The sequence below is a fragment of the Aegilops tauschii genome, chromosome 4 (genome assembly GCF_002575655.3).
Source record: "Aegilops tauschii subsp. strangulata cultivar AL8/78 chromosome 4, Aet v6.0, whole genome shotgun sequence".
In the NCBI taxonomy this organism is placed as follows: domain Eukaryota; kingdom Viridiplantae; phylum Streptophyta; class Magnoliopsida; order Poales; family Poaceae; genus Aegilops; species Aegilops tauschii.
In genome coordinates this window covers 196,042,005-196,114,093 of record NC_053038.3, presented here as the reverse complement: position 1 = coordinate 196,114,093, position 72,089 = coordinate 196,042,005, and the positions used below count along the sequence as shown (strand labels likewise).

At 47.0% G+C, this 72,089-nt stretch overlaps 1 long non-coding RNA gene across 3 annotated transcripts; it reads left to right on the top strand.

The window, feature by feature from the left end:
- Positions 1-44,239: 44,239 nt before the first annotated feature.
- LOC109771987 (uncharacterized) lies at positions 44,240-47,602 on the top strand. Of its 3 annotated transcripts, XR_005754214.3 has the most exons (5): positions 44,245-44,486; positions 44,683-44,970; positions 45,545-46,083; positions 46,602-47,216; positions 47,306-47,602. It is a non-coding gene; the product is annotated as an uncharacterized lncRNA (long non-coding RNA). The 3 variants fall into 3 exon arrangements; XR_012181754.1 differs by having other exon boundaries at positions 44,240-44,486; positions 45,545-47,216; positions 47,296-47,602; XR_002235004.4 differs by having other exon boundaries at positions 44,241-44,486; positions 45,545-47,216.
- Positions 47,603-72,089: the final 24,487 nt, after the last annotated feature.

The window sequence follows — 72,089 nt, the reverse complement described above, 5'->3', positions numbered from 1 at the left end:
AGTCTGAACACGATGAAAAGAAAAAGGAGGAAGTCCAGTCGACTAGCCAGGGGTCGTGATATCCTGGCAGTAGAACCAGGTCGACTGCCAGCCCCTGACCGACTCAGGAAGAGTCATCGAAGGAAAGGAACTCCTCTTCCTCTTCTGGATACCCAGGCCCCCACACATCTGGATAACATGGGTTTTCTCGTCGTTCGAGTTTGCTTTCTTCACTGTTTGGGAGCGGATGGTGAAAATGTGCTTGAAAAGACCCTAGTGCGGTCGACACCCCAGGAAATTCTCGCACATGGACACGAATGCGGCAAGATATGCGATGGTGTTGGGAGTAAAATGATGGAGTTGAGCCCCAAAGAAATTCAAGAAACCTCGAGAAAAGGGGTGTGGAGGAAGCGAGAAGCCGCGGTCGACAGGGTGGCGAGCAGAACACACTCACCCAGTCGCGGCTGCGGCTCCGTTTCCCCCTCCGGCAACCGCGCAGCCTCATGGACAATCAGCCCTAACTTGGCCATCTCGTCCAAGTCTTCCTGCCGAAGTGAAGATCGGATCCAATCTCCCTGGATCCAACCCGACGGCAGCCCCGAGCGCGATGAAGATCCCCGATTCGTCTTCTTGCTTTTCGCCGCCACTGTCGCCTTCTTCGCGCGTTCCAGCACCGCCGTTTTCTCCTTCCCCATGGCGGCGGACCGGCGGCATCGAGAGTGGAGAGGCCGGATGGGGTGAAGGAGCAAGAGGAAGAAGAAGGAGAATGGGCACGCACAGTGCGGACGCCTCGGCCTCGCCGCTTTTAAAGGTCCACTTCCGAGTGTCTGACGCATGGGTCCGGGCAATCCTGTCAAATCCCTTAACAGTCGCACACAAGATACGTGGCGAAAAAGGTGGCGCGGAAATCGAAACATCCTGTTTATCCACTCTGCTTACCACGGCGCGCTCCGCCTAGCGCGCTTCCACCGAAATTTCGAATCCCGCGAAATCCGGGATCCTCTACAACCGATCACGCGAAAGATTTCGCGTCAAAGACAACACTTGGCGGATGACGTTATAAAAACCAATCGGCAATTTTTGAATCGATCAAGGCGACTGAAACGAAGCCGAAGTTCCAACACTGGCCTCCGTTCAGAGATGAATTCTTGAGAAAGGCAAGAGTCAAAGCAAGATCAACTTCAACCTTCTTTTCACTCGGACCTCAATCCATTCGGGGGCTAATGATGAGGACATAGACCTGGGGTAGGGTAATAGGCCTGACCTATACGTCCTACCTAAGGTCCTTGTCTTAGAAGCAAAGAAGTTCAAGAGTAAATAGGGAGGGCCGAACAAAGGTGTCGAGTGCAATCCACTCGACCTACCTTTCACTCGGAGACCCCTCCTTCTTTAGGTCACTCGACCACTAAACCATTCGACCGTGTAAAAGACCACTCGACGTACAGAAGACCTAAAGCCACTCTGCGCAGCAACGATCGGGCGTTTACTCATAGACTTAATGATCATTTATAGCACTTTATTATTGGCGTTACCTGTAACGCTCTCGCTTTATGTACATTGAACCTTGTGTAACAGAGGGGAGCTGGGGTCCTGGCGCACTCTATATAAGACACCCCCTCCTCTGAGACAAGGGTTCGCACCCCCTGTAACACACACACACACGTATAATCCAGTCGACCGCCTCCGGGCACCGAGACGTAGGGCTATTACTTCGTCCACGAAGGGCCTGAACTCGTAAAACTCGTGTGTACAACTTCGCCATAGCTAGGATCTTGCCTCTACATACCTACCCCCCATTCTACTGTTAGTCTTAGATCCACGACAGTCGCCATTGCATTTGGCATGAAATCGAGGAGGTGGAATCCATAGATATTCATGATTGCCTCAAAGAATTCGGAGAAAGGGGGACATGGACTGCAGATGAAGTAAGCACAGAGGAAATGATAAGAATCCAGCGGATTTACCTTCCTCGCCACATAAACTACGGGTGCTCCATGCCCTTTTTCAATGTGCCTCCCCCACAGATACCCGTACCTTGCTTGAAGGACCGGGCCGCTCAAGTTCGACGTGATCAAGACGACATCTTCACTCTGCTTCTTGTTCAGCTCCGCCCCTCTCTTGCTTCCCTCGACGGCAGCCTCCTTCGCCGTGTCCGTCTATTTTTTTCTTCTCTGCAGGTTTCTTCCCCATTCCGGCGGCGGCGATGCGGGAGGGAGAAGGATTCGATGGGAAGGGCGGCGGCGGGAGGGAGAACTAGAGGAGGAACTGTCGCTTGGCTTGCGGAGGAAGAAGATGGGGGAGCAGGGCAAGAGATAGGTGAATCGTGTCGCTCTGTTTTTCCCTGCTCTTAAGGGGGGAAACGGAACGGGGCGACACGCTTCAGAAAGTTACCGTTTTACCATAACTGCAACAGTCCCACGACCCCACGACGCACAGTAATTGCGCAAAGTGGACGTTGAATTGACTAGCCGCCATGACGAGCCAGCGCGCACAACCCTCTCCTGCCACATGTCGACGCATGGTTTGGGGCCAAACCCAACGTGCCACGCGACACGCGTGGCTCAGGCCCGGGGGCTTTTGTCGGGGAAATATACAGGGGTATGCATTTTCCCCTGACTCGTGCATGGACAAGCCAAGATGTACAAGGAATCAAGAGATTCGAAGGACCAACAATCAGATCAGAGGGACCAAGATCAAGCCAGAGAAGCATGATATCGTCAAGAAAAAGGCCTCCTTTGCTGGGCAGGTGAGCCCGGCAAGGGGCGAGGCCACTCCCTGAAGCAGGTGACAAAAGCGCCCCGGCAGGACCTATCGGGGCTCGCGGAGGCAAAACGACCTCACCAACCATTCCACCACGACCCACGTCATCGATCAGTGCGGTGTCAAGCCGCAGAGTGGCCAAGTGGCAGCCATGTCCCACATGGCTGCCTCTCCCTACAGGCAAAACCCACAGACAATACTCGTCCTGCAACGTGTCAAGCAAGCAGGCGCAGAGCTAGCAAAATAGCCCGACAAGCCTTGCCGGGCAACCAACGATGTGACATTAAGCGGTGCATTTAATGTGCCTTGTCAGCCCGTAGAGTTAGGTATGATAGCACTGTTGCTATCTTATCAGTGCGTAATGACTACTTTGCCATTGTGGTGACCCCTAGATCTATAAAAGGAGGCCCGTGGCAACCGTAGAAAGGGTTAGAAGGTTGGATAACTCACATCCCCACACGCGCGTAGCCACTATCGCCCTAAGGCAACCCTTGCCGGGCAAGCGTACTATGCTCCGCCACCACCTATCCACCAGAGTAGGAGTAGGGTTTTACGCCTCGCGGCGGCCCGAACCTGGGTAAAACTGCCCGTGTGATCTCTGTCATGCTACCACACGCTCGTGTGCTCTTTGTGCAACGCGACGTCCCCCCGCCGAACCAGCAAGGGGCCTCCTGGTCCCATAGGTGGCCGTGGTTTCCTGCGACAAAAGTAAATAAATTACAGCAGAGTACTTTTGGTTTTTTAGGAATATGATAAAATTAGACCCCGGGGCCATAGTTTTCACTAGAGGCTTCTCTCTCGAACACATAGCAGATGGTGGATAAACAAATTATTGTCGGGCAATTGATAGAAAAGCACATAGTTATGATGTATTCATGGCAATGATCATGTTTATAGGCAACACATCTGTCATAAGTAGAACGACTCCTGTCTGTATCTACTATTATTACTCCACCAAACGACTACTATCCAACATGCATGTATGGTATTAAGTTCATGACAAATAGAGTAACGCCTTAAGCAAGATTACATGATGTAGACAAAGTAAACCGAATCAATATGAATAAACCCCTCGTTTTACCCTTAATGGCAACAACACTATACGTGCCCCGCTACTGTTTCTATCACTCGGTGAGGACACCGCAAGATTGAACCCATTACAAACCACCTCTCCCACTAAAGATAAATCAATCTTGTTGGCCAAACTAAACGGATAGATCAAAGAGAAATACTGTAGGATCAAAAGTATGTCTAGAGGGGGGGATTAGACTACTTGACCAAATAAAAATCTAGCCTTTTCCCAATTTTAAGTCTTGGCAGATTTTAGCAACTTAGAACAAGTCAAGCAATCAACCTACACATGCAAGTCTAAGAGTATACCAGCGGAATGTAAAACACTGCATATGAAGGTAAAGGGAGGATTTTGGAGGGAGCAAACACAATGTAGATGCGGAGATTTTTTCCGTGGTCCCGATAGGTGGTGCTATCATACATCCACGTTGATGGAGACTTCAACCCACGAACGGTAACGGTTGCGCGAGTCCACGGAGGGCTCCACCCACGAAGGGTCCACGAAGAAGCAACCTTGTCTATCACACCATGGTCATCGCCCACGAAGGACTTGCCTCACTAGGGTAGGTCTTCACGAAGTAGGCGATCTCCTTGCCCATACAAACTCTTGGTTCAACTCCACAATCTTGACGGAGGCTCCCAAGTGAAACCTAACCAATCTAGGGGACACGACTCTCCAAAAGGTAATAGATGGTGTGTTGATGATGAACTCCTTGCTCTTGTGCTTCAAATGATAGTCTCCCCAACACTCAACTCTCGCTCATAGATTTGGATTTGGCGGAAAGATGATTTGAGTGGAAAGCAACTTGGGAAGGCTAGAGATCAAGATTCTTTTGGTTGGAATGGAATATCTTGGTCTCAACACATGAGTAGGTGGTTCTCTCTTAGAAAATGTATGTTGGAAGTGTAGGCACGTTCTGATGGCTCTCTCCACGAATGAAGAGTGGATGGAGGGGTATATATAGCCTCCACACAAAATCTAACCGTTACACACAATTTACCAAACTCGGTGGGACCGAATCAGAAAACTCGGTCAGACCGATTTAGTTCAAAATGTGAACATTAGGCTTTTCAGTGGGACCGACATGTCAACTCGGTGGGACCGATTTCATTAGGGTTAGAGCATAACGTAATCTCGGTGAGACCGATCACATAAACTCTGTAGGACCGATTTCTGTAATAGGCAAATAGAGAGTTGGTGAGGCAAACTCTGTGGGACCGAATCGCTCATTTCGGTGAGACCGAAATGTTACGAAAAGGAAATAGAGAGTTTGCATTGCGAACTCAGTGGGACCGATCGCTCATCTCGGTTGGACCGAAAAGTTTCGAAGGGAAACGGAGAGTTTGCAATCCCATCTCGGTGAGACCGAGATCCCTATCTGTGAGACCGAAGTGACTAGGGTTTCTGGCAGTGGCTATGTCAAATGGACTCGGTGGCGTCGGATAGATCAAATTGGTAGGGCCGAGTTTGACTTTTGGTTTGGGATATATGTGGATATGAGAAAGTGGTTGACGGCTTTTGGAGCATATCACTAAGCATTTTGAGCAAGCAAGCCATTAAGCAACACCTCATCCCCTTTTAACAGTATTGGCTTTTCCTATGGACTCAATGTGATCTTGGACCACTAAATGAAAATGTAGAGTCTTGAGCTTGAGCCAATAAGAGTCCTTAGCATTTTGAGGGGTCCACATTCCTAATCCATGCCATGCCAATCATTGAACTTTCTGAAATGATCATCTTAAAATAGCATTAGTTCAATGAGCTATATGTTGTTAGCATTTAACAAAACCACCCAGGGATAGTTGCACTTTCAATCTCCCCCTTTCTGGTAATTGATGACAACATATAGATCAAAGCTTTGACAAATAATAAAAAGATTAAAATACATCGTCGCTTTGAGAAGTACGTGATAAGCAAGAGCTCCCCCTAAATTTGTGCATTATTTAAAATTTGCTTTTAATTTGCAAATGCACAATCGATTAGGATCATGGGTTACTCTTCCATGTCACATACATCTTGGTGGAGCGCTCAAAATGATAGGAATTAAAAACATGCACTCATCACCAAGCAAAGTGAATGATCATATATGAGATATAAAAGATAATATCAGCCAAGCAAAGATTAAAGTAGGATATGATCAAACACATGATCATACAAGTGTCTCACACAGACATAAAGAGTATCAAATGAGCACACACAGAAGTATCAAGCAAATAGCAAGAGAGACAAAGAAGAAAACACTCTCTCTCGAAGCCTATGATCTATACATTTCTCCCCCTTTGGCAACAAGTTACCAAAAAGTTTGAAAATGCATAGTGTTATGCGTCTCTCTAGGCTTGGTCTTAGGGAGGTGGTGTTGAGAGGACTCCAAGGATGAAGGCATCAATAGATGTTGTTGGAGCTGGTGGAGTGGCAACTGGAGGTGGCACTGAAGCTGTTGCTGCTAGTGCTGAAGTAGTTGCTCTAGTATCAGCCATGGGCACTGCAGCAGACCTCTGACCTCTAGGCACTCTCTGAAAAGCATCTGTGGTAGCCCGCCCTTTCTTCTCCTCTGCTTCCTCCTGGAGCTGCTCAGCAGCTGTCTGCATCTCTGTTACTTTAAGATCAAGATCATAGAACTTGGTCTCAATGATCCTCTCCAAGCTCTCCTGATTTTGAGTCAGGGTGGCCAAGCCCTTCTCAATCCTCAAAGTTGCTTGAATAAGATAAGCAAGTTGATCTTGTTTTGACTTTAGGAACACTTGAGATGCCTCCTCAACACTTGGCATCTTTGCAGCCTTCTCAGCCTTTGCCTTATCTCTCTTCTCTTATGCTTGCACAAATGTGGGATCATCCTCATTCATCACAACAGTGTTATCCTCAAATTCTGGTCTCAAAGGTAAGTGCTCCTTGTCCAACAAATAAGTGTCTGTGCCCATCTTGGAGTTGATGAGCACTTGAATATGTGGAGCATACCCACAAAATCTCTTCTGATCTGCAGCTGTCCTCTTGATTGTTTCAACAATCAGACTCATGACCTTGAATTTCCGAGGTACATCAAATATCTGCAGCAAGTTGATTGAATGGCCTCTGATCATCTTGTGATCTCCAGATTTGGGCAACAATGTATGCCTCAAGATTGTGTTGATTGTAGCTAGACCAGACAACAAGTATTGTACAGATCCAAATTTATGTGTATCCAATTCTTTGTCTAGGATCTCTTTGTACATATTTGCCATAGAGTTGTGGTCTTTCTTCTTCTTGGCATAGACATCCAAATCATCTTCATGCTCTTCAGGGGCTTTGATCAACTTTGCCCACTCATCAACAGTTGACTGGAACCTTGTACCTTCAGACATCCATACAATTCTACCATCTGGATAAAAATGAGCTCTAGAGTAGAATTGCATGATGAGTTCATCATTCCATTTGGTAAGCTTCTATCCCACAAATTTGTCAACACCACATGCTTTGAAGCTTTCATGTACTCCTGGAAAATAGTCTTCATTCTCATCAATGTATTCCCAATCAACCCACTTCATATCACAGACTATAGGCTTCTTGTCAAGTAGAATGGTATCATAGAAATCTTGTTGTTCTTTGGTGTGGAACCTGTAGTCCACAGCAGTCTTCCTTCTCACAGCATAGGGGTCACTTTGTCTCCAAAGTCTGAGACCTGCATCTTTCCTAATCTTCATATCTTCTGCCACTTGATGGCTGTCATTGTGATCTGGAATCTTTGGTTTAAGCTTCCTTAGCACTTGGGCTTCAGCATCTTCTTCTTCCATCTCAGGCACGGGGGCCTTGTTCTTCTCTTTAGCTGGAATGTTCCTAGTGCTCCTCTTGGGCTTTGAAGTCTTCTGAGCTGGAGCAATAGCTTTGGGGGCAGTATTGGGCTTTGAAGGGGCAGCCCCTGACTTAATAGCATCCCCCAATAGCTTTTGGGACTTGGGTGCTGGTGCAACATCCTCTTCCTCTTCTTCTTCTTCTTCGGCTGGATCTCTAACATAGAGGATCTCCCAATGACTTTGGCAATGGTCTTCTTGACCCTCTCTTTCCTCTTCGTGCCCTCACCAGCCTCCTTTGGTTCAAGTGTGCACTCCATGGTTTCCTGAGTGGAGGATCTAGCTTTAGACATTGGAACTCTCTTAGCTGGTGCCTTCTTGTGCAATCCAGGCTTTGTTGCAGCAGCAGTACCATATTCCTTCTTCAGGACTTTCTTCTTGGAGCTAACTTCCTCCTCTGTAGCCACATAGTCCTCATCCTCAGAATCTGAGGTTCTCTTCTTCCTTGATCTAGTGGCTGCCTTGGGCAAATTGCTTGGAGTGCTCCTGCTGCCCTCATCATAGCTACTTGAGGGACTAGTGCCCTCACTCATGTGCACTTGCTCTTCTGATTTGTTCTGGCTATCACTCTGGTCAGACATTCTGGCAAGCAAACTGACAGCAGACCCTGTGAATAGATATAGGTGAGGTAGAGTGGATGAGCATCACAAAGTGCAGAGTTTTTGCAAAACAGATGAGTCAAAAACTTAGATTTAGTTCTCCACAGAAAGCATTTCAGAGCTACCGATTTGTTAAACTCGGTGACACCGATGCAACTTTGGAGTCTAAACTACTGAACTCGGTCAGACCGAGACACAGTTCGGTGGCTCCGAGAGTTGAATTCGGTCGCACCGATTTGCAACTTTCGGTCAGACCGAAAACTGCAAGTGCAATGGCCTAAGCCAAATCGGTGAGATCGATTTCCACAACTCGGTCGGTCTGAGATGAGTTCGGCGGAAACTAACCATAAATTTTGGAGTCAAACCTAACCTAAAGGAAGTTTTCTCTGGATAGATTGATCTCATACATGGTAAAGAACATGGCATTGCATTGTGCTAAGAATCGGAGTAAGGAATTAGCACAAAAGATTGAACTCATGCCCTAGTTCGGCGGTGAGTTCTCTACAGCGGCAACGGTGGGGTTGAATCCCGTTGACGGCGACGGACACCAGCGGCGGGAGGTCGCTGGCAACAAGAAGACGATCCGGAGACCCGAGGCGGCAGAGCAGGACGCGCGCGGGCTGAGAGGTTTTGAAGAAATTTCCAAAATCTCACCCGTGGGTATATATATCCTGACCCTGTCGGTGTAACCGAGTGGAACAACTCGGGGGCACCGAGATGTAGAATCGCAAGCGGTTACTGCAACTCGGTGTGACCGAAAAGTTCAAATCGGTTGCATCGAGATTGAAAACCTAGATCAACTCAGTGAACTCGGTGTGACCGAAGAAGATGGATCGGTCATACCGAAATGCACAGAGAGGTTTTGGAAGTTTAAGTCTATGGTGAATCGGGGACTCCGAGTGCTCCTCACACAGAGTGGTTCGAATCTGACTTGATCAAACTTTGTGATGTAGCATGAATAGAGTTTGAGACGAGAAAAGCATAGATAGCTATAGGAGGTTCTTAGGCATTCTTGTCCATCCACTTGGCAAAAGAGAAAAAAGGCAAACAATCAAAGCAACAAGTGGATGTCCTCGAATGAGTAAAATATGCAATCAACATGCTCACACAATAAAATGGCAACTGAAATATGTGACAAAGCATGCACAAACACTCTAGCATCTATTAAGCAATTTGCGATGACGAGGTCATCTATATATGAGTATATTGACTTAGGAGTCAAATGAGAACATTTGATCATAGGTCATACTCATCGTTTAAGCACAACCGGGGTTACCACTTTTACATAAAGCATTGTTGTGTTCACACCATTAGAGTTTCTTTAGGTCAATTGATTAGAGTAAAGCTCCCCCTAGATGTGATATCCCCCCCTAAGAGGGATGAACTAACCTTGGGTTTTGTCGATGATAACTTCATGTAGATGTTGAAGATGTGGATGCTCAATGTTTGATGTAGATCATTCGGAGCAGTCCATTGGAGTGAGTTGCACTTTTAATACCTACACGGGTTAATCCCACAAGGAACAAACAAGGATATCCATAGAAATAGAGTGATGTTCACACAAGATGATGTCCATGAAAGCATTAGGTTACCTTGTCCCTTGTCTTACCAACAAGAGGGTTTGTGACTCCTTGAACTAGTGCAAGATGTGGAAGTTGTTTGCACTTGTCCTCGCCAAAATGATATGAGTGAAGTATGTTGGCAGAGTCAACCTCAAGAACTCTCTAGTTCTTCTTCTTCGGGATCCACATCATCTTGATGGGATCCTTGGAGTTGTAGTCGTACTTGATGAAGTAGAACTTGGTGTAGTTTTGGGAACCAACTTGACCAAGGCCTTAGGAGCTTCTTCAAATGCATCAATCTCCTCTTGAAGCTTGCCCTTGCCCTTTTGCTTGTGGTCTTGTGGTGGAAGATCATCTTGAGCTTATGTCCCTTGGAAAGAAGTAGGATCATACTTCTCTTGTTGAGGAACAAACTTCGTCTTGGGGTATTGATCTTCTTCCCACTCAACTCCATTGCATTGAACTTCCGTTCAAAACCAATACCTTGATTCTTCCGGTGCCTTCCTTGCTTGCGTACAATTTCCACAAATTGCTTACTCCCGGCAAGGCTCTTGTAAACACCTTTCTCTATAATTCCCTTCAATGAGCTATTTTCTTGCTCAAGTGTAACCTGGCTAAGAGAATCATTAGTGGAATCAAGAGAACTACTAGAGGCAACAACATTGGATTTAACATGATTGTTGTTCCTACTAGAAGAAGAATCTTTCTTACTCTTGTTGCTAGATTTAACTTGTGCCATGTAAGTAGACAAGAGTAAATGCTTGGCAATGTAAGAAGGACTTTTCTTGCGAAGATCATCATTGATTGCTTTTAAGAACCCATGCTCTTGCTCAAGGTTGAGATTTTCAAAGCGTAACTTCTCATGAGTCTTTAAAAGTTCTCGATGATCTTCCAAGTAGTTTCATGAGCTAACTTAAGAGTGTTTAGTTCTTTAGTTAGACGCTCAACCTCCTTCTTATCATCATCATTCGTTTTATCTTGATTAGCATGCTTAACAGCAAATTCATCATAGTTTTCATCACTAGAGTTGTCAACAAATAAATCATCATCACCTAGCAAATCATCTTCATCACTATTTAAATCAACATACTCGGGGTGTGATACCTTTGGGCCTTTAGCCATGAAGCATCTCCCAATTCCTTCATTTGGTGAGTCAAATATGTCGTAGGAGTTGGTTGACACAAGTGCTAGACCGGCAACACCTTCATCTTGAGTATATTCAGAGTCGGAGTGATAACTTCTTTCGGAGTGATGGTCGGGGTCGGAGCCGGATACCCATTCACCAACATGAGCTTGATGTCTTCGTTTTGTGTAGCTCCTTGATAATTTGTCCTTCTTTTTCGAATCCATGCTTCTCCGAGAGGTTCTTCGTTCATAACGATCATCTCTACTCCTTCTCTCTCTTGGTGGTGATTATTCTCTTCTACTTCTCCTTTTGGGTGAATCTTCTCTTCTTTTGTAGGGGGTCGTACACTCATTGGAGTAGTGTCCGGGTCTTCCGCAATTGTAGCAATTACGCTCACGACTTGAAGATCTTTTGTCATTGTAGGACCTTGACTTGGAACTTCTTTCCTTGCTTCTACTCTTGTAGAACTTGTTTAAGTTCTTCACCATTAGGCTCAATTCCTCATTGAAGGTTTGTTTCTCACTTGATGATGTAGGAGCATCACATGAGGCTTTGTAAGCACCACTTGACTTGTTGTGAAGATCTTCCTTATCCTTGAGTGACATCTTATGAGGAACAATTCTTGCAATGACTTCTGTTGGCTTGATATCTTTGTAATTGGGCATCATTTCGATCAATGTGCACACGATATCATATTTTCCATCCAAGGCTCCTAGGATCTTCTTGATGATGAATCTATCGGTCATCTACTCACTTCCAAAGCCGGCAATCTCATTTGTGCTGAGGGCAAGCCTAGAGTACATTTCAGCGACACCTTCACCATCCTTCATTTTGAACTTGTCAAGTTGACTTTGAAGCACATCCAATTTGGATTCCTTGAAGGAGTCGGTACCTTCGTGCATATCAATCAAAGTATCCCCAATTTCCTTTGCATTCTCAAGATGGCTGATTTTGTTGAATTCTTCGGGGCACAATCCGTTGAAGAGGATATCGCAAGCTTGAGCATTGTATGGCAGCATCTTCAACTCTTCCGCAGTGGCTTCACGGTTCGGTTCTCTCCCATCAAAGAATTCACCTTGCAAGCCAATCCACACAATAGCCCAAACGGCGGGGTTATGTCCAAGAATATGCATTTTCATCTTATGCTTCCAACTAGCAAAATTAGTACCATCAAAGTAAGGACCTTTACGGTGGTAATTTCCCTCGCAAGACGCCATACTCTCCTAGGTGTGAAACCAAGGCCATGATCACCAAAAGCTATGGAAATCAAGGCAAATGGAGACCAAAGCTCTGATACCACTTGTAGGATCAAAAGTATGTCTAGAGGGGGATTAAACTACTTGACCAAATTAAAATGTAGCCTTTTCCCAATTTTAAGTCTTGGCAGATTTTAGCAACTTAGAACAAGTCAAGCAATCAACCTACACCTGCAAGTCTAAGAGTATAGCGGCAGAATGTAAAACATTGCATATGAAGGTAAACGGAGGAGTTTGGAGGGAGCAAACGCAATGTAGACGCGCAGATTTTTTCCGTGGTTCCGATAGGTGGTGCTATCGTACATCCACGTTGATGGAGAATTCAACCAATGAAGGGTAACGGTTGCGCGAGTCCACGAAGGGCTCCACCCACGAAGGGTCCACGAAGAAGCAACCTTGTCTATCCCACCATGGCCATTGCCAACGAAGGACTTGCCTCACTATGGTAGATCTTCACGAAGTAGGCGATCTCCTTGCCCGTACAAACTCCTTGGTTCAACTCCACAATCTTGTCGGAGTCTCCCAAGTGACACCTAACCAATATAGGAGACACGACTCTCCAAAAGGTAATAGATGGTGTGTTGATGATGAACTCCTTGCTCTTGTGCTTCAAATGATAGTCTCGCCAACACTCAACTCTCTCTCACAGATTTGGATTTGGTGGAAAGATGATTTGAGTGGAAAGCAACTTGGGGAAGGCTAGAGATCAAGATTCTTGTGGTTGGAATGGAATATATTGGTCTCAACACATGAGTAGGTGGTTCTCTCTCAGAAAATGGCTGGAAGTGTAGGCATGTTCTGATGGCTCTCTCCATGAATGAAGAGTGGGTGGAGGGGTATATATAGCCTCCACAAAAAATCTAACCATTACACACAATTTACCAAACTCGGTGGGACCGAATCAGAAAACTCGGTCAGACCGATTTAGTTCAAAATGTGAACGTTAGTCTTTTCATTGGGACCGACATGTCAACTCAGTGGGACTGATTTCATTAGGGTTAGGGCATAACGTAATCTCGGTGAGACCGATCACATAAACTTGGTAGGACCGATTTCTGTAATAGGCAAACAGAGAGTTGGTCAGGCAAACTCGCTGGGACTGAATCGCTCATTTCGGTGAGACCGAAACGTTACGAAAAGGAAACAGAGAGTTTGCATTGCGAACTCGGTGGGACCAATCACTCATCTTGGTTGGACCGAAACGTTACGAAGGGAAATAGAGAGTTTGCAATCCCATCTCGGTGAGACCGAGATCCCACTACAAAAAAAGACACATCCGTGACATTTTGGGCCGAACGAATTTTTTCTGTCATGCTTATGACACTTCTATGATGATAATTGTGACAAAACCCAGTATCATCATAGATGTGGTGGGGTCCTACTTCTATGACAAAAAATCATGACAGAAAATGGGCTTTTCATCCTGGGCGGGCCGAAGAAGCAGCTGCATGACATTCTTTTTGCCGTCCATGATGGAAAAAACCATGGTAGAAGCGAGGGCGAGGAAAATATCGGGGGAGTTCCCGGTTACGGTGGGTGGTCGGGGGCCGAGCTATGCGCGTTTCTCTCATATGTACGTGCGTGTGTGCGAGGCGTTGGGCTCTAACTGAACCCCAGCAATTGCACTGCAGGCTACGCATTACTGAACCCGAGCGATCGACCGATCCCTTGCTATTAACTAAACCCGAGTGATTCCTTTGCTACAGCTGCTAACTGAAGACGATCGATGCTGCCTCTGGATGAACAGTGAGCGTCATTGGGGGGGTTGGATGAACAGTTCCCAGTGGGGGGTTGGATGAACAGGACCCCGTGGTAGTAGAGGTTGTTGCCGCTGGATGAACAGTACCCCGATCGATCGAGCCGGTGGAGGGCTGGATGAACAGGACCCCGTGGAGGGCTGGATGAACAGGACCCCGTGGAGGGCTGGATGAACAGGACCCCGTGGAGGGCTGGTTGAACAGTAGCCCGTGGAGGGCTGGATGAACAGTAGGCCATGGAGGGGTGGTTGAACGGGACCCCGTGGAGAGGGCTGGTTGAACAGTAGCCGGTGGAGGAGCGCGCGGTGGAGGCTGGATGAACAAGAGCCCGTGGATGAACAGTCGTAGGTGGAGGCTGGACGAGGTCGACGGTGGATGAACAGTAGCCCGTGGAGGCAGTCATCGGTGGAGATGAACAGTATCCCGTGGAGTTCCATTTTGCGGTACGCCACACCCCTCCCGACGAACAGGACCCCCATTTCGACCGTAGCGCTCCAACACAAGTCCGTTTCCTCCGTTTTGCGGTACGGCACACCCCTCCCGATCAACAGGACCCCGTTTCGACCATAGGAGGTCCGTTTCCTCCATTTTGTGGTACGCCAGACCCCTCCCGGTGAACAGGAACCCGTTTCGACCGTGGCCGGTCGAACACAAGGCCCTTTCCTCCGTTCTACGGTACGCCAGGCCTCATTTCCATCGGTTGTTCCGTCCAAGCCGGTTGGCTCCCGATGAACAGCACGTGTTCCGTTGCCTCCCGATGAACACGACACATTCCGTTGCCTCCCCATGAACACGACGACGATGCAGTTTCTTCGTTCTGACCCAGCCATGTACACGAGCCCTGGCCGTACGTATGCGCGAGTAGGCGTTCGAGACCCCGCCCGTATGTACGTACGTGGCCGTATTTACTTTCTTGCACCCTTGCCGTTGTACGTACATGTACATGCTACGTGCGCGCCTCTACTACTACACGTTCCCTTCCTTACACGCCCACGGTTCATCGTTGCAGCCTGCAGACAGACCGATCGTATGTACGTACACGTTCGCGACCAAAATGACAACACTACATACACTTTGACCGGGTGGGTCCCGATGTCAGGCACTTCCTTGCGTGCGAAGATGTAGCTGGTGGGTCTCAGCAGTCAGGGGGGAAACGTTTTTTGTGAAATACGGTGGCCCGTCTGGTGGGTCCCTACTGTCAGGTGGATGAATCATTATTTTGCGCGTAATAAGGAGGCACTTCCTTGCTGCGGCCGTGGACCTAGCTGTCAGCCTCTCCACGTACGGTACTCTTCCGATCGAAGTCGTTTGTTGACCATGTTGACCATGCCGCACCGAGAGAAACAGGGCGGTGGACGACGGCGAGGCCTTGGAAGGGGACGGCGCGGAGCCGGGGAAGACGCGACAGTGGATGCCCATGCGGAGGGGAGTTTGTGGGTTGACTGCTTCGGCTACGGTGTGAGGCTGCCGTCGCCGGAGAATAACAGGAGGTGTGGGTGAGTATAGAGGGATGGCTTGGCCAGCGGTGGCAGCACAGCCGGACACGGGAGGCGGGAGCAGACGGCACGGCCGACGCTTGTTTGGGCGGCTGGAGCAAGAAGATCAGAGGTTGAAGAAGCACTACGACCGTTGGATGGACATCGTACGGTCGCTGGAGTTAGAATCGTTCATATTGACTAAGTTGACAAAGCCCTCCGTCCCCGTCATCTTAGTAGGCCCACAAGTCAGCCTCCAACAATGGTGGGTCCCAGCTAGCAGGGGGAGTATTCATTCTTTTGTGCGTAATAAGGAGGCACTTCCTTGTGTGCGAAGATATAGCTGGTGGGTCCGAGCTGACAGCGGGGGGGGGCGTTTTTTTCAAGAAATGCAGACGCCCTTCCGGTGGGTCCCAGCCGTCAGGTGGAGGAATCATTATTTTGTGTGTAATAAGGAGGCATTTCCTTGTGTGGACCCCTACTGTCAGCCTCTTCCGATGGCTGTTGTTTGTTGACCATGTTGACCTCGCCACGCCGAGAGCACAAACGCGGTGGACGAGGGCGAGGCCCAGGAAGGGAACGACCCGGAGCCGGCAAAGCCACCACAGTGGACGCCCACGCTGAGGGGTGTACGAGCACTGACTGGTCGGCTGCGGGGTGAGGCAGACGTCGCTGGAAAAGAACAGGATGTGCGGGTGGGTAGAGGGATGACCTGGCAGCAGCGCAGCCAGCCACGGGAGGAGGGAGCAGGCAATCCCACCGGCGCTGGTTTGGGCGGCTGGAGCAGGAAGATCAGAGATTGAAGAAGCATGGCGGCCGTTGGATGGACATCCAACAGTCACTGCTCTGTGTTGACTAAGTTGACAAAGCTTTGCATACGTGCAAAAAAAATTAGGACAGCGTCATTGTGACGCCCGGATAATTAAGCTACAGTAACTTTCTACTAATGATGCCACGTCACCTTGATTACTGTTGCTAATCTCACGTTAGTTCGAAACTGATTCAAATTCAAATTCAAAATCAAGCAAACAATAAAAAAATTCAAATATTAAAACTAAAATGTTCGAGGTGAGCCAAATAATCCATACTAAATATTGGTGTAGAAACCACACTCCTCTAAAGTATTTAAATGCACCATAGTAATTAAAACAGCGGCAAAACTGTTATTTAATAAATACTTTTAAATAATAAATAATTACAAAACTATTTTATTTAGGTGCCAAAGTTAATGTGGCAGTAGTATATTTATAAATACAAATTTAGGTGCTAGTGTTAATTTTTATAAAACTGAAATAAAAAGGAACAAAAATAAAACAGAAAAAAGGAAAAGACTAAACAAAGAAATAAAGTCAAACAAGAAAAAAACAAAAGAAAAGAAACCCCCCCCCCCACTGCCCTTGGGCCTCGACCAACTGGCCGGCCCAGCTGCCACTGTACCCCCTCGGGCCAACCAAGCCACGGCCCAGCCTGCCGCCCCCCACGCGCTAACCCTAACCCCCCCCCCCCCCCACGTACCCACTCCCCCTCTCGGTCCACTCCTCTCCTCCCCGATTCACGCCTCTCCCTCGCCACTCCTCCTCCCACGATCCCGATCTGGATCGGGACCGCGCCTCCCCGACGACGACGCCCAGCGGCCCCCCGTCCCCCCGTCCTCAGCCGCCCCCGACGCCCGTCCGCACCGCCCCATCCCCTCTGCCCCCGATCTGGAACTCGGGCTCGGCCCTGACGCCACCGTCGCGCGGAGCTCGCCGTCGTCCACCCCGTCCTCTCCCTCGCCGGCCTGCTTCCTCCCCCCCACCGGACTGCCTCCTCTTTGCCGCCTCGTCCTCGACCTCCTCCCCACGCCCCACTGCCCGTGCCCTACTCCTCCTCTGTGAGCTCCCCCTCCCTCCTCTCTCTCTGTCGTGGCCGCGCCCTCTCCTCCGCGCTCGTCTCTGCCACCAAACTTCGCCCGCGGACAGCCACACCCGGCCAACCCCGCGGCGCTCGCGCCCTCACCGCCCCGCCGCTTGCCGCACACGCACGCGCCCCGCGCCTGCCGTGCGCTCCTTCCCCTCGCCGCGCTCCGCCCCTGGCCTCCTCCTCCTCCTCCTGCCGCTGCTGCGTGGCTGTTGCTGTTGCCTCGGGCCCCATCGTTCGTCACCGGTGCGCGCCCGCTGCCGCTGCCCCTGTCCGCCTCCCCCGCTCGCCGCCGCTGCCCTTGCGGGCTCGGTCGCGCGCCCGCGCCGCCCTGCCTCTGCGCTCCCGATGCGCCCCCCCCCAGCGCCCCAGCACCCGCTCGCCCGTGCGCCCGTGCCCGCTGTGGCCAGGGCCACTGACCACTGGGCCAGTGCCCCCTGGCCCTATGACATGTGGGGCCCCACCCCCCCCCCCCCCCCGAACGTGTAAAAAAAGAAAAAAGGAAAAAAGAAAAAGGAATTAAAAATAATAATATAAATAAAACTAATAATAAAAATAAATTTAACTAATTAATTAACTAAATTAATTAAGCTAATTAATCCTACTTAATTAATCTAATTGACCTGTTAGTTTAATTAAACAGTATTTTGTTTAACCTAAACCCTAATCAACCTAACAGAGTATGACAGGTGGGTCCCACTAGGCCCACACGTCAGTTTGACCAGTCAACACCTCTGTTGACTACTGACGTCATGCTGACGTCATGATGACGTCAGCAAACACTATTCTGGATAATGTTGGATTAAATTAATTAGATAAATTCTAAAAATGATTTAAAGCATTAGAAAATCATATAAAATAAACCGTAGCTCAGATGAAATGTTTTCTACATGAAAGTTGCTTAGAACGACGAGACGAATCCGGATACGCAGCCCGTTCGCCCGCCACACATCCCTAGCATGGCAAACACGCAACTTTCCCCCTCCGGTTCATATGTCCGAAAACGCGAAACACCGGGAATACTTTCCCGGATGTTTCCCCCCTTCGCCGGTATCACCTACTACCGCGTTAGGGCATACCTAGCACCGCATATTGCCTCGTTATGTTTTGTGATGCTTTGTTTGCTCCGTATTTACTGTTTCTTCCCCCCTCTTCTTCTCCGGTAGACCCCGAGACCGGCGCTGATGCCACTGAGTACGACTACGTCACCGACGAACCTTCTCCCTGTACAACAGAGCTTCCAGGCAAGCCCCCCCTTGATCACCAGATATCGCCTATTCTTCTCTATACTGCTTGCATTAGAGTAGTGTAGCATGTTACTGCTTTCCGTTAATCCTATCCTGATGCATAGCCTGTCATTGTTGCTACAGTTGTTACCCTTACCTGCTATCCTACTACTTAGTATAGGATGCTAGTGTTCCATCAGTGGCCCTACACTCTTGTCCATCTGCCATGCTATACTACTGGGCCGTGATCACTTCGGGAGGTGATCACGGGTATATACTATATACTTTATATACATGACACATGTGGTGACTAAAGTCGGGTCGGCTCGTTGAGTACCCGCAAGTGATTCTGATGAGGGGGGTGAAAGGACAGGTGGCTCCATCCTGGTAGAGGTGGGCCTGGGTTCCTGACGGCCCCCGGCTGTTACTTTGTGGCGGAGCGACAGGGCAGGTTGAGACCACCTAGGAGAGAGGTGGGCCTGGCCCTGGTCGGCGTTCGCGGATACTTAACACGCTTAACAAGATCTTGGTATTTGATCTAAGTCTGGCCATTTGGTCTATACGCACTAAACAACTACGCGGGAACAGTTATGGGCACTCGACGTCGTGGTATCAGCCGAAGCTCTTCTTGACATCAGCGATGGAGCGGCGCGCGCCGGATTGGACTGGAACGCCTGCTAGGCTAGGTCTGCTTCCGGCCGCCCTCGCAACGTGCAGGTGTGCAATGGGCGATGGGCCCAGACCCCTGCGCGCATAGGATTTATACCGGCGTGTTGACTTCTCTGTTGAGCCTAGGTGGGGCTGCGACGTGTTGATCTTCCGTGGCCGGGCATGACTTAGAAAAGTGTGTCCGGCCAAATGGGATCGAGCGTGCTGGGTTATGTGGTGCACCCCTGCAGGGAAGTTTTATCTATTCGAATAGCCGTGTCCCTCGGTAAAAGGATGACCCGGAGTTGTACCTTGACCTTATGACAACTAGAACTGGATACTTAATAAAACACACCCTTCCAAGTGCCAGATACAACCCGGTGATCGCTCTCTAACAGGGCGATGAGGAGGGGATCGCCGGGTAGGATTATGCTATACGATGCTACTTGGTGAACTTACCATCTACTCTCTCCTACATGCTGCAAGATGGAGGTGGCCAGAAGCGTAGTCTTCGACAGGATTAGCTATCCCCCTCTTATTCTGGCATTCTGCAGTTCAGTCCACCGGTATGGTCCTTTACACATATACCCATGCATATGTAGTGTAGCTCCTTGCTTGCGAGTACTTTGGATGAGTACTCACGGTTGCTTTTCTCTCTCTTTTCCCCTTTCTATACCGGATGGTCGCAACCAGATGCTGGAGTCCAGGAGCTAGAGATCCCGAGGATGATTCTACGTGGAGTTCGGCTTCGAGGAGTAGTTAGGAGGTCCCAGGCAGGAGGCCTTGCCTTTTCGATCGTTGCTACTTTTGTGCTAGCCTTCTTAAGGCAAACTTGTTTAACTTATGTCTGTACTCAGATATTGTTGCTTCTGCTGACTCGTCTATGATCGAGCACTTGTATTCGAGCCCTCGAGGCCCCTGGCTTGTATTATGATGCTTGTATGACTTATTTATGTTGTAGAGTTGTGTTGTGATATCTTCCCGTGAGTCCCTGATCTTGATCGTACACATTTGCGTGCATGATTAGTGTACGGTCAAATCGGGGGCGTCACAAGTTGGTATCAGAGCCAACTGCCTGTAGGAATCCCCCTTTCCAACTCCTTGGCCGAAGTCGAGTCTAGACATTGCAAAAACTTTTACTAACATGGCTGTGTGTCTTACGGGTCCACGTCGCCATTGGGTGGTATTAGGATCTTTTACTCCTTGTCTATACTCTGGGACTCTGATCTCTCTTCTATTCGGGTTAAGTGAATTTTGCTAAATCTAACATTAGGATCTCGTTATCACTTTCACCCGGAGAGCCCCTTATTACTGATGATCGTCTGCTGCACGTGAAGACCCTGAAGATACTCTCCGCTGATAACTCGAGAACTTGTGTTCATCGCTTTTGCAATTCCCTTCCATTGATAAACTCCTATGGATAACCACGTATCCTCGCCATTCATACAATGTTTCCCAGTTGATCTTGTTATTACAAGATACCCCAAAATTCTCTCTATTGTTCCGAGAATATTTTGTGCCTACTGCATTGCAGTTCCTTGCCACCTGAATACCCCTACGGATAATTTCTCGCCCCTATCGAGTATCCACTCATCCCCAGTTGATTCAAGTATTTCACAAAAGTGTTCAAAATACCATTCGATTTTCTGAAAATCCTCAGGAGCCTTTTGCTCTTGAAATTCTTGCTTACTTGCATTATGATTAATCTTAAGTCTCGTAATCTTATTGCCATCTCTTGTCATTGTCATTTTGAGTCCGTTGATTCAATTTGTTGCGAATGCTCGCAATCCTCAATCAGAGCCTATAATTCATCCTTCTGGCTCAGACGTCATTTGAAACGTGAACTAGTTATCGACCAATCAAATTGCCGTCGGTTGTACCCCTAAGTCTATTAAACTTATCCATTCTTAATCAGACCCTTGGCTTCTGATCCCTTGATTTGGAAATGATAATTCCTTTGCATTTGAGCTTTGAATTACTCAGTTGTTTTTTTAGTCTGATGCCCTTTCGTTCCTTCTTCCTCTGATAGAGTACTGATACTCGCATCAGCTCCGTTGTAGACCACAAGACCCCTTGTTGGGTTATTATCCGACAGTGTCCTTCATATTCAAACCTTGTGATCATTTCCATGGATATATAATGCCTTTGGTAATTTGTATACTCTGCTTGATAACCATACTCTACTTTTGAGCTGGTGATTTTACTCTTGAAGTTTGAGGTATATGTTTCTAAGATGCCCCGATGGATTGAACCTATACCTTCCCTAAAAACCGTATGAACCCGAAGGTTTTCACAAGCCATACCCTTCTGGTATTTTACCAGATAATTTTCTACCATACAACTTCATCGAATGCGAGAAGTGAATGAAAGGTTATGCATTGGAGAAGTGGGAGTCGACCTTGGACTTTGTGTTCATGCCCATGGACACGATGTAGATCTTATCATTAAAAGCTTCTCTTAAATTAATTATTCCCTTGGTATAAGTTCATCTTATATCTGGGATCTGGCCTTTTGCAATCGTGGTTCCGACCATGTTCTCCTTTGAATACCATTTCTCGTACAAGTTAAGCACTTGTCTTCTGCAGAGCAATACCCCAGTCCAACCTCTACTTTGGTTTGTCGTCGAGTATTACCCCCCTGGTATCTCGAGATTATCATGGAACTGCATAACTTATTATGAGTTCTCCATCAAGTGCTACATTCTCATTGATTCCAATTTTTCACGGGCTTCGAGTTTTAACACTCAAAACCACCGATAACTGAATCGAGTCCGCACTGCGATTAAACAACTCTTAGTAATCTTCTTTACTTATGAGTTTGTACCCGATCACGTCATTCCTGGCCTGATTGGCTACATCATTATCGTGCTGAATTTTAACTGTGCTACCTGGACCTTCCCAGCGCACAAATTTCGACAGTGAGCTAATCTTACATCAATCTCCCTCGTCATATCATTTCTCCTTGAATAGCAAACGTGATTTCGAGTTTGTGTCGTACCCATGGTTCCAGTACACTTTTGTTTCACCATTCCCTTGGTGTGATGTCGTAGCCGATCGATTACATCTTCTTGAAACCTCTCGACAAATGTGTCGTGATCATCATCAACATTCCGAGCTCCTCAAGGATATCAATTGAATTCATGATGAGAAATACCACCCTTGCCCTCGATGATCTGTGTTATCATCGACCACTCGATTGCCTCCCGTTCAAACACAAACTTGTTCATGTTTTGTGTTATACCTTGAGATCCTAGCTATCCAGCATTTGTTCTTCTTTACCTTAGATTATTATCATCTTTTATATCAAGGATGCTGTGAGAAATGCTCCACCTCTTAAGAATTCTTTCTATAGTATTACTTCTCGCCATCTCCATTCGTTTCTTGGTCCCCGTGTGGTTTCTAATCGGAATACCGCCTATCGAACTTTGAGGGTGAATTCAAAACTTCTAGCAACTCTATTGCTTGGAAGTGAATGGTCGATAGTTTCATTCTACTTCTTTTGTTCATTTAGTCACCATTCTAACATTGATCGTGCGACCCAACCCATATTTTGGGTGCACCTTTCAATCAATGTTCAATTGTGTATGCTTTCCTCGAGCACACCATTATATCATTTGATCTGACAAATGTTATACCCTTGTTCACATAATTGTCAGAATCCCTCTTTTTAGAATCTCGATGAGTTGTCGCCAACTCCATCAGCCACCTCCTCATCCTCTCCTTTAATGATGAACTCTGGTTTCAGAACTCGCTTCCATAGTTCATTTCTTGAAAATCTTACAATGTCATCTCGTCAATTGTGTTGCACCTTTTCTCCTCGGGCCTCACTGAGTCTGAGTTATCCTGACGCCAATCAGATCTGGATCTTGGTCAGATATGATGGTTGTGACATATTTCCAAGAGTTATAACCTTGGTCTTCACATGACCCGGTAAGGTGATGTCATGCCCGGTACACCTGGGCGTAGGACCTATCGTTATAGTTTCCTTTTCTGCAAGGTTATCCATTCTTCCATGAGGAAATTGTAAGACTTATTCTAAAATGGATCCTTTGTTTATCCAAGTCTGACCTTTGCTTGAAGACCATATCAATGCTATCTCGAAGCATGTCTGTGGTACTCCGATCTTCAATAAAAACATTTGAAGCACAATGCTAAATTTTCGTTATCCATTATACAAACACCGTTGTTTGGGTAATGTCATGAACTTCCTCTTCCCTAACCTAAATGGTTCTCTTCGTCCCTCGCCCTTGGTACCGACGTTGTTGCCGACATAACTGAAATGCTACTCTCTGACATGCCTTGCTATCATGACCGTGCAAGATGTCATCGCTCCTATTTTTAACCCACATGGTGGACCCATAACCCACAGAGGTGGGCCCATAACCCACGGTTCCACAGGATCGAAACCTGACTCTCCTGTACACCCCTGTTTCTAAAGTTATTCCTCACGCTTGGCTTCATATGAAAGATCACGACCCACCTTCCTAGTGATCTATTCTGGTATCAGGCGCAATACTTATTCCCATTGCTCTGAACCCCTTTCACCCTCTGTTTCAGGCAACGGACGGTTGCCTAACCGCTTGGAGCTTCTTGTTGCCCCTCCTTACCTTGCTCTCGATAACTTTCTTGAATTTCAACACGAGAGATGCCTCTATGCCACTTTCACTGAGATAGCCCCCAGGTACCTAACATATGTTGAGCTCCGTCCTTCCCGAGTTTTTCCCCCTTAGATTTCCGTAAGTACGATGGAGATCCTGAAGGAAGGATGACGACTTCATCAGGATGACCTAAAGCAGACAAATGAAGACGTCAATGTAATGGATCGACCACTTCGAGAAGAGCAACCAAGACCGAGAAGAATCGTTAGAATTTCGTAACCTATCCTTCCCCCTTACTCCCCTCTTAAATCTCGGGACGAGATTTCTTGTAGTGGAGGAGAATTGTGATGCCCGGATAATTAAGCTACAGTAACTTTCTACTAATGATGCCACGTCACCTCGATTACTGTTGCTAATCTCACGTTAGTTCGAAACTGATTCAAATTCAAATTCAAAATCAAGCAAACAATAAAAGTTTTCAAATATTAAAACTAAAATGTTCGGGGTGAGCCAAATAATCCATACTAAATATTGGTGTAGAAACCACACTCCTCTAAAGTATTTAAATGCACCATAGTAATTAAAACAGCGGCAAAACTGTTATTTAATAAATACTTTTAAATAATAAATAATTACAAAACTATTTTATTTAGGTGCCAAAGTTAATGTGGCAGTAGTATATTTATAAAGACAAATTTAGGAGCTAGTGTTAATTTTTATAAAACTGAAATAAAAAGGAACAAAAATAAAACAGAAAAAAGGAAAAGACTAAACAAAGAAATAAAGTCAAACAAGAAAAAAAACAAAAGAAAAGAAACCCCCCCCCCCACTGCCCTTGGGCCTCGACCAACTGGCCGGCTAGCTGCCACTGTACCCCCTCGGGCCAACCAAGCCACGGCCCAGCCTGCCGCCCCCACGTGCTAACCCTAACCCCCCCCCCCCCCCCCCACGTACCCACTTCCCCTCTCGGTCCACTCCTCTCCTCCCCGATTCACGCCTCTCCCTCGCCACTCCTCCTCCCACGATCCCGATCTGGATCGGGACTGCGCCTCCCCGACGACGATGCCCGGCGCCCCCCCGTCGCCCCCGTCCTCGGCCGCCCCCGACGCCCGTCCGCACCGCCCCATCCCCTCCGCCCCTGATCTGGAACTCGGGCTCGGCCCTGACGCCACCGCCGCACAGAGCTCGCCGTCGTCCGCCCGGTCCTCTCCCTCGCCGGCCTGCTTCCTCCCCCCCAACCGGACTGCCTCCTCTTCGCCGCCTCGTCCTCGACCTCCTCCCCACGCCCCACTGCCCGTGCCCTACTCCTCCTCTGTGAGCTCCCCCTCCCTCCTCTCTCTCTGTCGTGGCCGCGCCCTCTCCTCCGCGCTCGTCTCCGCCACCAAACGTCGCCCGCGGACAGCCGCACCGGCCAAAGTCAACCTAGTAGGCACAAAAGTCAACCTCCAAATCTGTGGAAAACAATATGATACAGCGGTGGCTAGGGTAGAGCCTGTCAGGTCGGTCGTGCGAGTAAGACCAAGTATAATAGTAGGCCTTTGGCCCAAACCCCACGTCCAAGTCAATAATAGCCCCACTACCCAAAAGAATCAGAAACGGCTGAGTAATTAAGGCGTCCGTTAATTATTAATTAATGACTTAATACATTTTCCGACTCACACCACACTTAGAGCATGGTTAATAGTATAGCCAACATCCGGCTATATGAAGTTGGCACATCATCTAGAACCAACCTAATACGTAGCCTGATTACAATAGTTAGTCCCTTTAGTATAATACTATATCATTAATAATGGCCCCACCTTTTGTCTCACAAAGTATGTGTAGTCTGAAATGCCGGGCGTGCAGCGGGCGGTGCCCTCGGTCGGCGCGCCGCTTCAACGGCGGAAGCAGTGAGAGGTCGCGTTGCCCTGACTTGCCATCAATGTGGAGCGGCGGGCTCAGCTGGCGCCGGGCGGGAAGGTTTCGATTTTTGATTCAGTTGTTGCGCTGCTACCGTCCAATATTCGCGCATGGTTGTTTCTAGAATAAAAAAAGGAGATACTCCTACTTATGTTACTCCCACTATGGCTAGCCTAAGGTTAGTAGGTGACCTTGCGCTTGGCTCTTCGCCTCTTCCGGAAGTCGAATAATAATGGTGGTACTACAGTAGTACTTCTGGCAATCTGACAACAAATGAACTGCTGCACGTCCACCGCTTGTAAGCAAAAGTTTCTCCTCGTGCTGCGAGCCACCGCACACGCATTGGCGAGGGAGAAGGCATAGTAAGCAAGCTTCTCGTCGTTCTGCGAGTTGACGGGACACATCAAAGTTATTTAGTACATACTCTCTCCAAAAAAGGGCTGACCATGTCATGGCTACCATCCCGGCCTCCGTCGTTGAGTACATGCACTATTCACGTGCCATCGAGGAGAAAAAATATTGCGTAGTAGGAGTAGGTGCCATCGAAGTGCACGACTCACTTACGCACTGCTTATCTGATTATCTCCATTTTCTTACATGACACGTGCACCTTGATGCTAGATGTCTCGCGTGTTGGCAAAAGGATGAACAAAGCTCACGTAAAAAAGAGAGTGGAAGAACATAGATTCCTGACGACCGAGAAGGAGCAAGGAACCTCGCGGTGGAGCGTCTGCAAGGAACCTTGCGCATTTTCCCCTGTTTTTGCCGCCTGCCCACCTATAAACAAATAAAAGAACATGAACTCTTCGCTAACCACTAGAGACGATACATCAGGATGCTAAGTTGAACATATTTTATTAGTTTATATTGATAACCACGCAAGAAGCCACGCATGTACAGGACGCATGCAACCACGCATGTACACACGCCGACGCACTAACTCATGCCGATCCAACTCATGCACAAACGCGCACAGCATGGAGCACACAACGCACGTACACAACACATGCATGCACACACACTCGGCCGCAGAATGCATGAGAATAACACATGCATGCGCACACACTAGGCTGCATGGAGGCGTGCGCCATCTGCGGTGACGTCCGGTTCGTCGTGCTACGGCGAAGCTCGCACACAACGGCGCCTACGCATCTCTTGCAGCACCTCTTTGCCAACGTTGCTCAACGACTAGCCGGACACGAAGATGACCGCGGCCTCGGCCTTAGAGCTAGCACCGATAGAAAAGCACGCACGTTGCACGCACACGAGCACGTACGGAGTGCCCACGACGTGGTGCGTCCCCAGTCGCCTCTACTCCTTCTGCACACGTTTTCTATGAAGGCGGCTGCATGCCTAATGATGATGTGGGTGAGATCTACTAGGACTCAGATGATGACGAGGAAAATTATGGGGGCGTGTCTCCAACAGTGTTCCTCGGCTCGCACCTCTTGCATCACGGTGGTCGAGCTTGGAGTCATTCATCTGGTACACGTGGCATCTCAGATCTGGAGACAAGGTGACGTACACCGTCAAGGTCCACGGTCAAGGGGGTGAGGGCGGACGCGACCTCTCACTGCGTCCGCCATTTGAAGCGGCGCGCCAGCCCAGGGCGCCGCCCGCTGCACTCCCAGCTGTACCCGCCTCCTCGCCGCATTCAAAAACCTACATTTACTAGTATGTATACATGTGCAAGGCATGTCTTAATAAGTATAACAGAGTGATTTTGGTAAAAGGGAAAATAAGTAATATATGTGCTAATAGATTCAAAGAAAAAGAAATTATAGTTATGTATAAATGCCGATATTAGTTCAATATTGTAAAAGAGGGAAGTAGTATTCATGTAACGCCCGGATGCTTATGCTACAGTAATCCCATACTATTGTTGCCACGTCACCGCGATTCTTCTTGTTAACCTCGCGATGATTCAATCACTTTCGGTTCAATTTTTCTAAATTAAGTCAATTGGCAGAAAAAAAAAAGAGTGAGAGCAAAAGGCCCCTGGCCCAACTGGGCCAATCAGCCCAACTGTCCGGCCCATCCCCGCTGCCGCCTTGCCTATATGGCCCCTCCCCCCGAACCGGAAACCCTAACCCGGTCGCCCCGTTCCCCACTCCCCCCCCCACTCGCTTCCCCCGCGCCTCTCTCCCTCTCCCCTCGTCTGGATCGGGGTAGAGGGCCTCGACCCCTTCACCACGACGCCGTCGCCCTTCCCCCGACGCCACCACGCCGGTGCCACCTCGCCGACACCGCCCGGCACTGCCCCGTCGTTGTCCTCCTCGCGGCCCCATCCTCCTCCCCGTTCCTGGATCCGGAAGGGCCTCCCCGCCCCGACCTCGCCGACGGACGCCGCTCGCCAGAGCCATTCCGCATCGCCTCGCCTCCTCATCTCTCCCTCATCGGCTCCGTCGAGCCTCGCCGACCCTCTACTCTGCAACGGCTGTGAGAGCCCCCCCTCCATCACCCTCTCTCTCTCCGTCGTCCCGAGCGCCACCACGCCGGCGCACGCGCCTGCACCGGCCGCACTCGCCGCGCCTACACGCTCCACCCGCCACACTCGCTTGCTGCTCGTTGTGCCCCGCGCACCGCACCCCGCGCGTGGCCACCCGTGGCCGCGCCCCTCGTGCCGCTCCTCCCTCCCCTGGCCTCGCCGCAGTTCGCCGTCGCCGGCGTCCTGCTCCTCGCCCGCGCCACTGGTTGTGGCCGCCGGCGCCTAGCGCGCCCGTGCGTGCCCAACCCTCCTCTGTTGGCCTGGGCCAATGACCGCAGCGGCCCCTTTTTCTTTAGATAAAAAAATGAAGTAAAAATGTAAAAATAGTTAATTTATTAACTAAAGAATTAATCTAGCTTAATTAGTTGATTAACTTCTAAATGGGCTAATGTGTCAATGGCAGTAGGGCCCCACTACTAATTAAACTGTTTTAAACAATTTGTTAAACACATGTGACATTGACAAATGGGCCCTTTGACCCTGTCGACTGGTCAACTTTGACCCAGTCAAAGCTGACTGTACTGCTGACTGGCACTGACCGACCCCACCTGTCTGTTTGACCCAGTCAACTGGCTGGTTGACTGCTGACGTCATGATGACATCATGCTGATGCAATAACCCCATTTTTAGATTTAATAATAATTTCATAATATTGTTAAAACTTTAATAGTTCATAGAAAAATAACCGTAACTCGGATGAAAATACTTTGTACATGAAAGTTGCTCAGAACGACGAGACGAACCTGAATACACTCTCCGTTCACCTGTCACATGCCCCTAGCATAGCGAACATAAAATCGTCCCCCTCCGTTTCATCTGTCCGGAAATGCCTAACTCTGGGAAAACTTCCCGGATGTTATCCCCCTTCGTCGGTATCGTGTAGCATCGCGTTAGAACACGCCTAGTGCTGCTTATTGTCATGTAATGCACTTGTTTGCTCTGTATTTTTTGTTTCTTCCCCCTCTTCTCTCCGGTAGACCCCGAGCCCGCTGCTGATGCCGCTGTGATCGACTACGTCGACGATGATCCTTCTTCCCTTTCAGCGGAGCTTCCAGGCAAGCCCCCCCTTTGATCATCCCGATATCGCCCATTCCATTCTCTCATGCTTCCATTAGATTTTGCTACTGTAATTGATTGCTCCTATTCTGATGCATAGCCTGCTTTTGTACCTGCTATTGTTACCTACCTGCTTATCCTAAACTGCTTAGTATAGGTTGGATAGTGATTCATAAGTGACCCCCACCTTGTCCTTGTAGCCCCTGCTTCATCATCGACGACTCGATCAACATGATCGACGACGAGAGCCCGACACCTCACATCACATCACGCCCCTTTTGTTGCTCGACTCTGCAGAGCTACTATCGAGTGCCGAGGGTGATCCCTCATAACGCACTCCTGATGATAATTCTATAGTGTAGCTATTCGGTCGTGGTCATGGAGGGTGATTTCCTCTTTCACCATTCCCGATACGGCTCTGTCGTGCAACACCTCAAGTGTGAACCTTGAGGGTGGTCCCTCTTACGTTCACCTTGATGATTAAATTGAGTGGAATCCACCGGGGGTGATTCCTCGGGTTTTCCCCTTGATGTCTGGACACACGGTTACCTTGACTTTACTTGAGACCCTTGGGAAAGTCGGGCGGGCCCGGAGAGCACCCGCAAGATGGTTACGAGGCACGACCGGGAAGTCAGGCAACCCTCGAGTGGGCTGGGCTAGCCCTTGTTGTATTTCCTCGAGACGGGGCGATGGGGTCACATTATCGTGAGTCTCTGCTCGTCTCCGCAAGCTAATAATACACTATGGTTTGGGTATTTGTTCTGAATTGGCCTTTGGCCTTTACGCACTAACCACCACACGAGAATAGTTATGGGCCTCGACGTCGAAGTATCAGCCGAAGCTTTGTCAGACGTCCAGTTCAGCATTGTGGGCCTGTCGGGCCTGTGCCATCCAGTAGAGGTGGTGCTCGTCCCGGCTCGTCGCATAACGACCCGGAGTGCAACGGGCGATTGGCCCAGACCTCGAAGTGCTTAGGAGGTAGATCGGTGGGGACCGCTCTGCTGAGCCTAGGTAGGGTTGCGACGTGTTGATCTTCCGAGGCCGGGCATTGACGCAGAAAAGTGTGTGCGGCCAGAGTGAACGAGCGTGTTGGAAAACGTGGTGCACCCCTGCAGGGAAGATCTTTATTCGAATACCGTGTCCACGGTAATGGACGTTCAGACTTATATCTTGATCTAATACAACTAGAAATGGATACTTAAGATATGTGGCTCCGGGATTGCTTTCTCGCAGGGAGTCGAGGAAGGATCTCTGGGCTTTATTGCTACAACATGCTTGTTAATTATAAACTGCTATTCTTTACTCTTCTACATGCTGCAAGATGCTTGGAGCTGCTTGAAGATGCCAGTCTTCGATAGGCTAGGCCTTCCCCTCTATTCTGGCATTCTGCAGTTCAGTCCACAGATACAGACCTTCCATTTGATACCAATGCATACATAGTATAGATCTGATGCTTGCGAGTACTTTGGATGAGTACTCACGGTTGCTTTGCTACCCTTTTCCCCTTTCTTTCTTCTTTCCGGTTGTTGCAACCAGATTGTGGGTCCCTGGAGTCAGATGCCACTGCCGATGGATGCTACTACGTGGAGACCGCCGACGACCAGGAGTAGTTAGGAGGTCCCAGGCAGGAGGCATTGCCTCTTCGATCATGTTGCTTTTGTGCTAGCCTTCTTAAGGCATCCTTGTTTAACTTATGTCTGTACTCAGATATGGTTGCTTCCGCTGACTCTTGTGTATCGAGCTATGTATTCGAGCCCTCGAGGCCCCTGGCTTGTAATATGGAGCTTGTATTATTTCATTTTGTGTCTAGAGTTGTGTTGTGATATCTTCCCGTGAGTCCCTGATCTTGATCGTACACATTTTCGTGTATGATTAGTGTACGGTCGAAACGGGGGCGTCACAAGTTGGTATCAGAGCCAACTGCCTGTAGGATCCCCCTTTCCAACTCCTTGGCCGAAGTTGAGTCTAGTCTTTGAAAAACTGATTTACTAACATGGTTGTGTGGCTTACGGGCCCACGTCGCCAATTGGGTGGTATTAGGATCTTTTATTCCTCGTCTTTACTCTGGGACTCTGATCTCTCTTCTATTCGGGTTAAATGATTTTGTTAACTCTATCCTAGGTTCTCGTGATCACATCCATCCGGAGATTTGTATTACGCCTTTCTTGAATTGGGAGCCGGGATCTGCTTCACATTGTTCACGGGCCACAGGATCCTTTTATCGAGGGCACCCTGCGTCGTCCCCTGCAGATTCCTCACTCTAGTGGTTTTCTCCGACGTGGATGTAGCCTTTGCTATGTCTCGTTGTTGTATCCTTCCATTGCGTGCCAGCGTGTCGCCTAGTATGTCTAGGATGATTCTCTTGTCCGAACTCATACTAACAACGTGTAAATGGCTCTGTATATGTATATGTATGTATTTAATGACTACTGCTTTGTACATACTGCGCCTTTGCTCATTGTTCAAGTTACATCATGAATGACTCTATACACCTGCTCCACCCCTGGTTAAACTGCTCTCTGATTCTTCTAGCAGGATGGCTGACGATACTCCACCTCCACCCTATATTGCCGCAATGATGCAGCAGTTTGAGCTGAAACGTCAGTTTATGACTGGAGTACTGGCTCAGTTTCCAAACCAGGATGCTCATCAACAGCCTGCCCCAATAACACTGCCAGAATTTGTGCGCCTCAACCCGTCCATTTTCCGCAACTCCACTAATCCTATGGATGCTGATGATTGGCTCCGTGACATCCTGTTTGAGATGGAGTCAGCTAATGTTGCCCCTGCCAGTTACGTCACCTTTGCGACATTTCACCTGAAGGGTTCTGCTGCTCAATGGTGGGAAAGCCACAGGGGTATGCTGCCTGCAGAAACGGTAACCACTTGGAAGGAATTTCAGTTAGCCTTTCATGCACGACACATTCCTCAAGGTCTGATGGACCAGAAGAAGAAGGAGTTTCGCAAACTCTCACAGGGCACAATGACTGTGGATGAATATCAGAGGAAATTCCTTGAATTATCCCGCTATGCTGCGGATGACGTCTGCACTGACGCTCGCCAGCATGAGAAATTCCGTGAAGGACCGCGTCCCGATATAAGCTCGCACTTGTTGCTCATGATTGCGCGGACTTTGCGACACTTGTCAGCCAAGCTTTCCGAACTGAAATTGGCCTAACCGAGTACCAGGAGTCGCTCAAGCGTACTCGAGATGTTGGCCCATCCTCGAGCCAGCCTGCTCAGAAACGTCGAGTCTGGATCCCACATAATGTTCATCATCGACCTGCTCCAACACCACGACCGTCTTATGTTGCACCTCGTCTGCCTCCGCCGCCGAGACAACTAAATATTCAGGGTGGACAGTCCAATGTTGTAGCTCATCCTCATAATGATGGTTTATGCCGTAAGTGTGGACAGCCAGGGCAGCATGCTGCCAGCTGCCGCCCGGCACAGAATCAAAAGGCACGAGCTCGTCAACCCAGAAACCCAAATGCCAGGCCGCCTGCACTCAGTCATGGTCATGTTAATCATGTAAAGGTTGAAGAAGCTCGACGTGATTCCAAAATTGTAATGGGTACCCTTTTAGTGAATTCAGTCCCAGCGTCTGTTCTTTTTGATTCGGGAGCATCGCATTCTTTCATTTCTAAAGCATTTGCACGCAAGCGAGAATTATCATTCGAAAACATGTACCCTCCGCTGGCGGTTAGCTCCCGAGGATCCGGGTGGGGTACCTCGATGATAGCCCACAACAACCACATTGAAATTGGAGGGTTAGTATTCACTGCTTCACTTATGGCCCTCAAGGTTTCTACCATAGATGTCATTCTGGGCATGAATTGGTTGGGTCCTCACCAAACCCTAATCGACTGTGCAGCTGAGATAGTCCAGCTCACTCACCCTTCTGGCCAGACAGTCCAATACTCAGCCCGAGCAGCTCAGGATGCCGAGAATCACATATATGTTCTGAATGCATTGAATGCTTCACTTCTTGAGGGAATAGAGAACATTCCAGTTGTTCGTCAATTCAAAGATGTCTTCCTAGAAGAACTTCCAGGAATACCCCCTGCTAGAGCTGTCGAATTCGTCATAGAATTGAAACCGGGCACTACTCCTATTGCCAAGCGGCCATACAAGATGCCGCCACATGAACTCCTTGAACTTAAGGAGGAAATCGACAAATCTCTTCATAAGGGATTCATTCGTCCTAGTTCCTTTGCTTGGGGAGCACCTTCTCTCTTTGTCAAGAAGAAGGATGGTATGAATCATTTGGTCCAAGATTACCGACCGATCAATCAGGCAACAATTCAGAACAAGTATCCGCTTCCCAGAATCAATGATTTATATGATCAACTTGCTGGCTCCTCAGTATTCTCTAAACTTGATTTGAGGTTGGGTTACCACCAGATCCGGGTTCGTGAAGAAGATATTCCCAAGACCGCCTTCGTTACTCGCTATGGTTCATACGAGTACACCGTCATGTCCTTCGGCTTGACCAATGCTCCAGCAACATTCTCTCGTCTGATGAACTATATCTTCATGGAATACCTTGACGAGTTCGTCGTGGTCTATCTGGATGATATCCTTGTGTACTCCAAGAACAAAGAAGAACATGCTGAACATCTGCGTCTTGTTCTGGAAAAGCTTCGAGAACATCAACTATATGCCAGATATTCCAAGTGTGAATTTTGGCTTCCCGAAGTGACCTACCTTGGGCATGTCATCTCCAAGGATGGTATTGCCGTCAACCCCGAACGAGTTCAGGCTATTCTTGACTGGACTCCTCCGAAGAATGTCAAACAAGTCAGAAGTTTTCTCGGACTCGCCAGCTATTTCCGTCGATTTGTCAAGAACTTCTCCAAGATCGCGAAGCCCCTGACTGGTCTGCTTCACAAAGGTGTCAAGTTTGATTGGACATAAAAGTGTCAGGAAAGTTTCCAAGCACTCAAAGACAAGCTGACTTCTGCCCCAGTTCTTGCTCCGCCAGATACTAAGAAGGATTTTTTCATTTACTGCGACGCTTCACGACAAGGATTAGGCTGTGTCCTAATGCAAGAGCGCAGAGTGATTGCTTATGCCTCTCGTCAGTTGCACCCTCACGAAGAGAACTACCCAGTTCATGACCTCGAGCTTGCTACTATCATACATGCACTGAAACAGTGGTGACATTACCTTCTTGGTAATCGTTGCGAGATCTTCACCGACCACCAAAGTCTGAAGTACATGTTTACTCAGCCAGATTTGAACCTCCGTCAGCAGAGATGGATGGAGATCGTAGCAGACTTTGACATGAGTATTTCCTATACACCAGGATAGGCTAATGTAATGGCTGATACCTTGAGCCGCAAGTCATATTGCAACCATCTCGAGGTTTGCAAAGTTCAGCCTTCGCTTGTTGAAGAATTCAGAAAGCTGAACCTCCATATTGTTCCTCCGGGTGCACTCGCTCCCCCTCCTAAGGAGTTCCGCAAGATGAACCTCCGTGTTGTTTCCCAGGGTTCCCTCAATACCCTAGCTATCGAACCAGATCTCTTGGACTCCATCAAGAGAATGCAGGGATATGACTCTCAAGTTGAGAAGATTAAACGCTACCTCGCAGAAGGAAGGTCGTCATTCTTCACTGTTGATAATGCTGGCGCTTTTTTCTTCAAAGGTCACCTAGTGGTTCCTTCAAAGGACGACCTGGATATGACTAAGGAGGTTATGAAAGAAGCTCATGATACACCTTGGTCTATTCATCCCGGTAGCACCAAGATGTACCAAGACATTCGTCAGAGATTCTGGTGGTCAAATATGAAGCAAGACATTGCTCATTATGTTGCTGAATGTGACGTTTGCCGTCGTATCAAAGCACAACATCAAAGGCCTGCTGGAACTCTGCAACCTATGTCTATTCCTGAATGGAAATGGGACCATGTTGAAATGGACTTCGTCACTGGATTTCCCAAATCGTAGAAAGGTAATGATGTTATTCTTGTCGTCATTGACCGGCTTTCTAAGGTTGCACACTTTCTAGCCGTCAAAGAAACGATCACTGCTAGTCAACTGGCAACTCTCTATATGTCCAGAATTGTTTCACTTCACGGTATTCTGCTGGTAATCAGCTCAGACCGTGGCAGCTTATTCACTTCAAGATTATGGGCAAGTTTTCAAGAAGCTATGGGAACTCATCTGTCTTTCAGTACTGCATTTCACCCTCAGTCGCAGGGACAAGTTGAACGTGTCAATCAAGTTCTCGAAGACATGCTTCGAGCTTGTGTTATTTCCTTCGGCAAGAAATGGGAGGAATCTCTCCCGTATGCTGAGTTCTCTTACAACAATAGCTATCAAGCTAGTCTGAAGATGGCTCCCTTCGAAGTGTTATATGTACGAAAGTGCCGAACCCCTCTAAACTGGTCAGAAACTGGGGAACGTCCACTCTTCGGTCCGGATATTATCCAACACGCTGAAGAACAAGTCTGCGTCATTCGCGAGAATCTCAAGACTGCTCAATCATGTCAAAAGAGTAATTATGACCGTCATCATAAAGACATGGTCTATCAACCTGGCGAAAAGGCTTATCTTCGAGTCACACCAATGAAGGGTGCTCACCGCTTCGGGATCAAGGGCAAGCTAGCTCCTTGCTATATTGGTCCATTCACTATTCTCGAAAGGCGTGGAAAAGTGGCATACCAGTTGGAACTACCGTCGAACCTTTCTCAGGTTCACGATGTGTTCCACGTGTCTCAACTCCGCCGCTGCTTCAAGGACCCAATCCGAGCAGTGGATCATGAAGTGCTTGAGTTGCAACAAGACCTTTCCTATAAAGAGCATCCAGTCCGCATTCTCGACCAAGCAGAACGCCGCACACGTCAGAAGGCGATCAAGTTCCTCAAAGTATAGTGGTCGCATCACTCTGAAGACGAAGCCACTTGGGAACGCGAGGATCGCCTGCGTGATGAATACCCCGCTTTGTTTCCTTCTACCTCCTAAATCTCGGGACGAGATTTCTTTTAGTGGAGGAGAATTGTAACGCCCAGATGCTTATGCTACAGTAATCCCATACTATTGTTGCCACGTCACCGCGATTCTTGTTGTTAACCTCGCGATGATTCAATCACTTTTGGTTTCAATTTTTCTAAATTAAGTCAATTGGCAGAAAAATAAGTGAGAGCAAAAGGCCCCTGGCCCAACTGGGCCAATCAGCCCAACTGTCCGGCCCATCCCCGCTGCCGCGTTGCCTATATGGCCCCTCCCACCGAACCGGAAACCCTAACCCGGTCGCCCCGTTCCCCACTCCCCCCCACTTGCTTCCCACGCGCCTCTCTTCCTCTCCCCCTGTCTGGATCGGGGTAGAGGGCCCCGACCCCTTCACCACGACGCCGTCGCCCTTCCCCCGGCGCCACCATGCCGGTACCACCTCGCCGCCGCCGCCCGGCGCTGCCCCGTCGTCCTCCTCCTCGCGGCCCCATCCTCCTCCCTGTTCCTGGATCCGGAAGGGCCTCCCCGCCCCGACCTCGCGGACGGACATCGCTCGTCAGAGCCACTCCGCGTCGCCTCGCCTCCTCATCTCTCCCTCATCGACTCCGTCGAGCCTCGCCGACCCTCTACTCTGCAACGGCTGTGAGAGCCCCCCCCTCCATCACCCCCTCTCTCTCCGTCGTCCCGAGCGCCACCACGCTGGCGCACGCGCCTGCACCGGCCGCGCTCGCCGCGCCTACGCGCTCCGCCCGCCACGCTCGCTTGCTGCTCGTTGTGCCCCGCGCACCGCACCCCGCGCCAGCCGCGCCCGCACCCCGCGCGTGGCCACCCGTGGCCGCGCCCCTCGTGCCGCTCCGCCCTCCCCTGGCCTCGCCGCAGTTCGCCGTCGGCGGCGCGCTGCTCCTCGCCCGCGCCACTGGTTGTGGCCGCCGGCGCCTAGCGCGCCCGTGCGTGCCCAACCCTCCTCTGTTGGCCTGGGCCAATGACCGCAGGGGCCCCTTTTTCTTCAGATAAAAAAATGAAGTAAAAATGTAAAAATAGTTAATTTATTAACTAAAGAATTAATCTAGCTTAATTTGCTGATTAACTTCTAAATGGGCTAATGTGTCAATGGCAGTAGGGCCCCACTACTAATTAAACTGTTTTAAACAATTTGTTAAACACATGTGACATTGACAGATGGGCCCTTTGACCCTGTCGACTGGTCAACTTTGACCGAGTCAACGCTGACTGTACTGCTGACTGGCACTGACCGACCCCACCTGTCTGTTTGACCCAATCAACTGGTTGGTTGACTGCTGACGTCATGATGACGTCATGCTGATGCAATAACCCCATTTTTAGATTTAATAATAATTTCAGAATATTGTTAAAACTTTAATAATTCATAGAAAAATAACTGTAACTCGGATGAAAATACTTTGTACATGAAAGTTGCTCAAAACGACGAGACGAATCTGAATACGCTCTCCGTTCACCTATCACATGCCCCTAGCATAGCGAACATACAACCGTCCCCCTCCATTTCATCTGTCCGGAAATGCCTAACTCCGCGAAAACTTCCCGGATGTTATCCCCCTTCGTCGGTATCGTGTAGCATCGCGTTAGAACACGCCTAGTGCTGCTTATTGTCATGTAATGCACTTGTTTGCTCTGTATTTACTGTTTCTTCCCCTCTTCTCTCCGGTAGACCCCGAGACCGCTGATGATGCCGATGTGATCGACTACGTCGACGACGACCCTTCTTCCCTTTCAGCGGAGCTTCCAGGCAAGCCCCCCCTTTGATCATCCCGATATCGCCCATTCCATTCTCTCATGCTTGCATTAGATTTTGCTACTGTAATTGATTGCTCCTATTCTGATGCATAGCCTGCTTTTGTACCTGCTATTGTTACCTACCTGCTTTTCCTAAACTACTTAGTATAGGTTGGATAGTGATTCATCAGTGACCCCCACCTTGTCCTTGTTGCCCCTGCTTCATCATCGACGACTCGATCAACGTGATCGACGATGAGAGCCCGACACCTCACATCACATCACGCCCCTTTTGTTGCTCGACTCTGCAGAGCTACTATCGAGTGCCGAGGGTGATCCCTCATAACGCACTCCTGATGATAATTCTGTAGTGTAGCTATTCGGTCGTGGTCATGGAGGGTGATTTCCTCTTTCACCATTCCCGATACGGCTCTGTCGTGCAACACCTCAAGTGTGAACCTCGAGGGTGGTCCCTCTTACGTTCACCTTGATGATTACATTGAGTGGAATCCACCGGGGGTGATTCCTCGGGTTTTCCCCTTGATGTTTGGACACACGGTTACCTTGACTTTACTTGACACCCTTGGGAAAGTCGGGCGGGCCCGGAGAGCACCCGCAAGATGGTTAATTACGAGGCACAGCCGGGAAGTCAGGCAACCCTCGAGTGGGCTGGGCTTGCCCTTGCCGTATTTCCTCGAGACGGGGCGACGGGGTCACATTATCGTGAGTCTCTACTCGTCTCCGCAAGCTAATAATACACTATGGTTTGGGTATTTGTTCTAAATTGGCCTTTGGCCTTTACGCACTAACCACCACGCGAGAATAGTTATGGGCCTCGACGTCGCAGTATCAGCCGAAGCTTTGTCAGACGTCCAGTTCAGCATTGTGGGCCTGTCGGGCCAGTGCCATCCAGTAGAGGTGGTGCTCATCCCGGCTCGTCGCATAACGACCCGGAGTGCAACGGGCGATGGGCCCAGACCCCGAAGTGCTTAGGAGGTAGACCGGCGGGGACCGCTCTGCTGAGCCTAGGTAGGGCTGCGACGTGTTGATCTTCCGAGGCCGGGCATTGGCCCAGAAAAGTGTGTCCGGCCAGAGTGATCGAGCGTGTTGGAAAACGTGGTGCACCCCTGCAGGGAAGATCTTTATTCGAATACCGTGTCCACGGTAATGGACGTTCAGACTTATATCTTGATCTAATACAACTAGAAATGGATACTTAAGATATGTGGCTCCAGGATTGCTTTCTTGCAGGGAGTCGAGGAAGGATCTCTGGGCTTTATTGCTACAACATGCTTGTTAATTATAAACTGCTATTCTTTACTCTTCTACATGCTGCAAGATGCTTGGAGCTGCTTGAAAGATGCTAGTCTTCGATAGGCTAGGCCTTCCCCTCTATTCTGGCATTCTGCAGTTCAGTCCACAGATACAGACCTTCCATTTGATACCAATGCATACATAGTATAGATCTGATGCTTGCGAGTACTTTGGATGAGTACTCACGGTTGCTTTGCTACCCTTTTCCCCTTTCTTTCTTCTTTCCGGTTGTTGTAACCAGATGGTGGGTCCCTGGAGTCAGATGCCACTGCCGATGGATGCTACTACGTGGAGACCGCCGACGACCAGGAGTAGTTAGGAGGTCCCAGGCAGGAGGCCTTGCCTCTTCGATCATGTTGCTTTTGTGCTAGCCTTCTTAAGGCATCCTTGTTTAACTTATGTCTGTATCAGATATGGTTGCTTCCGCTAACTCTTGTGTATCGAGCTATGTATTCGAGCCCTCGAGGCCCCTGGCTTGTAATATGGAGCTTGTATTATTTCATTTTGTGTCTAGAGTTGTGTTGTGATATCTTCCTGTGAGTCCCTGATCTTTGATCGTACACATTTGCGTGTATGATTAGTGTACGGTCGAATCGGGGGCGTCACAATTCATGCCATAATACTGTATGTTCATTTAACAAGAACTGCACGTTGCTTCACTTTTTCCACGTGTTCTTTTTTTTGAGAAATATCCACATTCTCCTACTAAACCATCTCGACTGGGCTCAATCAAACCATCTGGTGGTCATGTGGCAACACAGCCCATTGGAGCTAGTTATGGGTTTCTTTTTTCTAGAAAGGGTACATGATTGTTCTAGAACACAGGTAAGGTAGCAGCAGTGTACTGTTCATGCGAATCCTACTGATATTGTCCATTGGATTTAGAAGATCAACGGTTATGATTGATGTTCTTAGTCCTACATAAAATTGGTACACTATATAGTAGTATAGATATAGAAACCCGCGTGGAATGCGAGAAACCAACTCCGGCCACACACGTTTGTTCAGGAGCAGGACGTTGGCCAAGCTCCTCCTTCCACCATTTTGTCCACTCTTTCGGCGGCATCCGACGAGCAGGAAGAGTAGTTCTTCGGCATAAAAGCCGTCTGGGTGGCCCGCCGAGCCCCGTAGCTCGCTTCTCCACCTACCTCGCCTAGCTCGTCAGAGGCAGTTGCCGCACTAAGCCAGCGCGTGGTTCCGCAGCTAGCCTCTCCAATACAGCTCGAGGAAGAGTGCCGACTTGCTCCACACCGGCTTGTCGTGGAGCACGGCGGCGTGAGCATCATCGCTGCCCTCGACGCCGCCGCATCGTACATCGCCTCCAGTGTCTGCGACTGCGCCATCCGCCGTTGATGCGCGCATAGCCGCGACATGCAGGCAGAGAAAGAAGCCATTGCGGATGTCGACGAGGTGGTGCGGCCACGCGAATGTGGACGAGGTGACGAGCAACACGTCCCCGCCCGCCGCCATCATCGAGGAAAAGTAGAACATGGGAGGCCGCCGCCGATTGTATCCCATGAAGGCCACCGCCGAGGCGACGCCGGCGAATACAGCCGGTGTCTTGCTCGATTCTTCTTCTTCCGGATGCTGGAGCAGGACAAAGAGATCGGGCGGCGACCATTTAGATTAGGTATTTTAATTCTACCAGGCTGGTTGCAATGGGAGTATTATAGGTAGTATCATGCGTGCCAACTACTCCCTCCGTTCTTAAATATAGGAGTACTATAAGAGCATGGTTAATAGTATAGCCAGCTGATGGCTACATGACATTGCCACATCATCTATAGCCGTCCTTGTGACCTTCAAGTATAATACTCCCTCTGTCTAGGTGTCATCTTAGGAAAACCAAATAATCCCAAAACACTTAGGCACGGTGCATTAACTTCTACCTCGTTTCTTGTTTCTTGACATATCAATCAATAAGAGATGTGGGTGTGCATGCTTTTAATGACTTGAGACTACCAAACACGACATGCAGTGGTTAGTTCATTGCATGCAATGCTATTAATTAACAAATAAACATTAAGTTCTCTCGTTTTCCCCTCCTCCATGGTCACGGTGCACAACCTAAGATACAAAGATGTGATGTTTCATCAATACAGGGCCCACCTTCCACTCTCACATCCTACCTCTGTCCTGGTTTATAGGTCACCTTTGTAGTTCGTGCCAAATTTTGACCAAATATTTAGCTAACAAAATGTTAATGCATGTAAACAAAAATTATATCGTTGGATTCGTATTTCAACATAGTTTTCAATGATATAATTTTTTGTAACATGCACGAACGTTTTGTTAGTTCAATCTATAGTCAAAATTTGACACAATATACAATGGGGGCCAATAAACCAGGACGGAGGAATCGATGCCACGTCAATGTACCCACTAGAAACAAGTTAGACTTGTTCGGTTCAACCGCCTCCCTAGGTGTTTGGAGAGGAATTGGCCAGCGCGAGGCGGTTCTATAGGTGGGCAGGCGGCTTAGAACAAGGGAAAATGCATGAACTAGCTAAGACGAGGGAGGGAAGCTTCTACATTCGCAGGGGACATGGCATTGGCTATTGGGCAGCAAGATGCGAGTAGATGTACACTCTTCACCGGACGGAGGGAGTAAGTCATCTTTGGTTGTGCACCGTGACCAAGAAGGAGAGAAAAACAAGAGAACTTAATGTTTATTTGCTAATTAATAGCATTGCATGCAATGAACTAACCACTGCATATCATGTTTGGTAGTCTCGAGTCATTGAAAACATGCACGCCCACATCTTTTATTGGTTGATATGTCAAGAAACAAGAAACGAGGTGGGAGATAATGCACCGTGCCTAAGTGTTTTGGGATTATTTGGTTTTCGTAAAGTGACTTATACACCTATATGGAGGGAGTACCTTGCTCATTCAAATATTAAATGCTTAGAGCCAACCTAATAGCCATTCTAAGAGCCAACCTATTATATGAGTATTTTTTATGATGACTCTAAGTGAGGTGGCAACTCCTTATAGCCAACAGCCGGCTACATTGGAGCACTCCAGCAAGGCCTAGAGGTTAATTTGAGAACAAGTACCTCGAGGTTGATTTGACAGACATGACTTATAAGTTGACAGAGGTCATCTGACCTTTTTTGGAAACATGTCGTAATGTAACGCGATAGACCTTCTTTCAAGTCAATTAGCATGTTTTCAAAAAATAAAAATTATTAAAAAGTAACACAATAGACCTTCGATTAACATGTGTTCAAAAAAGCAAAAAATGTCAAAAAATACAAAACAAAGACCTTGATATTAACTAGATGGTATGGGTCACTGTAAAGGTTTAATAAACCTTTAAACTGACCCATACCATCTAGTTAATATCAAGTCCACTTCCCATCCGGCCACCCATCTCATGACTACTCCAGCCTCAGCACAGTGAACTTGGGAGTTCTGTTAGATGAGCTATCGGTAGGGAAGTTGGTCCTTGCTGATATAGGATGCTTCTTCGTATCATTTATGGCATACCTGGATGACCGCATGGTGCCGCCCAATAGCCAATGCCACGTCCCATGCGAATGTAGAAGCTTCCCTCCCTCATCTAGCTAGTTCGCGTGTTTTCCCCTGTCTTTTGCCGCCTGCCCACCTATAGAACCGCCTCGCGCTGGCCAATTCCTCTCCAAACAACTAGGGAGGCGGTTGAACCGAACAAGTGTAACTTGTTTCTGGTGGGTACATTGACGTGGCATCGAAAGGGTGTGATAGCTGACTCTTGCAAAATAATTAACTACCATGTTGGCATACATGAGCATTGGGCCCACTTGTCAGCGTGCTAGACGGAGGAAGGAACGCAAGACAAAATGGAGCGTGGAAGGGTGCGAATTGATTGGCTCACATGCGATGACCACTGGAGCAATACACTCAGGTACTTCGTTAAAAAATTAGTGCAAACATGGTCGGTTATACTGTGAGTAGGTGACCGTGCGCTTGGCTCTTTGCCTCTTCCGAAAGTCGAACAATGATGATGGTACTACAGTAGATAGTGTACTACTAGTAAGCAAAGCTTCTCGTTTGCGAGTAGACCAGACACATCAAAAGTAGTGCATTAGTCTCCAAAAAGGGTTGACCATGTCCATGGCTACCATCCCGTGCTCCGTCATTCAGTGTGTGCTTCTCGTCGTTCTGCGAGTTGACGGGACACATCAAAGTTAATATGTATTTAGTACTCTCTCCAAAAAGGGCCGACCATGTCCATGGCTACCTTCTCGTGCTCCGTCATTGAGTACGTGCACTATTCACGTGCCATCGAGGGGAAAAATATTGCGTGGTACTAGGTGCCATCGTAGTGCACGACTCACTTACGCACTGCTTATCTCCATTTTCTTGCATGACACGTGCACCCTGATGCTAGATGTCCCGCGTGTTGGCAAAAGGATGAACAAAGCTCATGTCAAAAAAAGAGTGGAAGAACATAGATTCCCGACGACCGAGAAGGAGCAAGGAACCTCGTGGTGGAGCGTCTGTACTCATAATATTTTATATTATTTAGCGATATAAAATCAACTAATCATCTCCACAGTAGACCGGAAGAGTACGAAACATGGCAGCCCAGCGTAGTTACATCATACTGTACATGGCCAACCCACGCTATCACCATATTTCTTGGCCTCTGTGCGACACCTAGCTCTAGTAATCCACCAGCCCGTACCTCTTCTCGCTCCTCGTCTCTCTCAAAGTGTGGCGGGCTGGCGTTTTTGTCGTCTATTGAGGTCGGTTAACTCATCACATGTTAGCGACATGCCAAGAGCATTCTAAAAAAATTATTGTACTTTATTGTTATGCCAAGAAGAGGAAGCGCTTTGACCGACGGACCAAACGAGACAGGCGTGTCGTGCCGTGAGTGGGTCCAGTTTCTCGTTTTGAACTTGTTTGGTGCAGTAGTCTCTACTCCTAATGTTTGAGTTGGTAGGATTGCGTCCACGGTTTATTTTCATCTGGTTATATTTCGTCCGGTTTATTTTCGTCTCACATGCCATCACCATATCTACTCACGTTGATTTTTTACCCTCACAATAAAAACTTTCTTAATCTAAGTTTTTATTGTGAGGGTAGCCCGGCACCTCTCCTCTCCCGGCGGCCCTCCTTCACCGCAGTCTCCTCTACTCGGCCATGTCCGCCCAAGTCTCCTCCCCCTTGTTGCACCTATCAGCGGCGACCGCGATGCCCGTCGACCACCAACAGCCGCCCAAGTTATCTATGGGTTCTCTAAGGTGAGCTTCCCTCTTTTTCCATTTGTTCCCATTCATTCCCTATTTGTGTGTGCCTGTGATTTTTCTTGTATGAACTATAGCATGGTGAATAAATCTTGGTTGATGGATTTACTTTCGCGGAAGATGATTTTCGGATTTTATTTTCAGTTCTGTGTTCCAATAAACTTCTTTTACCACCCTGCCTCTGGTACTTTAGGGACTGGCCTGGGTCCTCTGCTTTCGGCCGGTGTCGGTGCAAGCTGAAACTCATTCGTGGGGAGCGCTGGCTAGCGGTGACAGTGGCAGGGAGGAGCAGATCAAGGCCTCCCAATAGGCGCAGGATCAAGTCATGAAACTTGCATCATCTTTACATCACCATGTAGTTGGGTGTAACGTGAGTTCTGCTCTTATTCTACATTGTGAGAGGAGCGACGCTGCCGGTGCGTGGCGACGAGAGGCTCCTGGTGCTCGACAAGGTGCCTGAGCAGGACACCTTGATTAATACGTGAGACCCTGACACTCATTACTACATGTTTATCTACCCAATCACATTAATTGATTTTTTTCACCCAAAAGGTTAAAAATCAACTGCTTTGCATGACCAAGTGAGTATTGTGTTTAATTAGCAAAGTTTAATATTTCATACACAATTAGGAAGTACATGAAGATTGCATTATTTTTTTAGAACAGGTTCTATTGTAAAGATGAGGTCAGAGGCATACCAACACAATGCTCTGAAAATTCTGAAGCTTCTTACAAGCTCATATATATTTACCACATGCATGCATGAGGAAGGAACAATATATTTTTCTAGAGTTACTATGTGACGGCACCTTCTGGGATTGCACAACATCCGAAGTTTGTGTAACTCCTGACTTCTTGAAATCTGTAGTTGTGAGTATCGTTTACCTTTTACCCTCCTATTTTTCTCACTTATGTCAGTCCGTGAATTTAGTCAGTCACTTTGGTTACATGCCTTTGGTTAGTCCTTTGTTGATCATCTCTAGCTCCCTAGCCTGACCTTAGATATAGTATACATGTACTTGCACTTGACCCAGTTGACGCATGTGCCTATGCAGATCATCGTTCCCCATGCCATATGCCGGTGGATGGAAACAGAGGTGTTCAAGCGAGTCGGCGACATGTCTGCCGTGCCAGCACAGCTCAGCTCCGAAGATATAATAGGCCCAGCAAATAACATCGCATAATTTAGGCAAGCGAAATACAGCTGTTAAATGCCTCCATGTTGTATTGCACACCCATTTCATAATACTTTTTGACATAAGTATAAACATCTGCAAGCCTACTGTCTTCTGCGTGTTAAATTGAATAAGATTATGATGTTATAGTGTTGCTGCTTATGCGTTGTGCAGCAGATGTTTCCTTTGTCCCATCAAGGACGCAGATCATACATTAGCATGCTCAAGTTGAAATGACTTGACATAGGCAAGAAACTTCCACACATTTTCTCTTCCATTCACACTTATTGGGGTTTCTTATAGGTTTTAAATCTTGAAGCTTACATGGTCACTAATATGGGCATGTTCTGTTAAATCACTAACCTTGATTTCAGTCTTTAGGCATTATGACGAAACTTCAACATTGAAGATTGTGAAAGGTCATTTTTTTTCATTTCCTTTGACGTATATTTAAGCCTTTTTCCCCCTCTTCTGTTTCATGTTCCATTGATTCAAATATGTTTTATTGCCTGGTGAATATTTATTCTGTTTTAGTGGCTGACTAATTGGCCCTTTGCTGATCAATATAGTTCCCTTTGAATGGCATGAAAGAAGAGGAATAATGGTTGCTTCCCGTGCTTAATAATTGTATATATATGCTGTACATATAAACTGATCGCTTTATCTAATTACAGGGCAGCTACATTGCAAAGTATTAAGTAATAACCTGTTATCTTTTTCGCTTTTTTTGCTATATCACTTAACAATTGCTGTTGTTGTTAATTTAGCTTGACACAAGTATGTGATTTGCCATTTCATTTGGTACATTGAAGCTTGGGCCTTTTGCCATTTGTGTTCTCATCTGTCATTATATTGCATACATTTATGATCATTTTTTTCTATTATTGTGCAAATTTTATAGTGGCATGCTTTAACCATGACTATTGTCTTCATGCAGACATGCAGTGAACTTCAATTGGATAATAATGATGGTTTTAATTTTTGACTCAAAATGCGGAAGAGATTCAAAATAGTTTTTTTCCAGTGAATACATACATTATAGCAAGCATTAGGGTTTTGACCATGCACGAGCAATGTATAAGAAAGTAGATGCAGAGGAATATTTTATGAGCAATTCAATGTGTTTTGACTGTAACACTAAAATATACCGTATATATCTTTATTCAATTTTTTTTTTGCATTTGACATATATGATCTTGTATAAAGCTGAATAAAGTTTTTAGTTGAGTTGATTCTTGACAAGCTCAAATCCATCACGGGGCTGGGGCTCGTCAGCGACGTGTTAAGGGATCTGGCACACGTCAATAGCCCCCATGGCCAGGCCACCATTGGCCACATCCGCTACTCCACCTCCGGTGGCGATGCCCAGCTGTGCAACGTGGTGCCGTTCCTTGCCGGACACCGGTTCGGGCAGCTCGCCGTGGAGCACAACGACAACCTGGTGAACTACTTGCCTTTGCGCCACAAGCTGGAGGCGCATGGCTCCATCTTCAACAACTCAGAGGTCATCCTCCACCTCATCACCAGATCCTCCACAATATGGATGCATGGGGTGAGTGCTTGTTTCCCAAATTACTTTCTTCTTTGGTTCATCTTCACTGTTATTCTTTGTTCATACTTATTTCATTCAGTTCTACCTAGGTTTCATGGAAGTGTGTGTATGTCGAATGCAAGAGATGGAGGCTTTGAATAAGAAGAGCACAATACCTTTCTGTGAAGCCCTTTGATATCCTTGCCAGGCATGCGTTCTTTCACCCACTTCAAAATTTACGTAGATAGGGAGCATCTGTGCGCACTTGTTGGGCCATTCATGTGAGCCATCTCTGTATGATCAACCCATGCTAGCCTCTATTAACTTAAATACCTTATGCATCTCTCCTTCACATGGATTCAGAGTGAAATAATGGATAACACACTAAATATTATATGCTTTCTACATCTGATTGTTCCATCCTCTTTATCCATCAAAAAACAATGTTCTTCGATGCTGGTTAATGTTGGTTGGAAAAAAGATCACAACAAAGGCACAAGAAACTGCCTGAAACTTAACATCACCATGTATTGACAACTTCTGGACAAAATTGACTAATTACTTTTGTACAATAATTTAACAAATTTTAGTGCATCTGCTGCACATGTTGTAAGTCGTGCAATGATGTTGGTTCACTATGTCATAAACTTCATACCTCGCTGATAATGTCTGCGATTATTCTCACTAATAGTGTCGGAAAGATTCCAGTCAGAAAAATAAAATTCTCTATAGTGAACCCCCTAATAAAAATAAAAGGGAACTACTTATTCAGCACTAATTAAATCGGAAGAGTTATACATGCTTTTTGTGTTCATAATCTTCAGTGTGAACTCTTTTATTTTTGCTTGATTTCCAAATTTATGCACTTTTCCCATGATACAATAAGAAACATTTATATGCATCGTAGCCCGTAGCAACGCACGGGCATTCTACTAGTAACACTTGGTTTTGACTATTGGTAAGATTTTATATACTCCCTCCGTCTAGTGAATAAGTCATCTTAGATTGTGCACCGTGACCAAGGAAGAGGGAAAAACAGAGGGGAAAACGAGAGAAATTAATATTTATTTGGTAATTAATAGCATTGCATGCAGTGAACTAACCATTGCATGTTGTGTTCGGTAGTCTAACTCATTAAAAACATGCACGGCCCACATCTCTTATTGATGGATATGTCAAGAAACAAGAAACGAGGTGGGAGTTAATGCATCGCGTCTAAGTATTTTGGGATTATTTGGTTTTCGTAAGGTGACTTATACACCTAGACGGAGGGAGTAGGGCCTAATGTATTCTTCGAGGATGCCTCTATTGATAAGATTTTATATAATTTGAAAATTATATCATTCGAAGATCCTTTCACGTTCCGTTTTCAAAAAGAAAAAAAGAATGTACGAATTTGACTGTATGCTTTGAGCAACTTGCATGTCCTATACTGCTCCTGTTTGGATACTAGCTAGAGGTTAGACTGTATGCTTTGAACTAACTGTAGCCAAAGAGGTGTTTCGGTGACAGGGTTAGATTGACATTAAATGCACTTGATGGAGAGAGAAAAGTGATTTTTCAGTGGGCCCAAGGAGGTACTAGTACTTACTGTGGGAAAGGTGAAGTAATGATTGCTTCACCCGAGCAACTTATTACTCTAGGAATGTGGGAGTACCAGCAGATTCAAGGAACAGAGAAACGATGGTTGCTTCGTCCGAGCAACTTACTGTGGCGAAGGTGGGGCTCTGTGATTTGACTGGTCACTAGTCATTACTAATGCGGCGCAATGACCAGGGTGAATTTTTCCCTGCAGTTGTGCACTCAATATTGCTGCACGACAGGTGGAGCCGGATGAAGGATGTCTCACATGTCGGCGAAATGAAGTTGAATTGTTTCTGGCATTGCTATCAATCCTTTAGGATTTGTTTATATGTATGCATAATTTTAATGAAATTGTACTGTGATGATATGAAGGTTTCAACTTTGGTTCCCGCGGGAAAAAAGGTTTCAACTTAGGATTCATGTGTCCTCTTGCCTCAAGATTATCTCGTTACAATATTCCATCAAATACAAATGAAACTACCATGGCTGCTAATGCATCTCAATGGTTCGCAGATCAGCGCCAATATTCAAATCACAACTCAAGACAAAGTTGTGAGAAGGTGTACAAATAAAGAAAAAAATATAATTGATCGATGTTGTTCGTAGGCATGGGTCCATTTCCTGGGCACAATGTTCATTGCTTGGCAGCTAGTTTCACCCAGCTCTGTAGCCAAAAAAGGGGTGTACGGAGGACACCACAATCCGATCATTTTGTGCAGCTCCACTAAAATCGAGCTGGCCATCCCTATTTGCAAAGATATCCAATCAGTGTGATTACAATAATGGTGGAACTAGATGATGAAACATAACACACACAAATAGAAGCCGATCGCCTATGCGATCTCTCTTTAGGACTAACTACTTGTTGGAGAAGATTAGACACGGAGTTGGATGAGGAGGATAGCAAAACCAATCTCCCTTTCTGCAGTCCCACGAAAATGTAAAAACGTTGCCCGTGTGACATTTTGGCGGAACTACACAAAACACTCTTAAGAAAAAAGTGATTTGTGTAGTTCACCAAAAGGTCGCAATAGCAACGAGGTGAAATGGATAGCCCTGTTTGTAAAAAAAAGGTAGAAAGGAAACAATTGCTAGCCAATAACACGAGTTAAAGACACATACGCCGAAAAAAAGAAGCATATTCCATGTAATAACGGAAAGATAGCATCATGGTGGTTTATCAAAAAATGGTTTGAGGACGAGATTGCAAGATGGAAAGTACGCCGGCCGAGATACGTTTTAAGCAAAGAACTAAAGAAGATCCACATGCAGCAACGTGGGAAGATGGGAAGTGGAGCAAGGCCGGAGGAAGCTGTACCTGAGGGTCATCGGGATTTTACTAGGAGGGCGCCGGCAGCCGGGATCTGCCCATACCGCGGCAGCGAGCAAGTGGCGAAGGCCCTACCGCGCCGAAGCTTGGTCAGAGAGAACGACGGGTACCGCAGATCGGGACGTGCTGCCTCAACGTTGTCGAACGGAGAAACGATGCACATCCTCCCTTTCCGCCGGCGGACGGGATGCGGCCGAATCACTGACCAACGGTGAGAGAGAGAGACCACCGCCGCCTTGTGTGAGATGGTGTGACGAGAGACAAACCCCGGCAGGTAGGCTCCGTTATATATAGTGGAGCGGATTTTTCCATTTTCCCCATGACAATCGTTTTATATTCTGTACTATGTGCCATTGAGGAGGAATATATAACTTTATTTAATACTAACGCGTCAAGTCAAACTTTGTTCTATCTAGGTGTGGTACCCGACCCTCCTTCAAGTAAACAACCGCTACACGCGTCAAATTAACACGTGGGCTGCCTTTTCGTACAGAAACGAACTCCACCGTGTACCCGCGCGGGTGTGGCCGGGAACGAGACGTGAGTAAGTGCGTCCTGCGTGCACCTCTTCTTTAGGTGCAGGTACGTACGTGGGTGGGTGTAGAGATGGTTTGTGCGAAACCGAGGCAATGTGTCAATGATATCTCAAAGAAACAAACCTAACATATGCAATGTGTGTGAAACAGAGTCATGGATATATCATATATAGAGGGAGCGATCCACGAGAAGAGAGTGGAGGGATCATCGGCGTGAGATATCGATAGAATCGAAAACAGGGATGAAGTGTGTGGCTGCGTGATCGATAAAGAGTGCCATCGAATTTGTGTTTGCCCATGTCAAAGATACAGGGCGGCTGGCCTACTGGAATTTGAGAGGGCAGAGGTGCAGTTTTTCTCTGTGGCATGGATACCTACCTACAACGTTCGACTATCGGTGGGGGGGGGGAGGGGGCAGAGACCTAACTATAGAGAGGTAGATCGACTAGTATATGTGTGGAGAAGGAGAGAGACCTAGCTATGTATAGAGGGAGATCGATCGACATCCATGGATATGTGTAGCAGAGGAATAAGGTTGGGAGAAAGACAAAGGTAGAGTGTCGGAGGGTTGGTGGTGGAGTGGCGTCTCACAATTGGTGGGAGAGGCCTGGTAGACAAACGGAGGGTACGAGTGCAATATCAATAAGAGAGGGCCGGGGGTGTCTGTCTGTCAATGCATGTGCGTGTGAGAGACGGGTCGGGAGGTATGCAAAGGATGATGAGGGGAGACGATATGGTTGTGGTAAGCATACGTAACTACATAGGAAGATCAACCGTCGTGTGTCCGAGAAAGGAGAGACATAACCAGTGAGGTAAGTCTATCGGTGCGTGGGGAAAATGAATTATAGTCGACTTGGCTATATGTAGGGAGATCGGTACGTATACATGCATGCATGTGTTGGAAGCAAATAAGGTCCGGAGAGACAGACAGGGGGAGAGGGTGCGGTTAGGAGGTGGTGCGAGAGGCCTACCATGTCGAGGGGGGAGGAGTGTACGAGTATGAGATCGATGAAAAGAGGGGCGGGAGTGTGCACCTGCGTGGAACCGTATTGGACATAGCGGGCATGGACGGTGAGAAGAGAAGAGGGGAAGTATGTGTTTGTGGTAGGCACACTTGGCTAGAGAGGTATATCGACCGGTGTATGCCGGAAAGAAGGAGCCGGGGGGCCTACACACACCGCGGGTGAATGACCTAAAGAGAAATAACGAACGTGCGTGATGGTGGGGACGCTGAGGGAGGGTGAGAGGGGGGCGGGCGTGTGCATGCACGATAGAAAATTAGCGCTAGCTAGCTACAAAGAGAATAGGACCGTGAAGGTGTTAAAGACGAACATAGATCATAATTCATTATAAAAAAGTGGATACAGATACTTGAAGAAGATATCATAATGTAGAACATTGATTATAATTTGGACTAATGTGTGGCTTTTCCAGCTCAGGGCTAAATACTTGTCATAATGTAGGGGGCCGGGCACTATACTTTGTGTGATAAACACGGTGTACATATGAAACATGGTTTAGATTATGAATATCTAGTTAGTACATCAAATGTACTATTATTTGGAATCAACATCAAGTGTATTCAAAAAATTGAATTTGAGTTCATATAGTACACATAGTTCATATCTATCTCTATAGTAATCATGTGGTGTGTTGTTAAGGTAATACACGAATGATGGTTGAAGTTGGCAACAATCATGATTGTAGATTCTTATTGAAATAGAGAAACAAATTCAAATTCAGTTTGAATTGCAGCGGTAGTATAGACATTTGGAATGCACTAAAATGTTGGCATGAGTAGGTTACATGCATTATATAGCCAGTGAAATTTTTTAATTGATAACATGGATTCATACTCCCTCCTTCCATCTATATAGGGCCTAATGCGTTTTTTAAGACTGCCTTTGACTATTGACAAGATTAATAGTACATGACATGCACAATGTGAAAATTATATCATTGAAAGCTCCTTTCACACACGAATTTAACGGTGTGCTTTGTGTAAGTTGCATGTCATATATTATTGCTCTAATATTTGGTCAAAGTTAGCCTAGAAAAACGCATTAGGCCCTATATAGATGGAAGGAGGGAGTAGCTTTGAATAGCATTTGTATAGTAAAACGGGACAAGACTCTCTCTTTGTGTGGTGTGAATAGTTTTTTTTCGTTGAGTGAAGTACGAATTGATTTGGTACGTACAAGTGCAATATTACACATTAGGCTTGTCCCTAAAATTCAACCCGCGCCTTGTTATATCCCAAAAAAATCAGATATCGTGCTCCCACCTTCACAACCCGCGCCTTGCTATCCCGAAATTACAAAAACTCCCTCCAGCTGCCAAATCCCGACACGCGAAATTCCCCTTCTAACCCTGAGCCGAAAGGGCCGCTAGTTCAAATCGGTGGGGGTACTTTTGTAGAACACCCTACATTTTGGACAAGCGCGTCCCTAAGTCATGGTTCCCCCTCCCATCGCCTCCTTTTTGCCATTCGAAATCTGGCCGCCATAACCTCTCCGCTCCAGCCACGAAACCCCACCCTCCTCCGTCCGCCACCTCACCGCTGCCCAGCCGGAGCCTCTTCCCCGACGAAGTCGTCCACCACAACAGCTCGACGTCCCTCATCCACCTCCACGGATGAGGATCCGTCGTCCCTCTGGTTCAGCCGCCCCGTCCTCCACCTCCAAGGAGCTGCTCCGACGATTGCCTCGTCTATCGCGGCTGCTCCATCCCCACAACGCCGCCTTAACCTGCTCCACCGGAACCGCAGCATCCACACCGACTCCTCGGACAAAGTTGAGGCCTACTCGGCGCCACCAAAGAGGTTGTACACTCATCGCATCGCACCTTCTCCTTAACTCGACCTCCCGGCGCCGACGGTGCTCCTTCCCACACCCCCATGGAGCGGCTACCTCGAAGTCGGTGCCGCGGGTGACATCTCCACGGCGGCTCTCCCCCAGTGCGAGGCCCCTTAGGCGGCGGCGTCCATACCAGCCGGATCTGCTGCTGCTGCTCCGGCTCTCGCTCGGTCGCTCGCGCTGCTGCTGCTGCTCCGGCTCTTGCTCGCTCGCTCGCTTGCCCAGCTGCTGCTGCTCCGGCTCTCGCTCGCTCGCTCGTGCTGCTGCTGGTGCTCCGGCTCTCGCTCGCTCACTCGCGCTGCTGCTGCTGCTCTCCCCCTCGCTCGTGTTGTTGCTCTGCTCCGATTTAGCTACACTTCAGTCGACTGAATCAAGTTTTGGGTCAGTCAATTTTCAGGGGGTGGGGGGTCTCGCCGGAGTTAAGAAAGAACCACCCGCAGCGGGGAGGGGGCTCGCCGGAGAGGTACCCCACTATCTATCTTAGCGTTCTGGGTGGGGTGTTGCTCGCCGACGGTGGGGGCGCGGTGGTGGGGCGGTGGCGTGGGGATCGCCGGAGAAAAAGCTTGCCGCGGGGGGGAGGGGGGCTAGAGGGCTGGCCGGGGCGGCGGCGGACCAGCGGTGGGGAGTTGTTTCGGGGCGGTGGACCGGCGGTGGGGAGTTATTTCGGGGCGGGGGCGGACCGGCGGTGCGGAGTTGTTTCGGGGCGGCGAGGCGGCGTGGGGTTTGGCCGGTGGTGGCTGGCGGCTCCGGGGGTGCAGGTTGAAGATGAACTGCAGGCCCTCCCTAAACTATCCCATGTGAAGTGCCTCTCTGCTACCATTGCGTTCAGTTTCCATAGTAACATTCAGATTCCACAGTAAATTTCAGTTTCGACAGTTACGTTCAGAGTCAACAGTTTTTACCTCATCTGTTGTAGTTAGGTGGTTATTGGTGATGTTAATTTTACATCTATCACTTTTTGGTAATGCATTTTACATCATCTATTGGAGATGCTATTAGAATCCCACTTGAGATTAACGATGTTTGTCTTGTGCTACTTCATCCTTGACGTCTTACGGCTCACCGGAGCTGCTCCAACCATGGAACGATCCATCACAACAGAGCACTGCCCTGGACGCCGTCTATAGATTCCTCAGATCTTCCTCCACACCTCCGACACACCTCTGCCTCAACTTCTTCAGCGACCAACCCAATGATGTTGAGGTCGACGGCAACGGCAAAGAGGTTGTACACTTGTCGCGTCACTTATTACTCTACATTCATGTCGATGCATTAGGGCTATTTTGGTTCAACGGCATAGCAATAGGAAATTTTCCGATGGCACTCTACTATTCAATTGTTCATGCATTTTGTTGAAAGGTATGGAGCAAAACATCCACTTGGACCTACTTTTCAAAATCCTATGCATGAAAACAAGACCAAGTGCGTTAGTGGCAGAATAACATTCTAACTATACACGCTTTCATATGGTTTCACTTTATTTTGGCCATGTTTCTTTGCATTCCTCTACTCCTCCAATTCATGTAAACCAAACACCCAAGTTGACAGAAATCCTGTGTTCATAAATGCTCTATTTCCCATGTGCATTCCTATCCTATTCCGGTGCTTTTCCTCCTATCCCTGCGTTTTTAGAATCATGCAAGCCAAATGAGCCCTTACAAAATTACTTCAGTTACAGGTAGGTGTCGAAGAAAACTTTGCGTGGTTTGTCCTACTCCTGCCGCGACGTCGTCCACCTCACCTGAGCTGCTCCATCGACAGAAGCATCCACCAAACCAGACATCACGACTCATGGCCGTCTTTCACCGCCTGACATCTCCTTCCCTGCCACCGGCACCCACCGTAATGGCATCACCATCATCGACTCAGCAGATGAACCTGAGGAGTACACGGGTCCACAAGAGAGGTCGCACTCTTTTGTTTCTGCTTATTTTTGAAGGAAATATGCCTTAGAGGCAATAATAAAGTATTATTTATTTCCTTGTATCATGATAAATGTTTATTATTCATGCTAGAATTGTATTAACCGGAAACATAATACATGTGTGAATATATAGACAAACAGAGTGTCACTAGTATGCCTCTACTTGACTAGCTCATTAATCAAAGATGGTTATGTTTCCTAGCCACAGACATAAGTTGTCATTTGATTAACGAGATCACCTCATTAGGAGAATGACGTGATTGACTTGACCCATTCCGTTAGCTTAGCACTCGATCGTTTAGTATGTTGCTATTGCTTTCTTCATGACTTATACATGTTCCTATGACTATGAGATTATGCAACTCCCGTTTACCGGAGGAACACTTTGTGTGCTACCAAACGTCACAACGTAAATGGGTGATTATAAAGGTGCTCTACAGGTGTCTCCAAAGGTACTTGTTGGGTTGGCGTATTTCGAGATTAGGATTTGTCACTCCAATTGTCGGAGAGGTATCTCTGGGCCCACTCGGTAATGCACATCACTATAAGCCTTGCAAGCATTGTGACTAATGAGTTAGTTGCGGGATGATGTGTTACGGAACGAGTAAAGAGACTTGCCGGTAACGAGATTGAACTAGGTATCGAGATACCGACGATCAAATCTCGGGCAAGTAACATACCGGTGACAAAGGGAACAACGTATGTTGTTATGCGGTCTGACCGATAAAGATCTTCGTAGAATATGTGGGAGCCAATATGGGCATCCAGGTCCCGCTATTGGTTATTGACCGGAGACGTGTCTCGGTCATGTCTACATAGTTCTCGAACCCGTAGGGTCCGCACGCTTAACGTTACGATGACAGTTTTATTGAGTTTTGATGTACCGAAGGAGTTCGGAGTCCCGGATGAGATCGGGGATATGACGAGGAGTCTCGAAATGGTCGAGACGTAAAAATCGATATATTGGACGACTATATTCGGACTTCGGAAAGGTTCCGAGTGATTCGGGTATTTTTCGGAGTACCGGAGAGTTACGGGAATTCGTATTGGGCCTTAATGGGCCATACGGGAAAGGAGAGAAAGGCCTCAAAAGGTGGCCGCACCCCTCCCCATGGTCTGGTCCGAATTGGACTAGGGAAGGGGGGCGCACCCTTCCTTCTTTCTCCTTCCCCCTTCCCTTCTCCTACTCCCACAAGGAAAGGAGGAGTCCTACTCCCGGTGGGAGTAGGACTCCCCCCTATGGCGCGCCTCTCCCCTTGGCCGGCTGCCTCCCCCTTGCTCCTTTATATACGGGGGCAGGGGGGCACCCCAGAGACACAACAATTGATCCTTGAGATCTCTTAGCCGTGTGCGGTGCCCCCCTCCATCTATTACACCTCGATAATACCGTTGCGGAGCTTAGGCGAAGCCCTGCGTCGGTGGAACATCATCATCGTCACCACGCCGTCGTGCTGACGAAACTCTCCCTCAACACTTGGCTGGATCGGAGTTCGAGGGACGTCATCGAGCTGAACGTGTGTAGAACTCGGAGGTGTCGTACGTTCGGTACTTGATCGGTCGGATCGTGAAGACGTACGACTACATCAACCACGTTGTGATAACGCTTCCGCTGTCGGTCTACGAGGGTACGTGGACAACACTCTCCCCTCTCGTTGCTATGCATCACCATGATCTTGCGTGTGCGTAGGAATTTTTTTGAAATTACTACGTTCCCCAACAATTTTATGCATTGCTTAATATTACCTGCTACTTTATTGTCCTGTTCACCTCTTAGACTCCAAGTCAGGTCCAAATTGATGTTCAAACTTGAGTTCTAAATTAGTTGTGGGGCACATATCGAGGCAACAAGGAGTAGTATCTCTGTCTAATATCTGGTTCACCTAGGGTATGCCTATGTTGTTCATCTTGGGTGGGAAACAAATAGTAAAGCAATCATCATCTGTTTTTTATTAAATTAAAGCAATCATCAGCCTGCTATCATTATTTTTGGATCCATCCACTGGTTGTTACCATTACTCTAGATTTTTGCATGCTCTCCTTACATAATCTCACTATATTTTTTTGTATGCATGTCAGATATTGTACACAGTCATGCAGACACATGTAGAGAAAAAGAGAAGAGTTCTGCGCGCCAATACAATGTCATGCAGACACTGCTCCATGGTGGGTTCAATGGCAAACCCTCCCCCCCTCTCCAGATTATAATCCAGAGGAAGATATCTGTTCAAAGGTGGATTCAGACGCAGCTGATCACTCGTATTTACCCCTCAAGGTGTTTGCTCTAACTTGGCATGATGATGTTAGTCATATCATGCATATGTTGCCTTGCAGTGCCTACTTTCGACATCATATATGTCATCTGCTTAGTTTAGACATGTTCTGTAATGCCACCTGTTTAGTTTCAATATCATATATGGGAATTATGCAGTCTCGTGTCTTTTAGCCAGCCATAATATATGTTAAATGTCCAATGCCATCCTATTTAACCAGGCATCATATATTTGAATGATATCTAGCCCATCCTTTTCTTCATTAAATTTCCATTTGTCGACAATGTTTGTACATTAAACTACTCTTCCTGTGAATCAGCCATTTCAGTGGGTGATGGAAAAATCTGGAGTGAAAACAAGGCCTTCAGAGCAGATAGTGCTACCTGTCGACGCAGATCTCTTGCTGGGTCCCGATAGCTCCTCAGAGATGGATTTAGAGACATATGACTAGTCCTATTCCCCCACCGAGGTGTATGCTCTAACTTGGCACGGTTGTACTGCTCATATCGTGCATATGGTGTCTTGCATTGCATAGTCTAGACATCATATACACAATATTCAACACCATGTTCTTAGTTCAGACATCATATATGCGAATGCCCTCTGCTTAGCATATAAATCACATATGTGAATTAAATCATGCGATCCTGGTTACTTAGATAACATGTATGTGAATTATGTCATGCGATCTTGTTTAGTTAGTCATCATATCTTTGAATTATGTTATGTTATGCTATCCAATTTAGATAGACATCATATATGTGAAATTATGTCATGCTATCCGTTTTAGTTAAACAATATACATGTCAACTATTTAATGCCCTCTTTTTTCCACACTATCTATTGCATCTGTCTCTCATACAATGTCTGTACATTCAACTATGTTTCCTATTTATCAGCCATTTGAATTGGAGCGGGTGATGGCAGTATCTAGCGGAGCAGAAACACGGTCTTCAAATAAACAGTGCTACCTCTTGGTGGAGATAGCTCCCCGGTTGTACATGCACGAGAACCAGCCCTACCACACACAACCCAGACTCTCGCAGATTTTACCCCTACTGCGATGGACAGAGAACCAGCTTCACCCAATCTAACCCCAACCCCAGCAGATAGTAACCCAGTTCCTGTTGACACAGCACCATCTCCACCACAGAGCTCCCAAACAAGAGCAGTTAGTAAGGCAGCTCCAATGCCCAAAGCGCCAGTACTACCACGGCGAACCCCAACTCCACCAATTAGTACACCTATTCCTGTGGAGGAAGCACAACCAGCCATTCATAGTTTAGCATCTATCACATTTGATGTTGTTAAATCCTATCTGCTTATCTTCCCATCATGGAAATATTATACTGAAGATGAAGGAAAATGCCAGTTGCAGGTGTTTTTCCAGGAGTTCTGTGTAAGTAATGTTATTCATGGCAATTACTTTGCTTTGTCCCATACATTCTACCTCCATGATGGTTATAATATAGCAAATTTTCCCATTTTTCTCTATAGAGAAGTACCAATTTGGAAACTCATGATGAGGTAACCTGTGCTAATACCTCTGCTATCTTCAAGAATGCTTGGTGGCAGTATCGGAATTACCTTAAGAAAATATACTTCACTGGCAAAGAAACTCATCAAATTCCCTTACGTTCTCCTGAGACACATTTACTGGACGATGACTGGGAACGCCTTGTTCTTTACTACTCCCGAACCAAGAATGTGGTAAGGTCTATGAGCTCATTTTATTTTAAGTACTATATGCTTGCGTCTTACTGTACTCTGTTCATGTAGTACAAGTGCTTAAACCTGAAGAACAACTGTTCTCATTTAAGATTTCATTGTTATTGTGCATACTGCTTTGCTCTTGTATCACTGTATTTACTCATACAAACTTAGTTTTAAATTGAACGATCCAATGGAAACTCCAATGGCACAACAGGCATTGTCTTTAACAGGTTTGCTCTTACAAATAGCTCTGTTGATTTCAATTTCAATTGTGTATACAGTTGACTTCTCATATCATGCACATTACTAGCATCATAACAGGGCCAATAGTGTTGTTGTACATGTAGACCCGTGGTACCCATCTGAAATCTTGTTGTGCCGTTTAGAGGCCCACGCTTTGTGTTCTTTCAGTGCTGCTTTCTCTTGAACTGATATGATTTGAACCGTGTCTCTATTTTGATTTGGCAAGACAATGCAGTGACCATAGGACATAGATATATGTTTGTTTGATGCTTTTATAATGTACTACTTGGCAATAGAAGATTTGGTAGTTTAATCTTGTCCACCTTACTAATGAACTGGTTCACCGAAATGAGTTTCATATACTAGTACATGATAAACATGTTATGTGTCTGCTTGTTTCTTCTTTTAGAATGGTGATAGAATATTGGGGAAGAGTGCCTTATTAAGCAATGATAAAGGAAGTAATGCAGATAAGGTTCACGATCGTGAGACATCCTTGTTGGTCTCGAACAAAGCTGATAAAAGAGCTAAGGAAAACTATCTTGAAGACAGTGAGGCAACCCCAAAGTCCTGTCTTGGTTTACTGTTCGAGTTGATGGCCACTACCGCTTGCACAAGCTATTCAAACTCACTGTCTGAATCAGTTCGGTTTCTTGAGTCTCAACTACAAGCTGAAAGACATCGATCAGCTGTGCTGCGACAAGAAGCGGAAGGACAGTGGAAGTCCCTAGAGCATTGAGATGCATACTTTCTGGTGCAACAGCAAGCGTTGGAGGATTTTAGCGCCAAACGTGACAAAGCTAATAAGCTTGCTAAGCTTATTGCCAGCATGGTGGATACCCAGGATAACGTTTCTTGAGCTCTTATGAAGTTGTTTCAGTTATGGACTTGTTTTGCTGCCGTGTTTATTTGCACTAGTGGCCAATTTTGACGGCCAATGTATGTAATATGTTGCTTTGTTCCCTATATTTGCACTGGTGGCGAACTTTGATGCCTAGTGGATGTAATATGTGTAATAGCTGTAATAGGCTAGCGTTAGTTGCTTGCTTATTTATTTCCTTATTGTCTTGTTTAGTTGTTTGCTTGTAGTCACTGCAGTTCTTTCTCCGTGTTTTACTAGTGGCCACAATAACCTATTTTTGGTAACTAGGCCACAATAATCATGGCAACACATGGACGGTTGTAACCATGGGCCTCCTGCGGGCCGTAGGATCCGTGGGCCTTCTACGGGCCGTAGGATCCATGGGCCTTCCACGGGCCGTAGGATCCATGGACTTTCTACGGGCCGTATGGTCCATGGGCCTCCTACGGGTCGTAGGATCCATTTGTCTTCTACAGGCCGTAGGATCCATGGGCCTTCTACGGGGTGTATAATCATTTCGCCAAACATGGTCCGTACTATTCATGGACCATAACGGGCCGTTAATAGGCTGTATTTGATAACGCTATGAAAACAGCCCAACGGGTTAACGAGCCACAAACGGGCCGAATGTAACCACGAGCTGTATTTGGCCCACAAACGGAACAGGCCACTAATGGACCGTATCTAACCGAATTCTAGAAATGAGCCCAAGAATAAATGGGCCCTTAGTGTTGGGTAACGTAGCAATAATTCAAAATTTTCCTACGTGTCACCAAGATCAATCTAGGAGATGCTAGCAACGAGAGAGAGGGAGTGCATCTTTATACCCTTGAAGATCGCTAAGTGGAAGCGTTACAAGAACGGGATTGATGGAGTCGTACTCGCGGCGATTCAAATCGCGGAAGATCCGATCTAGCGCCGAACGGACGGCACCTCCGCGTTCAACACACGTACAGCCCGGGGACGTCTCCTCCTTCTTGATCCAGCAAGGGGAGAGGAGAAGTTGAGGGAGAACTCCAGTAGCACGACGGCGTGGTGGCGATGGAGCTCGTGGTTCTCCGGCAAAGCTTCGCTAAGCACTACGGAGGAGGAGGAGGAGTTGGAGGAGGAGAGGGCTGCGCCAGGCAAGGGGTGCGGCTGCCCTCCCACCCCCTCACTATATATAGGGGGAAGGGGAGAGGGGCCGGCCCCTCTAGATGGATCTAGAGGAGGAGGCGGCGGCCAGGGGAAACCCTAGATGGGTTTGGGCACCCCCACCCCCTAGGAAACTTGCCCCCCAAGCCGGGAGGGGCGGCTGCCCTAGGGGTGGCGCCCCCACCTCTCCTGGTTACATGAGAGGGGTTGGGAGGGGCGCACAGCCCCTTAGTGGGCTGGTTTGCCCCTTCCCCTTGGCCCATAAGGCCCCCCAACGCTTGCCGGGGCCTCCGAAACCCCTTTCGGACATGCTGGCCATAGCCTGGTACCCCCGAAACAATTCCAGACTCCAATACCCTTTGTCCAATATACCGATCTTCACCTCCAGACCATTCCGGAGTTCCTCGTCGTGTCCGGTATCTCATCCAGGACTCCGAACAACCTTCGGTCAACACATACTGTTTCCCATAACAACTCTAGCGTCACCGAACCTTAAGTGTGTAGACCCTACGGGTTCGGGAACCATGCAGACATGACCGAGACACCTCTCCGGCCAATAACAAATAGCGGGATCTGGATACCCATATTGGCTCGACAAGTTCCACGATGATCTCATCGGATGAACCACGATGTCGGGGAATCAATCAATCCCGTATACAATTCCCTTTGTCTATCGGTATGTTACTTGCCCGAGATTCGATCGTCGGTATCCCAATACCTCGTTCAATCTCGTTACCGGCAAGTCTCTTTACTCATTTCGTAACGCATGATCCCGTGGCTAACTCATTAGTCACATTGAGCTCATTATGATGATGCATTACTGAGTGGGCCCAGAGATACCTCTCCGTCATACGGAGTGACAAATCCCAGTCTCGATTCGTGCCAACCCAACAGACACTTTCAGATATGCCTGTAGTGCACCTTTATAGCCACCAAGTTACGTTGTGACGTTTGGTACACCCAAAGAATTCCTACGGTATCCGGGAGTTGCACAATCTCATGGTCTAAGGAAACGATACTTGACATTAGAAAATCTCTTAGCAAATGAACTACACGATCTTGTGCTATGCTTAGGATTGGGTCTTGTCCATCACATCATTCTCCTAGTGATGTGATCCCGTTATCAATGACATCCAATGTCCATGGTCAGGAAACCATAACCATCTATTGACCAACGAGCTAGTCAACTAGAGGCTTACTAGGTACATGTTGTGGTCTATGTATTCACACATGTATTACGGTTTCCAGTTAATACAATTATAGCATGAACAATAGACAATTATCATGAACAAGGAAATACAATAATAACCATTTTATTATTGCCTCTAGGGCATATTTCCAACAGTCTCCCACTTGCACTAGAGTCAATAATCTAGTTCACATCACTATGTGATTGTAATGAATCCAACACCCGTGGGGTTTGTTCATATCTCGCTTGTGAGAGAGGTTTTTAGTCAACGGGTCTGAACCTTCCAGATCCGTGTGTGCTTTACAACTCTCTATGTCACCTTGTAGATGCAGCTACCACGCGCTACTTGGAGCTACTCCAAATAACTGCTCTACTATACGAATCCAATTTACTACTCAGAGTCATCTGGATTAGTGTCAAAGTTTGCATCGACGTAACCCTTTACGACGAACTCTTTTTCCACCTCCATAATCGAGAAAATTCCTTAGTCCACTAGATACTAAGGATAAGTTCGACCGCTGTCATGTGATCCATTCCTGGATCACTCTTGTACCCCTTGACTGACTCATGGCAAGGCACACTTTAGGTGCGGTACACAGCATAGCATACTGTAGAGCCTACGTCTAAAGCATAGGGGACGACCTTCGTCCTTTCTCTCTCTTCTGCCGTGGTCAGGTCTTGAGTCTTACTCAATACTCACACCTTGTAACACAGCCAAGAACTCCTTTGTTGATCTATTTTGAACTCCTTCAAAATCTTGTCACGGTATGTATTCCTTTGAAAGTACTATTAAGCGTTTTTGATCTATCCTTATAGATCTTGATGCTCAATGTTCAAGTAGCTTAATCCAGGGTTTCCATTGAAAAACACTTTTCAAATAACCCTGTATGCTTTCCAGAAATTCTACATCATTTCTGATCAACAATATGTTAACAATATATACTCATCAAAAATTCTATACTGCTCCCACTCACTTCTTTGGAAATACAAGTTTCTCATAAACTTTGTAAAAACACAAAATCTTTGATCATCTCATCAAAGTGCACATTCCAACTCCGAGATGCTTACTCCAGTCCTTAGAAGGATTGCCGGAGCTTTGCATACTTGTTAGCATCTTTCAGGATTGACAAAACCTTCTGGTTGTATCACATACAACCTTTCCTCAAGAAAATCGCCGAGGAAACAATGTTTTGACATCCTATCTGCAAGATTTCATAAATAATGCAGTAACTGCTAATATAATTCCAACAAACTCTTAGCATCGCTACGAGTGAGAAAATCTCATCGTAGTCAACTCCTTGAACTTGTTGGAAAACATCTTAACGACAAGTCGAGCTTTCTTAATGGTGACACTTACCATCATTGCCCGTCTTCCTTTTAAAATCCATCTGCACCCAACAGCCTTACGACCATCAAGTAGTTCTTCCAAAGTCTATACTTTGTTTTATACATGGATCCTCTCTCGGATTTTATGGCCTCGAGCCATTCGTCGGAATCTGGGCCCACCATCGCTTCTCCATAGCTCGTAGGTTTATTGTTGTCTAGCAACAATTATATACCACTCTGAAGTAGTACGCATCCTTGTCGACCTACGAGGTTTGGTAGTGACTTGATCCGAAGTTTCATGATCACTATCATAAGCTTCCACTTCAATTGGTGTAGGTGCCATAGGAACAACTTCCTGTGCCCTGCTACACACTAGTTGAAGTCATGGTTCAATAACCTCATCAAGTCTCCACCATCCTCCCACTCAATTCTTTCGAGAGAAACTTTTCCTCGAGAAAGGACCCGTTACTAGAAACAATCACTTTTGCTTCCAGATCAGAAATAGGAGGTATACCCAACTGTTTTGGGTATTCTATGAAGATGCATTTATCCGCTTTGGGTTCGAGCTTATCAGCCTGAAACTTTTTCACATAAGTGTCGCAGCCCCAAACTTTTAAGAAACGACGGCTTAGGTTTCTCTAAACCATAGTTCATACGGTGTCGTCTCAACAGAATTGCGTGGTGCCCTATTTAAAGTGAATGTGGTTGTCTCTAATGCCTAACCCATAAACGATAGTGGTAATTCGATAAGAGACATCATGGTATGCACTATATCCAATAGGGTGCGGTTATGATGTTCGGACAGACCATCGCACTATGGTGTTCCAGGCGGTATTAGTTGTGAAACAATTTCCACAATGTCTTAATTGTGTGCCAAACTCGTAACTCAGATATTCATCTCTATGATCATATCATAGACATTTTATCCTCTTGTCACGATGATCTTCAACTTCACTCTGAAATTACTTGAACCTTTCAATATTTCAGACTTGTGTTTCATCAAGTAAATATACTTAGAATCTACTCAAATCATCTGTGAAGTAAGAGCATAACGATATTCACTGCGTGCCTCAGCACTCATTGGATTGCACACATCAAAATGTATTACTTCCAACAAGTTGCTCTCTTGTTCCATCTCACTGAAAACGAGGCCTTTCAGTCATCTTGCCCATGTGGTATGATTTGCATGTCTCAAGTGATTCAAAATCAAGTGAGTCCAAACGATCCATCTATATGGAGTTTCTTCATGCATATATACCAATAGACATGGTTCACATGTCTCAATCTTTTCAAAAACAAGTGAGTCCAAAGATCCATCAACATGGAGCTTCTTCATGCGTTTTATACCAATATGACTCAAATGGCAATGCCACAAGTATGTTGTACTATCATTGCTATCTTATATCTTTTGGCATGAGCATGTGTATCACTACGATCGAGATTCAATAAACCATTCATTTTAGGTGCAAGACCATTGAAGGTATTATTCAAATAAACAGAGTAACCATTATTCTCTTTAAATGAATAACCGTATTGCGATAAACATAATCCAATCATGTCTATGCTCAACGCAAACACCAAATAACAATTATTTAGGTTTAATACCAATCCCGATGGTAGAGGGAGCGTACGATGTTTGATTACATCAACCTTGGAAACACTTCCAACACATATCGTCATCTCACCTTTAGCTAGTCTCCGTTTATTCCGTAGCCTTTTATTTCGAGTTACCAACACTTAGCAACCAAACCGGTATCTAATACCCTGGTGCTACTAGGAGTACTAGTAAAGTACACATTAATATAATGTATATCCAATATACTTCTGTCGACCTTGCCTGCCTTCTCATCTACCAAGTATCTAGGGTAGTTCTGCTTCAATGACTGTTCCCCTCATTACAGAAGCACTTAGTCTTGGGTTTGGGTTCAACCTTGGGTTTCTTCACTAGAGCAGCAACTGATTTGCCATTTCATGAAGTATCCCTTCTTTCCCTTGCCCTTCCTGAAACTAGTGGTTTTACTAACCATCAACAATTGATGCTCCTACTTGATTTCTACTTTCGCGGTGTCAAACATCGCGAATAGCTCAAGGATCATCATATCTATCCCTGATATGTTATAGTTCATCACGAAGCTCTAGTAGCTTGGTGGCAGTGACTTTGGAGAACCATCACTATCTCATCTGGAAGATAACTCCCACTCGATTCAAGCGCTTGTAGTACTCAGACAATCTGAGGACATGCTCAACGAATGAGCTTTTCTCCCTTAGTTTGCAGGCTTAAGAAACTTGTCAGAGGTCTCATACCTCTTGACGTGGGCACTAGTCTGAAATCCCAATTTCAGTCTTTGGAACATCTCATATGTTCTGTGACGTTTCAAAAACGTCTTTGGCGCCTCAATTCTAAATCGTTAGCATTACGCACTGAACTATCACGTAGTCATCAAAACGTGTATGTCAGATGTTCGCAACATCCACACACGACGCTCGAGGTTCAGCACACCGAGCGGTGCATTAAGGACATAAGCCTTCTGCGCAGCATTGAGGACAATCCTCACTTTACGGACCTAGTCCGCATAATTGCTACTATCAACTTTCAACTAAATTTTCTCTAGGAACATATCTTAAATAGTAGAACCAAAGCGTAAGCTATGACATAATTTGCAAAGACCCTTTGACTATGTTCATGATAATTAAGTTCATCTGATTATTTAATGAACTCCCACTTAGATAGACATCCCTCTAGTCATCTAAGTGATACATGATCCGAATCGACTAGACCGTGTCCGATCATCATGTGAGACGGACTAGTCATCAACGGTGAACATCTCCATGTTGATCGTATCTACTATACGACTCATGTTCGACCTTTCGGTCTCTTGTGTTCCGAGGCCATGTTTGTACATGCTAGGCTCGTCAAGTCAAACTAAGTGTTTTGCATGTGTAAATCTGGCTTACACCCGTTGTATGCGAACGTTAGAATCTATCACACCCGATCATCACGTGGTGCTTCGAAACAACGAACCTTCGCAACGGTGCACAGTTAGGGGGAACACATCTCTTGAAATTTTAGTGAGGGATCATCTTATATATGCTACCGTTGTTCTAAGCAAATAAGATGTAAACATGACAAACATCACATGCAAATCATAAAGTGACATGATATGGCCAATATCATCTTGCGCCTTTTGATCTCCATCTGCGAGGCGCGTCATGATCACCTTCGTCACCGGCATGACACCATGATCTCCATCATCATGATCTCCATCATCGTGTCTTCATGAAGTTGTCTCGCCAACTATTACTTCTACTACTATGGCTAACGGTTAGCAATAAAGTAAAGTAATTACATGGCGATTTTCATTGACACGCAGGTCATACAATAAATCAAGACAACTCCTATGGCTCTTGCCGGTTGTCATACTCATCGACATGCAAGTCGTGATTCCTATTACAAGAACATGATCAATCTCATACATCACATATATCATTCATCACATCCTTTTGGCCATATCACATCACATAGCATACCCTGCAAAAACAAGTTAGACGTCCTCTAATTGTTGTTGCATGTTTTACGTGGCTGCTATGGGTTTCTAGCAAGAACGTTTCTTACCTACGCAAAAGCCACAACGGTGATATGCCAATTGCTATTTACCCTTCATAAGGACCCTTTTCATCGAATCCGATCCAACTAAAGTGGGAGAGACAGACACCCGCTAGCCACCTTATGCATCAAGTGCATGTCAGTCGGTGGAACCTGTCTCACGTAAGAGTACGTGTAAGGTCGGTCCGGGCCGCTTCATCCCACAATGCCGCCGAATCAAGATAAGACTAGTAACGGCAAGCAAATTGAACAAATCATCACCCACAACTACTTTGCCTTCTACTCGTGCATAGAATCTATGCATAAACCTAGCTCATGATGCCACTGTTGGGTAACGTAGCAATACTTCAAAATTTTCCTACGTGTCACCAAGATCAATCTAGGAGATGCTAGCAACGAGAGAGAGGGAGTGCATCTTCATACCCTTGAAGATCGCTAAGCGGAAGCGTTACAAGAACGCGGTTGATGGAGTCGTACTCGCGGCGATTCAAATCGCGGAAGATCCGATCTAGCGCCAAACGGACGGCGCCTCCGCGTTCAACACACGTACAGCCCGGGGACGTCTCCTCCTTCTTGATCCAGCAAGGGGAGAGGAGAAGTTGAGGGAGAACTCCAGTAGCACGACGGCGTGGCGGCGATGGAGCTCGTGGTTCTCCGGCAGAGCTTCGCTAAGCACTACGGAGGAGGAGGAGTTGGAGGAGTAAAGGGCTGCGCCAGGCAAGGGGTCCGGCTGCCCTCCCACCCCGTCACTATATATAGGGGGAAGGGAAGAGGGGCCGGCCCCTCTAGATGGATATAGAGGAGGAGGCGGCGGCCACGGGAAACCCTAGATGGGTTTGGGTGCCCCCACCCCCTAGGAAACTTGCCCCCAAGCCGGGAGGGGCGGCTGCCCTAGGGGTGGCGCCCCCGCCTCTCCTGGTTACGTGAGAGGGGTTGGGAGGGGCGCACAGCCCCTTAGTGGGCTGGTTTGCCCCTTCTCCTTGGCCCATAAGGCCCCCCAACGCTTGTCGGGGCCTCCGAAACCCCTTTCGGACATGCTGGCCATAGCCTGGTACCCCCGGAACAATTCTGGACTCCAATACCCTTCGTCCAATATACCGATCTTCACCTCCAGACCATTCCGGAGTTCCTCGTCACGTCCGGATCTCATCCGGGACTCCGAACAACCTTCGGTAACCACATACTATTTCCCATAACAACTCTAGCGTCACCGAACCTTAAGTGTGTAGACCCTACGGGTTCGGGAACCATGCAGACATGACCGAGACACCTCTCCGGCCAATAACCAATAGCGGGATCTGGATACCCATATTGGCTCCCACATGTTCCACGATGATCTCATCGGATGAACCACGATGTCGGGGATTCAATCAATCCCGTATACAATTCCCTTTGTCTATCGGTATGTTACTTGCCCGAGATTCGATCGTCGATATCCCAATACCTCGTTCAATCTCGTTACCGGCAAGTCTCTTTACTCGTTCCGTAACGCATGATCCCGTGGCTAACTCATTAGTCACATTGAGCTCATTATGATGATGCATTACCGAGTGGGCCCAGAGATACCTCTCCGTCATACGGAGTGACAAATCCCAGTCTCGATTTGTGCCAACCCAACAGACACTTTCGGAGATGCCTGTAGTGCACCTTTATAGCCACCCAGTTACGTTGTGATGTTTGGTACACCTAAAGCATTCCTACGGTATCCGGGAGTTGCACAATCTCATGGTCTAAGGAAACGATACTTGACATTAGAAAAGCTCTTAGCAAACGAACTACACGATCTTGTGCTATGCTTAGGATTGGGTCTTGTCCATCACATCATTCTCTAATGATGTGATCCCGTTATCAATGACATCCAATGTCCATGGTCAGGAAACCATAACCATCTATTGATCAACGAGCTAGTCAACTAGAGGCTTACTAGGGACATGTTGTGGTTTATGTATTCACACATGTATTACGGTTTCCAGTTAATACAATTATAGCATGAACAATAGACAATTATCATGAACAAGGAAATACAATAATAACCATTTTATTATTGCCTCTAGGGCATATTTCCAACACTTAGAAGGCCGAAAGTTAACACGGGCTAGAAACGGTTGACGGAATAATGGGTCGTTAATGGGTATAAAGCGATACACTGTTCATTATGGGCCAGTTTCATCTCGGGCCTTTAATGGGCTGAGAGTTACAAAGGGCCTCATATGGGCCGAAAGACATCATGGGCCATACATGGGCCGGAAATTACAATGGGCTGGAATCATATTGGAAGGCCCAGATGAAGCTACTGGGCTTAATTCCGATAGGCCGTAACGGGCCGGTAGTTAGCGGGTCGTAAATGGGCTATATACGAACAGGCCGTTAACAGGCTTTCCGTGGGTCGGCCCGTTACCTTTTGACCAAGTCAAACGGGCCGGCCTTTTCATCCGAATGGGCCTCTGTTGGGCCGTGCCACATGTCGATGTATCATACGCGCCTCCTATCCAATGAGTGGATGACATCTGTCCCAACGGTGAGCCAACACGTGTTTCCTCTGGCCAATGAGAATTTTACACGTGGAAAATACCCATTGGTCCAGGCTGTTAATGGGTTATCGGATCCAAAACCGGACCCGATAGCTTAACGGTGACCTATTACGGTGGATGCCACGTGTCGGTCACCCTTGACGAAAGCACTTCTATGACGCGCGATCTATCGTCATGGAAGTGGACACTTCCGTGATGATAATTTTGGTAATGTCATGGAACACTTCTATGACAGCACAGGTATGACTATCTTGATTCTGTCATAAAATCGTCATGGATGTACATGCATGATAGAAAACGTGACCTACTGTGACAAACACGTATCATCACGGAAGTGTATTTTTTTTGTAGTGTCCCTATCGGTGAGACTGAAGTGACTAGGGTTTCTGGCAGTGGCTATGTCAAATGAATTCGGTGGCGCCGGATAGATCAAATCGGTAGGGCCGAGTTTGACTTTTGGTTTGGGACATATGTGGATATGAGAAAGTGGTTGAGGGCTTTTGGAGCATATCATTAAGCATTTTGAGCAAGCAAGCCATTAAGCAACACCTCATCCCCTTTTAATAGTATTGGCTTTTCCTATGGACTCAATGTGATCTTGGACCACTAAAATGAAAATGTAGAGTCTTGAGCTTGAGCCAATAAGGGTCCTTAGCATTTTGAGGGGTCCACATTCCTAATCCATGCCATGCCAATCATTGAACTTTCTGAAATGATCATCTTGAAATAGCATTAGTTCAATGAGCTATATGTTGTTAGCGATTACCAAAACCCCCCAGGGATAGTTGCACTTTGAAATACAAAGCTATAACAATCATGCATAATAAAGTTCAGAATGACTCAATTACCTTCAATGAATAATCTGATCATAAACCCACAATTCATCTGATCCCAACAAACACACCGTAAAACAAGATTACATCAGAGAGAAGTCCAAGAAGATCAAGGAGAACATTGTATTGAAGATCAAAGAGAGAGAAGAAGCCATCTAGATACTAGCTACAAACCCGTAGGTCTGTTGTAAACTACTCATGCATCATCCGAAGGCAGCAAGGATGATGTAGAAGCCATCCGTGATCGATCCCCCCTCCTGCAGAGAACCAGAAAAGGCCTCCAGATGGGATCGCGTAAGAATAGAAGCTTGCAGCGGCGGAAGAAGTGTTTCGGGTGGATCCCTATTGGTTTGGGAATATTTCTGAATTTATAGAGGTTTAATTAGGTCAACCAGAGTTGCATGGGGCCCACAAGCTCAGGGGGCATGACATGTGAGCTAGTGGCTCTCTCGTAGCTCTTCTGACCTCCTCTCGAACCTTCTAGGGTCCCTTCTGGTCTAGAAAAAATTACAGTAAAGTTTCATCGTGTTTGGACCTCATTTGGTATTGATTTTCAGAAAAGCTAAAAACAAGCAGAAAACAACAACTGGCACTGGGCACTGGGTTAATAGGTTAGTCCCCAAAAATGATATAAAATAGCATATAAATGCATATAAAGCATCCTAGATTAATCATATAATGAAATAATAAAAATATATAGACATGTTGGAGACGTATCAACGCGCAAGGAATATCCAACAGATTACCGTTACTAGTATATATATTCCTGATCCATGAATGTCATCTTGGTCCCCTTACTACTATATTCCTGGTCCATGGTTATCATCATGGTCCCCTGTACGAGTTGATTTTGTGTTCTCAAGTTTTACTCTGAATTATTTATTAGATGTTCGATGAAATTCACAACTAAGCAACTTTTTCTTCTGTCTTTTTAGTGAAGGAACGTAGATTGAGATGATA